Source organism: Eurytemora carolleeae, unplaced genomic scaffold, assembly GCF_000591075.1.
Source record: "Eurytemora carolleeae unplaced genomic scaffold, Eaff_2.0 scaffold15, whole genome shotgun sequence".
In the NCBI taxonomy this organism is placed as follows: Eukaryota; Metazoa; Arthropoda; class Copepoda; order Calanoida; family Temoridae; genus Eurytemora; species Eurytemora carolleeae.
In genome coordinates, this window is record NW_019396069.1 from 362669 (window position 1) to 434085 (window position 71417).

Genomic DNA, 71417 nt, shown 5'->3' on the forward strand with positions numbered 1-71417 from the left:
TAATCAATAGCTAATAAGCTATTTAGTTTATCCCGAAATTACCCAAATAAGGGAACGGTCCCTTTAAAATTAGGACTGCAGCCTCTTTAAAAAAAAAAACAAGAATAATTGATGTGATGTACGTACTAGATATTTGAAAATATCATGACATATCGCCAAGATCTTGCATGTGTAAATAACTTACCAACCCACAGAACATATAAAATTATCAAGTTGTTTAAACAAATTTTAAAACATTTCATTTTGACAATGTTTTAAGGGACTGAAAGTGTCAACTTTCCCGCCTTTTTTACTTAAACAACCCCAACACATTATTAGAAACGCCTCTACTCTTCGTAGTAGAACCAGCTGCGAAAAGGTGAACTATCTATCTATTTTATTCATAAATTCTGACCTTATAGTAAAAGACATATTCCTTTAACGAACAAAAAGAATCGTTAAGTTATATGTTAAAAACTAACGGAAAGAACCGTTGATAAAAACGAACGAAATATCAAATAAACGAACAGATACTTTTTTAAAAAATAGACAATTTCTTTACTTTTATGATTGAAATTGCATGAAAAGAAGAAAAAATCTGAAGTTTTTTTTGCTGCTGCATCCACTAGAATATGCTCTCTCTTTGCTTGACTTACAGCGTGATTGATAAATCGATAATTGATGACGTCTCTACTCAATCTTAATGAATGATTTAATGCAACGTCACATCTTATTTAATCCCGATATATCAGTGAAGTTTAACGTTGAATAGTATTGGTAGGATAGTTAGACAAGAATGATTTAAATTTTTAAAAAAATAGAAAGGACGACGAGAAGATAAAAGTACATGAAAGACCAAAGATGACACAGATAGATAAATAGATAGATAGATTTATGCGTGGGAGATGGGTATTAAAGTAGATTGATGGCTGATAAAAGTAAGTACAATGTCACGTAACGAAATGATTACATAATTTCATGTAGTTTTATAAAATCCTTGGCACAGTCAACATCATCTTTATACACATTTATTTCCTCTTCTTACTCATTACATATAGTTATTTAAAATTTAGCCTAGCTTAAATAAAAATAATGGCATTCAGTCAAATTAAAAGTAAAACGTTGAACTCAAAAAGTTTTAGAATTTCAAAAACGAAAAAGTATTTTTTTAAATTCCAGAGAACCAGGGGTAAAAAAAATAAACCAGTGCCCGGGACAGTGTGATTCAAGAAATTAAAAAGCGTGGGAATATCATGTTAGGAAAAAGATCATCCCCCATCAAGGGAATTAAATCATTGCCACAAACCCAAATTTTCTAATCCCTATATCTATGCAACCTTTGATCTGCAAACTTAGATAATTTGATCTTACTGATTTCATAATTTGAAATAACAAAGTTCTGTGACATTGGTTTGCAAAGATATATTCTGTGACAAAGACTCAATTCCTAACAAAAGATACAGTTTATTTTTGTTTTTATTTTTCTTAATTTTTAAAACTGAATATGTTTAGATAGGATTAAAATGGTCTCTGCGTTGGTAAGATCAACCTTTAAGATATATAAAACCAAAAGAAACTGAAGATTTACACATTATTACTTGACCGCACAATAAAAAGTTGTTCAGTTATTTGTTTTCCATAAAAACAGCGGGTTTATCTAAATTCAAGACTTTGTAGCTCAAAACGCTTTTTTCTAGTTTGATTTTACGCACAAAATAATATTTGGGTTTCTTCCGACAGTTCTCTGTTCTTTATAAATCTATAATATTTGCTTTTATGTAGAAACTTTGGTTTCTGCTTATCCATGACAATATTATTTATCTATCGTCATTTATTCACAATCCATAAAACTTTACCATTATGCTGCAAAATATTATGTAATGGAAAATATAAATTAAAATATCAATAATTTATGCGTAAATGATACATATATTAGAATCCGAAAAGCTTCAATTCTTGACATTCATATTTTTTGCTTTCGTGCAACTTAACCCCACTTGATCTTATAAAAAGGTTCAAAAATATATTTTTTCTATGTTCTTGTTTTTCTCGATTTCCATCAAAACATGTAAATATTTATTTTTATTCACTAGAATTTTTTACTTTCGTGCGATATCATTCTTTGTCATCTTGTAAAAACGTTGTAAAATATGTATAAATCTGTTACCTTCAATAATAATTTTCATGCATTAACTACTATGAATATGCAATATTTATGTCCAAGAAAAATTATAAAGTACACTGCCCAGGACAAAATTGCGACTGAGGAGATATTTCCTACCGAACCTAAAGATGCTCTGGCTGGTGCAAATTCGAGGTACAATCATCAAATCACATTATCGCAAAATGTTTCTAAAGTTTTTTATGAAGTCCTTAACTGTGGATTAAAACAAAATATTTTTTATTATCAAGTAATTATTGAAACCTTTCTGATTTGTTCACCTATTTCAAAATACTTATAATACTCCCATTAGGAATATAACTAGGTTTGTCTTACCACGTACAAAACCGTCAAAAAATAATCAAAAGTTTAGTGAATATTTTCCAAAATGTTTTGGCTTTTTGAGGATAAAAGTCACAAATATTTAAATACGTTAGGCCATAGATGCAGAGACAAGTGGGGGGTGACAAGTTAACCCTGAGCTTGGGATCCGAAAACACTAAACAGATGGACTTGGAGTCATTCCTACCCATCTCCACTCAACCCTCCAACCTGGAGCTTATCTCCGCACTCTCAACCCACCCTTGCTATCAGCTCATCTCTTGGATATGGAGTTAATAATCTCACGTTCAGCTCAACTCTCAGTTCAGCTCTTATTCCCAACCCATCAGTATTACACACTTCTCCCAGAACGGAGAACGGAGAAGGAAACCTTGTTCTCCGACACCATATCCATGACGAACCCGACCAAAAACCCGTTCACGAACCCATTTATCAATTTTAAATCTGAAAAAAATTAAACGCACTCAGGAACGCACTCAACTAGACAAAAGGAATGTGTCAACATTCCTTCTGCATTTATGCCTTAACCAAAAAGTACGTGTTAAGCTAGGCTTACCTGATTACTGGTTTAAACGATGAAAGGAATTGAATCTGATATAATTGAATTGTATAGATTGGAAACCCTGATTACTATATTTTACTGAAAAGATCAAATATAATATCATTCAATTATTAGATTGGAAACCTGAATCCGGATTAATTGATAAAGAGATTAAATTTGATCTATGTTGATTAATAGATTGGAGACCCTGATTACTGGATTAAACAATGAAGGAATTGAACCTGATATTCTTCTATCTCATCTACTGTACATCAAGCAGGAATAGAATAAACTCAAATAAGAAAACTACGAGTTTATAAAAAATAAAACAGGAAAAAATAATAGTTATGTGAAAACAGTATTGGTTCAGAAAAGCATAAAGCTTTTGCATAGATTTTAAGTAATTGTTTCGCATAAGAAAAAATTGATATTCTAATAACACGAACATTTGTATGTATATTTGTTAAAACCAGCCAACATGATTCGACCTATATTATATATTCCATGTTTCTGAAGGTTTTTACAAATTCTTTAAATTATTAGCTTATAGAATTCTTATAAACATCAAAAGAAAGCAAAGATCAAAGAATAAAAATGCAATTTTACAAGAAAGAAATTTTATGATTACTCTTTCTGAAGAATAGTTTGAGTATATTCTGGTCCTAGGCTCTGGAAATATTAGCTGAGAATATTGAGTAAGTATACAGGGTGATTTTAAATATCACACTTTTCAATCTTCATGCTGAGACTTTATTCACACATTTCTGATGGAACTCGTCTTTATTTGAAAATTTTGCACGGTAAAAAAATCTTCCAAATCGAATTACTTACAAAGCTTAAACCTTGTGAGTGTCGTTTTTTCTTGGACCCTCTGTGAGTTTGCTCAAATAGCAATTTAAAAGGACACCCTGTAGCTTGGTATTCTGATCAGAAAAAGGATAATGGGAGACCATAAGGATAGAAGGATAGACGGTTAGAAGGATAGAAGGATAAAAGGATAGACGGTTAGAAGGATAGATGGATAGAAGGATAGAAGGATAAACGGTTAGAAGGATAGAAGGATAGAAGGATAGACGGTTAGAAGGATAGAAGGACAGAAGGATAAGGATAGACGGATAGAAGGATAGAAGGATAGAAGGAAAGAAGGATAGAAGGGTAGACGGTTAGAAGGATAGAAGGATAGAAGGATAGAAGGATAGAAGGATAGAAGGATAGACGGATAGAAGGATAGAAGGATAGAAGGATAGAAGGATAGAAGGATAGAAGGATAGAAGGTTAGAAGGATAGAAGGATAAAAGGATAGACGGTTAGAAGGATAGATGGATAGAAGGATAGAAGGATAGACGGTTAGAAGGATAGAAGGATAGACGGTTAGAAGGATAGAAGGATAGAAGGATAAGGATAGACGGATAGAAGGATAGAAGGACAGAAGGATAGAAGGATAGAAGGATAGAAGGATAGACAGATAGAATGATAGAAGGATAGAAGGATTGAAGGATAGAAGGATAGACGGATAGAAGGATAGGAGGATAGAAGGAAAGAAGGATAGAAGGGTAGACGGTTAGAAGGATAGAAGGATAGAAGGATAGAAGGATAGGTGGATAGACGGATAGAAGGATAGAAGGATAGAAGGATAGACGGATAGAAGGATAGAAGGATAGAAGGATAGAAGGATAGAAGGATAGAAGGATAGAAAGATAGAAGGATAGAAGGATAGAAGGATAGAAGGATAGAAGGATAGAAGGATAGACGGATAGAAGGATAGACGGATAGACGGATAGAAGGATAGAAGGATAGAAGGATAGACGGATAGATGGATAGAAGGATGGAATGATAGAAGGATAGAAGGATAGAAGGATAGAAGGATAGAAGGATAGAAGGATAGTAGGATAGAAGGATAGAAGGATAGAAGGATAGAAGGATGGATAGATCAGATCCAATTGAGCATGATTGTATGTTTGTTATGAAAACATTACGGTCATTTGGATTTAAAGAAATTGGCGTATAAAAATACAACCTTCCAAATATAAGATTTCACAAAGAAAAATGAACGGGGATTCATAAAAGTTATATTATTTTAGAAAAAAAGAGACGCCTCCAACATCACCCAGGTTAAAACTTTTTAAGTGTCATAAATAATGTATATTTTAAACAATCGCATTTTTCTGTAGGTTGAATGTTTCAACAATGGAATGGAAAATATACTTAGAGAAGTTGCAATTTGGGAATATGTTTTTGGGAATGTGTATGTATTTGGGAATATGTTTTGAGGAATATGTATGTATTTGGGAACATTTTTTGAGGAATATGTATGTATTTGGAAACATGTTTTTGGGAAATATGTATGTATTTGGGAATATGTTCTTAGGAATATGTATGTATTTGGAAACATGTTTTTGGGAATATGTATGTATTTGGGAATATGTGTTTAGGAATATGTATGTATTTGGAAACATTTTTTTAGGAATATGTATGTATTTGGAAACATGTTTTTGGGAATATGTATGTATTTGTAAACATATGGTTGAGAACATGGATTTGGTATAACCATGATCTTGGAAAAATACCATTATACTTTCATTACCATTGGGGCCATTCTCTGGAGAATATGCATTTGGAAACATACTATTGGAAACATGCATTAAAAACATGATTATGGAAAAATGTATATACGAAACCTGCTGTTGGGTCATCCCCTTGAAAAAAAGGTCAATTTTTAAATCGCGTGGTTTAAAATTTCAGTGATGGACTAGAAGATCTTCAGGACGCTGCTCCAGATGAAATCAGAAAATGGTTGGCAGCAACATTTTCACAAGAAAATAACGTAATTGAAATTTTATAATAGAATTATGATGAAAAAAATCAGGTCTTAGCCACAAACTCAAATCTTCTCATCCCTTATGGTGTAAATATTTTAAACTTAGATTTTTTTATTTAATAGAATTTCCAGTTTGAAACATCTAAGGTCTTTGATATTGAGTTACAAAGATATAAGGATAAGAAAATAAGAGTTTCTAGCAAAGACTTAATTTCTTTGCTTTTTGAGTTAAAGGGTGTACATATAAAAGTTTCCCACTAACACTTTAAATTAAAGAGCTCTCAATATTGGCAATCAAATCTTGTGAATTCATAATTACCTTATATTGGTTATAATGAAACTATTCCATGCAAAAAAATCAGATTTTGAAATAATTTAGTAGTTGTTTTTGGACATCTGCGAGTGCGACCCGGCGTTGAAAATTGCAGCTGCCTGCAGCTAGGTGGTCAGTAGACACATAGACATATATCAACCTTCTTAACTCTACAAAGGTTCTTATTTGATGTCCATCTTTTAATACAGGATCCATCCTTGGTCAATCCAAACTTCTTCCGTATGTGTTTGTTTATGATTTAGAAAATGTTTAGCTTACTATTCGTAGATTTACATAAATTAGAGAAGAAATGGTAGGTGGGAACCTTTTCTAAGAATTTTTTATAAAAAGAAACCCTCTGAATTAATATTTCAACCACCTCCTGGCCTCTACATTTTTCTTCTATTTTACCGAAGGAAGGCCGGGTTCAGGAGAGACCAAGTTTTATCTCTATAGTAAAGTTAATCCGTACTGGAATATTCATAGAACAAATTTACAGGTAAAATATGTAATCAATTATCAAAATATAAAAATAATGAATAATAAGTTTTAAAATCAATATATTAAAATCATTAGAGGAAACAAATCAATTTCAAAATTTATAAACTTAATAATGATTTTAAAATTCATCATGAGAAATTAAACAATTTAATAATTAAAAAAAAATCAATTTTAGAAAAATATCTACATCACAAGCCATGCCTATTCCCGTTGAGGTCGAAGTAATGCTAAAGGTGAGATAAAATTATATTAACGTGTCATTCTCGATTCACAGCAGTATCCTTTAAACCTTTTAAACGAGGAAGATATCATCTTTTTCTATCTTACAATGCGTTGAATTCAGTCAACTTCCTTTTTTGTTACTTCTGTATAAATCTGCAAGTCAATGGAAAAGATAAACCACAATTGATAATTAATTTTCAGAGAAAATACTTAATCTTTTTTACTCAGCCTAGGGTTCAAACGGTTCCGTTCGAAATCTGGCGCCTGTAGAGTTTCTTTAAATTAAATCAAGTTCCTTCAAATATTGCTACTTTTTTAGGCCTACACCTTAGCTCTGCAGAAATTAATATAGGTTGGCATTTTTAACACCAATTTTTTTTTATAAAAGTGGACGTTTTAATTGAAGAAAAAATAAAATAAATACCTTCAACATTACAGAATGTAAAAAGAAAAAGTAAGTAAGTATACATTGAAAGCTAAAAACTGATAAATCTACTATTTGAAATTGTCCTTTCTTGAGTTGGAGTTGAACCAAATCAACAACTTATTAGGACGGTGATTGTGCATAAAATGTAAATGTCCTTTAATTTAAAACATATTGCTTACACGTATATTTTGTCTTAATCACTGAAATTCGAGCGAATCAAAAATATTATTTGTAGAGAAACATCTTGTATGTTTGTTTATAGGGTGTGGATCTAATCTTGTATGTCTGTTTATAGGGTGTGGATCTAATGTTGTATGTTTGTTTATAGGGTGTGGATCTAATCTTGTATGTTTGTTTATAGGGTGTGGATCTATGGGATTTTTCAGTATTCGATTATGCAAAAACAGCCAACGGAAGCCCTCTTCTTTATCTTGGTAAATAAATCCAATATCCATGAACGAAAATACTTATCAAGGGTTCTTTGAGCTTTATAATTGGGAATTGACTTTTTCCACAAACTCTAATTTTATAATTCCTATATCATTGCAACCCAATGATGCACTCCTGTATATGCCGAGTCCATTAGCGCCTGATCCAATCAGGGTTTAGTAATGTGTTTGTTTTCTATTTGAACCAATATAAATAGTATGGCGGTAAAAGCCATCCTTCTATCTATCTCATTATCCAATTAGAGTTATGAATCTTTCAATCGGCGCTAACAGTAATTGGAAATATTTACATCTACTAAAACTATAGTGGCTGTAGACCTATAAGATATTTTAAACTATAATTCAATTTTGAAATATCAAAGGTTACACCATCAGATTTCAAAGATAAAGGAGTTACAAAATCTGAGTTTGTGGCAAAGACTGAATTCCTTCACATATAAAAGAATATTTTATGTAACGCAAGACTTATTTACATACCTATCGGACCAAACACTATGATGTAAACAGACACATTTCACTAAATTAGTGATATAATAAGTTGCCATTGAAACTATTTTCTTTGTAACAACTTTAAATAAACTTAAGTATTGCTATAATGTCGTCGTTCAATTACATTGATTTCTGGTTATCACTGTAGATACGTTTTTCTTTCTAGGTTACCATATACTTGATAAACATGGTTGTATGCAGAAGTTTAAGATTGCTCCATCTGTAATGACGTGTCTTCTCTCCCACCTTGAGATAGGATACAACAAGAACTCTAATCCTTACCATAACAACCTCCATGCTAGTGATGTACTGCAGACAACACATTGGTTTATCTCCCAAACCGGTTTAAAGAACTGGCTCTCAGATCTAGAAATATTTGCTCTTCTATTCTCCGCCATTGTTCATGATTACGATCATTCAGGAACTACAAATAATTTCCATATTCAGTCAGGTTCAAGTCTGGCAATATTATACAATGATAGAGCTGTATTAGAGAACCATCATGTGGCAGAATTTTTCAGGTAAAATGGCTTAATATAAAGAAATATATATTGAAACATTTTTTTTCTGTTTAGGACAATGAAAGAGAATGAATGCAATATTTTGATAAACATGTCCAAATCAGAATATAAGAATTTCAGAACTCTAATGATTGAAATGGTTTTACATACAGGTCCCTTAATACATTTTTTTATTTTTATATATTTGATTAGATACTTAAACACTTAATTAAAAAAAGTCTATTTCTTAAAATCTTTGTATTCCATGCAGTTTTTTAAAAGGTTTTTATCAAGTAACAATCTTTATATAATAGAAACATTACATTTCTTCAAACATATTTTATATTCTGAGCGTTCAGTGAAATGAATTCTAATTTTCTAGTTTTATTTTAAAATGTTTTAAGACATGTCTCTTCACTTCTCCCAACTAAAGAACATACAGAACTATTTACTGTCTTCTAAGGATAAAACAAGGTAACATAACGGCCCAACTTTAGCCGTTCTTGTATCAGGCCACCTCTTGGCTTTTCTTACCGTCAAACTTTTATTGCCTTTGATCTTGTACCGGCCCGCATTTAGTTGTTCGTAACGGTCAACTTTTATGCGTTCTCTTTCTTGTCCAAAATTACCTCTTCTTGCACCGGCAAACCCTCTCCCTTTTTTGTACCGATCAGAATGCATAGCTTGAAAAGGCTTACAAAATCAGGTTGCAAAGAAAATTAGGATTAAAAAATAGAATATTTATCAGTTCTATAAAGACACCTTCTCTTATTACACTCACATTTAACCCCTACATATCTTTCACAATTTTCGTTTTTAGTTTCCAGAGAAGCGCAGCTTTAGGATTAATTCTTCATTCTTGTGATATATCCCATCCTGCTAAAAAGTAAGTTTTTTGTGCTATTAATATGTACAGGATAACAGGTTTTTAAAGGTAGAATCTTCAAGTATTCATGGGCCGTAAAGTCAAGCTTACGTAAACAGGAGTAAAGTAAAGGATGGGTGACCATTGACCAGTATATGTAGATGTTCAGGTTGTATTAACATCACCAATTTATCTTAAAGTTAAGCTGGTGTGTAATGGAGTTAAGTAAAGGATAGGTGACCGAGGTGACCAGTAAATATGTTTATGTTTAGGTGGGATTTACATTACCAATGGACTGCAAGATGTATGGAGGAGTTTTTTAAACAAGGAGATATGGAACGTAGCAGAGGATTAGATTTCTCACCACTTTGCGACAGGTCAGAATTTAATTTTATTACGGAAATGTTTCTTTCGTCTTTTCAAAATATTATCCGAGAAAGAATCTTACAAAATATTGTTCTTAGAAAATGAAAATAAAAAGAATAATATCTAGAAATGTTTTTTATGTCTCATACGGACAATTTACTTTTATACAGTATGCTAATTTTCAACAACTAAGCATGTTGGATAAACTTAACAATAACATTTCTCTTTTTATCTCTGCACTTTAGTTTCAGCTAGTAGAAGTAAATATTTCTATTTACTGATAGCGCCGATATAACGATTTATCTCTTATTGGATAATGAGATAGATAGAAAGATAATGTAACCACCAATCACCATGCAATTTATATTGGTTCAGAAAAGACACCAAACACATGGCTGAACCCTGAATGGACTCGGCATTCTTTAGTGTCTGGTTCTTTTTTTAATTGTTTCAACGTCTGTACAATAAAAGTGTAAAGATTTGGTAAAGATAAACAAAATAATTGTGTCTTTGCCACAAAATTAATATATTTAATTCATATATCTTTGGAACCTGGTTGTGTAAACCTTTGATTTTTCAAACTGGAATTATTTGATTTAACAGAATTAATAATTTGAAATATATAAGGTCTACGAAATTGTGTTTGCAAAATCAGAATTTGTGGTAATTACTCAATTCCTTTGTTTCATCATAAAAAACTTTGGTACAGAAAGACAACATCACAGTGTATTTGATGTAGTTACAAGTCAAACAAAATTGATTAAATTCCTTATCCAGTTACATGGCTCTGCTTGAGTCTAAACTGTCGTCTTCCTATGCCAGAGTTGTCTGGTTATCATGCTGCAATGAATATTATAAAACAAAAGATTGAGTTTAAGTTCAATTTTCTTAGCATTTGAGACTGAAATGTCAGTGAAGTTCAGTTTATTTTGCGCGCAATTAAATTTAATTGCGCGCATGGGCTCGCAATTGCGCGCAAGTAAAATCCACTTGCGTTGGAAACCCTAGTTGCATTTTTGCGAAGAGCGCCAAGCAAAATTGCTTATTACAATAAATAACATAAAATTTATACGTAAGTGACAAAATCTTCATTGAAAAAATTTTCCTTGTTCAACTTAGTGTTTGAAGTCAATTTTTAAAAAGAAAATTACTTTTTTTTTATTTTTAAAATATTTTTTTAACCTTCTCAATAAAATGAACATTTCTGTCCAACAACTATATATATTATAATATATTATATTACACTATTTTTTAATGATTTATTTTTAAATAAAATTTATTTTTTAATTAAAAAAAGCAGTGAATTTTTTTCTCTGACTGTTGTTTCTTCTTTTTAGCTGATCATACATCTGTTTTCTGTTCCTCTCATTTAGATCTATGCATTCTAATCCCTTGTAGACAAGAGAAAAATGCATTTCGACGCATATTCCTGTTTTTATTCGCTCTTATATTGTAGTAAATAAGTAGATTTCAGTGTACTTGTAATTTTCAGTTTTATTGCTTATCCAGGAATGTCTAACTAAACACTGATTGAAGGTCAGGACTTCAAACACATATTCCTCGATATTTTCTGTTAGATGTGAAATGGAGATTTTTTCTTACAGGTTCGAAAAATAAAAGACTCTGCTAAGCTGGGTTTGAAAATTCTGAGAAAATCGATTGTCAGAATTCTGCCTTAATAATGACAAATGGGATAAGAAAGGTTATGAAAGCTGTGGGTTTTTTTACAAAAGAATTTTTGCTTCTTGTAAGTTCATCTCGGACAGTGGTTCAGAATACGGCCTCGTTTACAGTTATCTTTTTCTTGCACCCGGCAGAGTATTAACCGGTATCACAGTGCATGGTGCACAACCTATCAGCATTCTACTTTCTATGTTTCCATTTCCCTCGTTTTTGGTAAGAGGGAGGGGGAAGATAAAGATTGAGAGACCCCTCCTTCTCTGCACTATTATTTTCTTTTTTCCAAGTAGGGTGTACTGCCATGTTATTCCACACAGGTTTCTGTCCAGCCACAAGTAACTGGAGAGAGTTGAATAAGAACCTGACTGTTCTGAGCTTCTTTGATGCTTACACACCCTAGATAAATTATTTATCTAGGTTACACACATAGAACCAGATTCAATCGAAAGAATTAACTCTTTCCGATGAGTTCGGATACTTAAAAACAGCTAACCAGTTATTATCTGATATTATATTATATAATATAATATAATATAATATAATATAATATAATATAATATAATATAATTTAATATAATTTAATATAATATATGAATAAATTAAGAGACAACACTTCTGTTCCAATGGCTCAGATTGGATTTATCAACTATATAGGTAAGCTTGTCAGTGAATAATATATTTTATATTTCTATCTATATAATGTCAGGGGGAAGGATATTTAATGGGCAACCAGATAGTTTTATAGTATACGGAGGACTTGGGTTCAATGACCATGGTCGGAGTAAAACTTAGTTACAAACGTTGATAAAGGAATAAACGTATATAACCCACTGTTTATAGGCTTGTTGGTAGTGTACACTGTACTGTGCACATAGATTTTGTCTCATAAATCTTTAAAGTTTTTATGTTTGCACTTAAAATAGTCACGATGGTTAATAGTAAACTTACTTTTATCTTAAGGAACTGTAGATGTAATTTTAAGTGCCCTTCCATTTATGACAGTAATTTTTTTTTAATAAGGATGATGGAGGTATTCTTATTTTTCTGGCTGAATATTAAGTTGCCTAGAAGCCATATGTGATATCATTGCGGGGAGGAGTGTACACTGTGCAATGTGCATGATTGTGCACCCTTTCCATAGAAAAATCTCTATGTAAATATTTTTAAAACTAATTTAAGAACTTTTCGCAATCTAAAACGAAATAAACATTTTAAAAAAAATTAATTAAATTAAAAGCATAAAAACCTAGTATTACTAATCGGACGATTTAATATAGGAAAAATTACTACACAGAGGCTCACATTTTCTTACTTACATTAGGCACCTCATTATTTTGGAAACTTAATGCTAAATACAAATTAAAAAATCATAAAAAAAATTTAATAATCAGTTTAGGCCAAAGTTAAGGCCAAATAACATTTGAAGGTGTGCTATTTACCATTTTAACCTGACAGCCAGCCAGGAAGCTACAGAAATTCTCCGTCATCCTTGATCAGATAAAGGTTTAACGGGCACTTCTTTTGAATCGGACATGCCACTCTAGAAATGGAAAGTCGCTTAAAATTACGTTTACAGTCCCTTAAAATTACGTTTACAATCCCTTAAAATTACGTTTACAATCCCTTAAAATTACGTTTACAATCCCTTAAAATTACGTTTACAGTCCCTTAAAATTACGTTTACAGTCCCTTAAAATTACGTTTACAGTCCCTTAAAATTACATTTACAGTCGCTTAAAATTACGTTTACAGTCCCTTAAAATTACGTTTACAATCCCTTAAAATTACGTTTACAGTCCCTTAAAATAATAAAATTTATTGTTGTAGTTAATCCAACTATGGAACTGACTGGAGCACTGATATCAAGATTAATTGAGAAGAAAAGTGAAAGTAGTCCCTGGGAACTGACCCTTCCAGCTAACAGAATACGCTGGCAGGAGAAGGTAGAAGTTAAGAATACATTGAAAATTCTTAGAATCAATTGTGCCTTGAAAAAAAATATGACGTTTTCAACTTTACTGAAAGACGAAAAAACTTTAATAAAGAATGTGACACAAAGAAAATTTTACTAAACAACGTGATTTGCTATTTGAAAAAAATTATTTATATGTGTTTTAACCAACCAAAATATACCTAGCGCTGCAAAAAGGAATGTCTAGTTAATTTAATCCATAGATAAAGATAGATAGCGCATAAGACGACATTTTTCATCTTGAAAGATATAAATGTACAGAGATGTTTTAAAGATATTCCTATTATATAGATTACCTAGGTCGGTTGTGAACATTGGCTGTTCTTATGTCATTGAGTACTTGTGGTGTACATGAGTTCTGTAGAGAGAAATTTAAGTTAGTTTAGTCCTTCTCATGTCCTTCTTCAGTTCTCGTCAATATGATATATTGCTCAGTGAAATATTGTTGTTCAAATAGTTCCATTGCCGGAGTTATTTTACACCCTATCATGGAATCCATTAAAACACCAAACCACCCCGCTTATCATTGAAGTACACTTTGACCCCTATAAGTATCAGTTCGCAGACTGGTGATTTTGCGTACATAAGCTATCTATGTTTATTTATTTATCTATGATTTAATCCCTCTACCAAATAAGTTGTTTTAATTATTTAAAGGTTAAAGTTAGGACTTTTTAGTTGCTACTCGAACACGCTAAAAGAGGACTCAACCTGATGTTGCAAACCTTTCATATTAGAACTTAGATTATTTGACCTCACAGATTTCATACTTTGAAATGTCTAAGGTCTAAGAAAAACCTGCCAAATAATAAAACATATTTCTTCCTAAATTGGATTCAAAGCTGACTTAAACTGTCCGATAAAATACAACATGTATTTGTTCAACAGTAAATCTATTCCATTCATGTTATCAGACGATTGAATAAAAGAAACTAAATGGGACCAAATTGTAGCATTTTTATTTTAATAATACTAAAAATCTTAATCAAAAGTCTTTCTGAAATTTCAAACCTATGTACTTCACAATCACAAGCAGAAATCAAAAATGTTCTTTTTTTCAAAAATAATTGTACTTTATTCATTAACCTATTTGAAAAAAGGTATAAATAAAAATAGCCAAATTCCTAAAGAGTGTAATGTGCTTTGTTTACATTCGCCTAACTCTCTATTAAAAACTTTGAATGCTTGAAACTTCAAAAGTTTTATATTATTAAATGCTATGAAATTACTTAACGTCAAAATTCTCATCGACATCAAAGTTTGATTTTGATTTAAAAACAAGAAAAAATATTTTGTCTAATTTAAAATTCTTAATTAAAAGTATTTGAATATGTTCGTTTTTATAGAATATTTATATTGAACCTAAAGAATCAAAGTTTTATGAGTTTCTTTCAAATCGATATTTTTAACCAATCACAAGGAGAAAGTAAAATATCCATCCAATAGAAGAAACACAAAGCTATGAGTAAGCATATTTTGTACTTAAAATTCTATCAAAGTTATCAATATGTCAAGCTGTCGATTAATTGAACACAAAGATAGAAATTTTCAAACAGTGTAAAATATCTTTTTATAATAATTTTGCTTTACAACAATTAGAAGATATATTTTCTGTATTTTCAAATATATAAACAACTCCTTTTCATGTTGATTGTTAGAGTATATAAGTACACTGCTAGGTTTTACAGATGTTTACAGCTGTAACTTTCTCATTCATCCACCATTTACTAATTAGTATTTTACCAGAAAGGAACTCTCCTCAAACAGAAGAATATCTATAGTTGGAACTTTTATTGTGTTGATCGCGCCAGTAAGCAAAAATTACACATAATTGTGGTTTCACGGATCAAGTTTAATCTTTTTGAATATCTGCTAAAAATATTAACCTGTTGAAATCCAGTTCGGCATTGCAGATTAACGTTATCTTATGCAAAATTGGACCTGAGCTGAAAACTTAGAATTGGATATCTTTAATCCCGATAACTTAATCTAGATGTCCAATGTGGATACTTTTAATTTCCTTCTTAATCCACTCTTGTGCTCTCTGCCAGTTTCCCATCAATGATAGTTCACTCAACAAATGGCGCGCAAAATTTCAAATTTTTCGGCTTTCCCTGATTAGCTGTTCTCGCTGTTCCTATAGATAAAGATAGATGGTTCGAAAGACTATTACCAGATATAAATGTTCATTTTTATGCGGATTAGTTCATTTCAAATGAATTAAGAATTTAGATTATAAATCCAATAGTTTTATATCATGCCATTTCTTTGATATTTGAACAAATCAAAATTAGTTGAAGTTCAGTTCTACTAAACGATACTGATTAAATTCTAAAGTTAGTATAAATCTTGTATCATTTGTCGTCCAGAATTTTATAAATGTCTAACATAATCTTAATCAATCATTCACTGACAAGTACAAGAAACGACTTTGTCTGAGATATTATGGTCGGTCTTAGTGTGGTCAAAGGAATTAATCTCGGCCACAATTTGAAACCCAATGTCGAAGACCTTAGATATTTCAAACTAAGAATTCTGGTATATTAAATAATCTTAATTTGAAATATCAAGGTTTTACATTAACAGGTTGCAAAGATATTGGAATAAGAAACTTTGAGTTGGTAACTAAGGCTCAATTCCTTTGGGCCATGCCCTCGGGTCTATCATTGAATACCGTTGGGGTTTTAATATTCATTGATTCTAATGACATTTCTTTTTGAAGAGCTGGTTTTAACATGAACCTGGATAAATAAGGTTTTAGGTTAGCAGGATTCAGTGAAGGTTGTTGCATACCAAAAAAACAGCTTTTTTATAAAGGAATTACAAAGGAATTGAGTTTTTGCCACAAACTCTGATTTTCTAATTTCAATATCGTTGCAACCCAATGTCGTAGACCTTTAATATTTCAAACTATGAATGCATTAGATCAAATAATGTAAGTTTGAAATATCAAAGGTTTACATCATAAGGTTGCAAAAATATAGGTTTTACAAAAACTGAATTTGTGGCAAAGACTCAATTCCTTTGTGCAGAACTTCAACCTTGTTTATTTAAGAATATTCTTCATAGTTTATGTTTTGCATTCAACTTTATTCCAAATATAAAACTTTTTAACAGTATCTGAGCCCTGAGTCAGCACAAACTTTAAAAAAATTGCTTCTTGAATGAGAACTGAAATCTTAAGCAAGAAGGTTACCTCATCAGAAAAATATTTTATCTTAGGAATGCAAAAATATCTTGTTAAGATTGTTAAAACAACTAAAATATAGTAAAAATAACAATATGACAGAATGTTGCAAAATTAAGGCATTTGCAAAACCTTATACTTGAATCAGGGCCATTTTAAATAAACGTTTAGTTTTCAAGAAACATCAAACTGCACGTAAGAAAATGTTAAAATGGTAGCTTAATTTATTTTATTTATAGATTTTTTGAATATTGATCAAGCTTTATTTTCCTCCTGATGTGCCTGTATGTGCTTTAAATAAAGCGCAGTTTAATGTATGTGAGGCCAGATTACAACCCCTGCACTTGGTGATAATTTAAAACCCTTTAAAGGGACTGTAAAAAAGACTAAAATAACTAAAACTTTATTAGCTTATTTCTGTTTCTGTAACTACCATCATTAACACCCTGTATTTTAATTTATCTCTACATAAAAATCCCTCTGATCTCACCCTGCCACAGATCACCTGACAATCTCCTTCCTTCCAATCAACTCCTTACCTATCCAAAAACATATCTTGATATGTGTAACCAATTATATTCAGTATCATTAATTATCTTCGGCCCAACCACTCAAAACAACCAACCCTGGTTAGGCGGGTCCAAACTGCATAGTAAATTGTGATTGCTTATTTGTAATATTTCATGCTTTGTAGTTGAATACATATATGATATGATGATGATACAATAGTACTCTTGAAACCTTTGTCTGATTAAGTTGAATATGATATCATTGTTTTTTTTGATCATTTTCGAGTTCACTTGTTTATAAGAAGCAAAGAAGAAACTCACAGAAATAAACACTTTTCGAGTCAGAATAGGGTTTCAATGGTGCCGTAGTAAATTGGGCATTGCCATCTTTTCATGGAGATTCACTCAGAATTACGCTCACTGTCCCTTTCAGACGTTTGCAACAGAAAATATCAGTATTTGATAGTTTCGATCATGTACGTCATATGTTTAGTTTGATTGTGGCGATGCTGGAATAGAAGTTTCAGACGCTTCACAGGATACGCCTCCTCCACCTCCTATCATAAGGAAGTAAATCTTAAAGAAACCCATGTATTTTATACATTAGTAACGTATAATGTTTTTCGTTTTGCATTAATACTCTGGAGAGGATGTAAATTTGAAGCAAGATATTAATTTTGAATCACGTTGAAAGAAACTGCTAAAAATCGCATCTAGATAAATACTCAATATTGGCGAAGAATCGCAGAAGTTTCAATTGATAAATGAAATATTCTTTCTTTTGCTTTTGATGATATGTGATATTTTTACGTTTGATTAGGCATCTGGAGAACAGTACAAGTATGACGAATACAGATGAAAAGGAAACACAAGAAACCAAATCCACAAAACTAATGGATGAAGCTGAAGTGCCAGATCAAGATCCCACCAACACACCAGAAGAACAAATTAAGGTAATTTTCAACAAATGCAATAGTTAAAAATAATATTTTTAAAACAAAACTGGTTAATCTGAACTTCTAGGTGAAAACTTGCATCCTTGATAACTCTCATCTGGTGTTACTAAAAGGACCCATACTCATAGAATCAGACCCACCTAAAACCCTAACAAAGCATAAGGTAAACAAAATGTTTTGAACGAGAACAATCACTTTATCAAACGGACTGTTTGAACAATTTTTGTGGATTTTTAATTTAACTTATTTCACAAAGAATTCTGATATTAGTAAATAAGTTTCTTGTATAAATGCTGTCTCATCAAATTCCCAACATTATTGAGTCTCTTTATATTTATTTCCTGAGTCCTGAGAACAAAATTAATTTTTCCTGTTCTAGGACTTAGTCGGAGAGATCCCTCCTACTGTTATATCCCGGCCTGGATCTCCCATGGTATGGGGGTTCGACTCCAAGGAGTCCATCACAACCAAACCTCCAAGACCAAACACTGCGAGCATACCAAGGTTAATTTAAAATAATATTCAATGAACATTTCAATCTGTAACTTGTATTCTACTTTAGCCCGCCTGAGAAAAGAAGAGCTCCCATTTCTGTGGATCATAAACTTCGAAAGCATGCTCTAGATTTCTAATAGAAAAACAATATATCAAATTACATTCTACTTTGCTTTTAAACTTTGATTGCTTTTCCAATAATGCTAGAAAACTATTTATCCATTTTAATACAAAAAAATAAAAGATATAAGCAACGTTTAAAATTTAGAAGATTAAAAAATATTCAACGAATAAAGAAAATTATTTATTCAGAAAAATGTCTGCTTAAAATTCTAAGAATTGGTTTTCATATTTTTTTTTATAATATATAGTTATCGGAGATCTTAAGTTGAAAAAAAACAAAAAGCGTGTAAAGTTTTAAACATGTATTTAGTTTAAAATTCGTAGTTTTAACATTTTTGTGTGGCGCCCCTTTCCTATTAACAAGTTTAGCTTTTAACTTTTCCTAAGAAAGCCACCATTTTTTCCGCAGATTTGTTCTGTTTAAATTGGTGCATTTTCAAAACAATTAATGTAACACAAAATTGTTCAATTTTGGACTCACTATAAACCTTCCAAATAAATGGCCCGTCTCAGTTCAGGCGTTTTGACGTTTATTGGATACACACATGGAATAGCAAAATATATATGAATAACAACCCGAGGTATGTTTCCGACACCATTGATGCTGGATTATACCCAATATCATATGTTTGGTTGCTAATTCGAATAAAATAAGATTATGATACAGAAACACATAATAAATTGTTTCAAGTATTGATAAAAAGGTTTCTAATAACCGCGAGGTAAAATATCCCTGATTTACAAAGGAATCAATAAAAGTATCTCAGAAGAGCATATAAATATCCCATGGCGATTCACCAGCATAGGGTCAAACGACCTAGGGTCAAATGCCATAAGGTCCAACGACATGGGGTAAAACGAGCTAGGGTCAAACGACAACGGTCAAAAATGCGACAAAGGGTAAAACGACATAGGGTCAGAAAGTGCAATAAACGGTTAATTTGAACTATTTTATGTACATTAGCTGTGTGCTAGCTGCAGTGCTCGGCCCAGAAATTGTCTTAACCTAACATAATCTTGAAGTAATAAATATTTTATGCTATGTTTTATGTTCATTTGAACTACTAGCCGCATCGCTCGTCCCCTAGCCAGTCCTACCCGCAGCGCTCGTCCCAGAAATTGTTTTAGCCTACCCTAACCCACAAATGATACATTAAATATTTTTTTCTCAATTTTTACCCTTTGTCGCGTTTTTAATCGTTTTTCATTTAAACCTTTGTCGTTTGACCCTGGGTCGTTTGATCCCAAGTCGTTTGACCCTCGGCGAACCCCCATGGCAGACTTAGTTTAATACCATAAGGGTAATCGTAAGATGAAATTAATAAAGAAGTGAGTGTCACTTTAAAATAAGCTTATAGTATCTTTAATGGAAGTTTTCAAACCCATTAAATATATACGATTAGACTGTTTTTGTTTTTCTTATTTCTCTCAAAATTTGTTCAATGACGTCACTCTGCCAACCTGTTTACCACTCAGTAAAAGGATTCTTTTAGTTTTAGTGCTTTCAAATAAGAATTTTAAATGATACAGTTGTATATGGCGTAAAATTTTAAAGCATATACATACATTTTTGTTCAACAAGATATTTTTAATGGATTATACATATTTAAGGTAAGCAGGTGTTAAGCAAATTAGCAAGTCAGTGTGAATGGAAAATCACCCGATTCCAGTGTTTTTTGTTTGTTTGACATTTTGACTCAATTCCAATTAGCCCACTAAGCTTATAACATCATTCGTGTAAATAAAAAGTGCGTACCCTAAATTCAACCTATGAAATACAGTTGCTCCACTAAATATGATAATCATAGATAAATAAATAAACATATATAGCTTATGTACGCAAAATCACCAAGAATTGTACAGTCCGCAAACTAATACTTCTAGGGGTCAAAGTGTACTTCAATGATAAGCGGGGTGGTTTGGTGTTTTAATGGATTTCATAATAGAGTGCAAAATAACTCCGGGAATGGAACTATTTGAACAAAAATATTTTACTGAGCAATATATCATATTGACGAGAACTGAAGAAGGACATGAGAAGGACTAAACTAACTTAAATTTCTCTCTACAGAACTCATGTACACCACAAGTACTCAATGACATAAGAACAGCCAATGTTCACAACCGACCTAGTTAATCTATATAGTAGGAATATCTTTAAAACATCTCTGTTCTTTCAAGATGAAAAATGTCGTCTTATGCGCAATCTATCTTTATCTATGCTGATAATCAAAATACTGCTTTAAGAACTGTTTTGCACCAGTTTATCACTAAGCGTGTCTCATAAATAATTCTAAGCTGTGTCAAAATATAGTTCATCTTCTGTTAGTTAGATAAAGTAGTTTTACAACATACTTAGCCCTGAGGCCGAATTTAAATAATTTAAACCGCGTCGCTGAACCGCCAAAAACCTGTTCTAATTGAGCGCCGGCTCAAATCTCGAAACACAATTTCAAGTGGACCAACCATGTTTGAACCGCGTCTCATATTTGAGCCGCAGCTCAAATTCTTCAAATTCGGCCTCTGGACTAGTCAGTTGAGTGTGGGAATAAAAGAATATCGGGGAAATCTGTCTTAGTAAAACGTTGATTTTTGTATTGCATTCCAAAAATGTTCTCTAACTTTTTTATTGGGATTAAAAGTGGTGATGGCTCACTGTCACGAGGATTTTAATGTTTGCTGTGAAATTTTAGGTATCTTGGGCACCTTAATAAACCCTCTTTAACTTAAACTTTTTATTTTTGTTTTTATTACCGATAACCATTTTTTTGCTATTTTAGCTTTTTTTGTTGCAGTCAAGAATATAAAAAATTGAGAAAATATTTTATCAGGTGAAATTCTATAATCCAGACAGTTAGCGCCGAGGCCTTGTTTAGGCGAGTTAGGCCCTATTTAAAAGTTTGTAAAATAGAACAAATTATCTTTATTCCGTTTCAAAGGTTGTGTATTAACATGATTATGAATATACAGTGAAACCCTTATTAACGAATACATCGAAAGAATTCATCAAATGTCGTATTCTTCACTTTCTGATAATGGAATGTTGCAGATATTTAGTTTTTTAATTAAATGATTATATGGAACTCTTTGAAACTGTTCCCGCAAATTCATGGATATTTATTTATTTTCGCAAATACTGAAATTTACGTAATATATTATAAAACTCATTGAAAAATTGTCAAGACGACATTTGATAAATTCTTTCGATGTATTCGTTATTAAGGGGTTCACTATATTAGATAGATCCGTTAGAATGTATAATTAAAGGATACTCTGGACAATTTATAAAGCTTGTGTAGTTCCGTCTGAATTCCTCCGTGGTTATCTGGATATCAGGTTAAAAATCTTTTTTTCATATGGATTATTTGATTTTATGTTTCAACTTAAAATACATTGACATTAAAGGGACTGTTAACTTAATTTTAACGTGACTCTTAAGGTAACCAATTCCATGAACGATTGAATATGGATAATTTATGGAATTTATGGATATTTATTTTATGTTCAACTTAAAATACATGGACTAACAGGAACGGTTAACTTAATTTTAGCTGACACTTGAGATAGAAAAATGCCATATACGATTTTCAACGCTACCGCTTAAGACTTTTGGATTTCAATAGCAAAATAAAGTCTGCGATTTATTCTATTCCAAAAAAAATGGTGATGTCCAGCTTCTTTTTCAGCTGAAAGTTTTGAATTGTTCTAACAACCCCTTTATAGATCGAGATTATTTGAAGATTTTTGATATTTGAGAACTCATTTAGAGAATACTTTTTCATTTTCTCGTATAGACAAAAGTATTTCAATCTACCATCATGACGAAAAAGTTCTTTTAATATTTTTAACCCTCGCCTTTTCTAAATAGGTTTGGTAGTTGAGAGAGCAGGGTAGAGAATAGAATAGTTCAGGATGCTCCCATCCCAACATAGTGAAGAAATCCTTTAAAAAAAATAGGTTTAGAAATTTTGCTAAATCAATTAATGTACAATAATAAGACAAGACATTCCTTTGTATGTTCCCTATAGCCGGTCAAACAGCTGGACCGAATGGGCTGAAATTTTTTGTGGACTCTCATGGGCGGGCTAAAAAATCGATTTTTTTTCAAAATTTTTTTCTTTCAAATTATCATTTTTTTTAACGGGCACAACCGGGTACTTCAGCTAGTGTACAATGAAAGTTATTTGTGCGTGTGAGTACTGAGAATATGTACTTTTGTACCTGATCTCCAACAGTTCCAAAGAACATGTACTTGTTGACGAGGTACTTGATGTACTCTGGGGAAATGTACTCTCGAAGATGATTAATTTCTCTCAATCTTTCCAGATCATAGATAACAACTCCAGTATTAAATCCCTTCAATATCGGTATTAGAACAGAACTACAAGAGATACCATTCCAATTCACATGAGAGAATTCACTTAATATATTTTCCAGAGCAGGAGATGGAGGGGGGGGGGGGGAAGGGGGGATTCAGCTAGAAATTGAATAGAGGAATTAGTTGTATGCAACAAACATCAATTCTGTTAGATCAAATATTTAATATATCAAAGGTTTACACAATCAGGTTTTTAAGCTAGGGATAAAAAATTTGAATGAGGGGTATGCACTCAATTTCTTTAGTCTTCCAAAGAACATTGGATATTCATATAGAAAATATGGATATTAGAAAAGAACATGTGAATATTTACAAGGAAAATATGGACATTGAGAAAGAAAATAGATATATTTACATAGCAAATTTAGACGGGTTACCTGTGTTTTCCCAGGCTGACCCACAGCTGTTTCTGGAAACTTCTCCCTGTAGGCAGCAAGCTTTAAGTAGTAGTGAGGGGAGAGATCAGGACCAACTGCTATCAACTCACTGAGCAGAGTAAGAATCAAGATTGGAAATAAAACATTCGTTTTTTCTTCAGAAATATATTACATTTTATAGGATGAACAAAATAATCCTCAGGAATCACATCAATATGACTAACGATGTTTTTCAAAATAAAAATCCTTTTTAATGCCACTAATTAGTTTGGGGGGGGGGGGGGGGGAATCCTTTGGAACTAAGTTTCATTCATAGCAAGATGAAGTTGAACGTAGACTACGTTGAACTACTTCTATTTAACCTGAACCGGTGCACAAGATAAGTGGTACAACTTAGTCTACGTAGTTCAACTACTTCTCTGTGTTCATTAAAGGACTTGAGTCTTTGCTACAAACTCTGATTTTCTAATCTTTAAATCTCTGCAACTCAATATAGATATTTCAAACTATGAATTTTGATAGGCCAATAACCTACGTTTGAATTATCTAAGGTTTACACTATAACAGGAATTAAAGTTTGTGTTAAAAGTACTATTTTTTGGTCCCGGGTTATTTAAAAAAATTACAACAACAAAATCCTTGAAAAAATAATTTATCAGCCTTTCTGTTTTTAACTTGTTTAGTAATCCCATAAAAACAAACGGTTTGTAATTAAATATAGGGTAATTAAATATAGGGTAATTAAATAAAGGAAGGAAAGCAAATGAATAAAGTACGTCCCTCCTAGATTGGTCCTGATTTTATAGTCAGAAATAATCTTATTTTTACACACCCCGTTTTAGAAAATTTTGTTTAGCTTGATGTGATTTTAAAACAAAAAGTTCACCTGTCTTCCATCATCTCAAACTTTTTGAGCACAAAGAATAAATCTGTTCTGAAATAATAAAATATTTGTTGAAATGAAGAGATTGATACTTGGGCTATGTGGTTTCCAAAATCAGGGTCTTTAGTTTAACGTTTGAAGGTCTTTTTGAATTAAATATGTTTTCCATTTTTATGTTATATTAATTACTAACTTTACACAGCACTGCCCGGGTTCTTATTATTACCCGCGATTTGAATTAAATTATGATTTAAATAAAGTGCCCAGCTTTGCCCGTTAAATTTTAATAATGTCTACTTTTTAGCTTTTATGTCACCCATGGGTTTCCTCAAAAAGTTTCAGCGAATTTTTGGTAAGTCGTTCTTGATTTTTTTTTAAAGATTAAGATTTATTCCAACCTTGTTAATTCATAAATTGTTTTACATTAAACCTGAACTCTAGATCTACATCTACCGCCAGCAACACCTTGATTTCCTCAGGGAATGCTCTAGAGTAGAATGGTGCTATAACAAACAGATCCTAAATTTTACATTTCAAATTTTACATTCAAACGTTACTTAGAAACAAAGGTTAGACATGGAGAGGGCAAAAGGGTCGTTTATGGGTGGAAGTTTCGTTGAAAATAATTATCATTGAATCTTTTATGATCACAAAGAAAGCAAGCTTACCAACACATTATATTTTATATTTAATACTTTACACAGAAAACAGGATACACAATTTTTCAACTGGAGGCCTTTAGAACAAAGAACTATTTAAAAGAAGTTAATTACGAAAAAGGAAAGGATTTTGTAACTATTTAAAATATATGAGGAAGAAACTGAGTTTTTGCCACAAACTCAAATTTTCTAATCCCTTTATCTCTTCGACAGGAAGGTGTAACCCTTTGACATTTCAAACTTGTATTATTTGATCTAACATAATTCATAGTTTGAAATATCTAAGGTCTATGACATTGGATTAAAAAGATATAGTAATTAGAAAATCAGAGTTTGTGGCAAAAACTCAAATCCTTTGCGCTAAATAATTTCGAATTTTCTATTAGTACTTTTAGTTTTAAAATATTCTCTTGTTATTCACTTTATTTTCTGCTCAAAACTTTGTTGCAAAGGTTTGCAACATTTTGCAAATTTAGATTAATTTTTATCAAATATTATAACAACCTGCGGTAAAGCATCAAAGTTGGAGGAAATTAAAGGAGGGGGGGGGGGATTTTGATCAGAAAATTAGAAAAAATTAAAGGAGAGGGGGGGATTTTAATCAGAAAGTTATAAAGAAAATATTTAGATTTGTATTTCCTTTTGATATTTTTCTCCTTGCTCTCCTTTCTAAACTCAACCTTTACCTTAGAACTCATTGACAATCTAGAAACAGAAGTCAAAGTAAACTTATTTGCACTGGTTTCTTGCAGACGTTAAGTTTAAACTTTCTTGCTGTAAAGTTTGATTTTGAACTCTGAAAGTTCTCCTGCAGATCTGCCTGGAGCAAAGAGAATCCATTGGAAGTTTGAAACTAAACCATAGATTTAAGAATGTTCTCACCGAATTTAAAACAGATGAAGGTATAGAGAGTCTTGGAGCGGTTACGTTCAGAGTAAATTAATTAGGACGAGTTTATAATTTCATAGCTTTAGTTACGTAAAGGGCACAATCTAATTAATAGATTTAAAGAATTTATTTCATGATGAATTCCTTCCAATTTATATTTATTATTGGCACAATAAGATAGAGAGGCGGAAGGTTTAGTATAAATAGATAAAATCCCACCAAAATCATAATGTTCAGTCGTGGAAGTTAACGAGATGCTCAGGAATTTACTCAAATCTTTAAAAATATTGATTGCATCTATTCTTCAGAGCTTATATAGGTAAGATTCCTGCGTAGCGGAGTAGGAGAAATATTTTTTTATTCCATCTGAACAAGTAGTTGCAATTTAAATGTATACAAAGCGTGAGACAAAATAAGTAAACCTGAAAAGAGAACTGTTTAGGGTTAAATCTTTCAGCCAACATTTCTATTGAGATTGTTCGATCAAGCTTCTAAAGCTTTTCTATAAATGTTGGTTCTTTGATCTTTTCTTCTCTGTTAAACTTTAATCTGCATTTCAAAGGAAATCAAAAACAATGCTCCTGATTAAAAGAGACAGTAGACGTAACTTCAAGTGACTTTCTATTTATGGGCTTGAAAATAATAATCACAGATACCCTTTATAGACTTTTTTTACACCAAGAAATCTGAAATTTGAAATTTGTTTATTTTCAATTGTGGTTTAGACTTTTAAATTTCTACTGCAAAAACCTTGCAGGAAAATGTCTAAATTTAAAACTTTCCAAGCTAGATACTTATCACTTTTTTGATCAAATATGAAGATTTTAATGTTGCCGTTGTGAATCGAGCTTTTTTAGATTGTTGTTCACATAAAGTTAAAATGACAGTCCCTTTACAGGTTTTGAAATATTATTTATTTAAAGAAAATTAACCCATTTGGGTAAGAAATTTGTTGTGGGGCCACAAAAGTTTATATTCGAAAACAGTAATATTGTTATGTAGAAATTAGCAACAAAAAATAGGCTGGGTTTGGAACGAAAAGGTACGAAGGAGATGAGAAAATGGATTGTATTAATGTAATAAAGGTACATAATTGATTAGCTAGAGCTCTGCAGTGATTAATGATGATATAATCAATTCAACTATTCCTATCTCGGTTCTGTAATTAGAGGAGAAGTATTCTAGTGAGACAAACTCAACCTTCAAGGATCTGAATATAAATACATAAGTATATAAAACTTTATGCTATCTTACTTATCTGTATAATTAAGAGAAATAAAATTAGTCTTTTCGAAGTTTTCAAATAGTGATAAGATTGTATACAGTTTCTACGAGGGAAATTTGAAACAGAACTTTCCTCCGATCCCCCCAACCATTTTTTAGGAAAAAAAATCTATAAAAAATCATACCTCGGAAACATCCAATTTCTGTTCTTAACCTCTGTAACTCTTCACAAAACTAGCTTTAATCATTAACATTTCTTGAAGAATGAGCTATCAATTCTGTTATCTTGAAATTTTTCTTTAAATCAAGAATAAATTTTGAACTTTTATGTTTCTATATTTATTGTTAGTCTAAATAAAAAGTTTTACTTTTACGATTTGATTTGATCCATTGTTCATTATTGAAATTAAACAATATAATTAAACCTTCTTGCCAGAACTCGTCAAAATCCTAAGATAGCGAATCTTAGGATTTTGGAGTGATATAAAAAGCTATTTTCCTAATAATATTTTCAGACAGAGATCTACCGATCTCTTGAATGATTACTCGTTGTATGTGAACCATAGACTGATGATCTGTTAGGAAAATGAGATGAGGTTTACTTCCAACACTAGAACCCAGGAGAGAACTAACAAACTTCTGAGAAGATATTTTTTTTCAAGGATATTTTTATTTTTTAATTAATGACTATAAATCATGTATTATTTACTAGACATTTTTAAAGAACGTTTTTATAGGTGCTAACCAATTTTCGGGAGAAACAAATAGATTTAATGTGATGTGGTAGTAATCTAGAATAAAAGGGATTATAGGACGAACTATGGTAAAATAAACTCTGATCAATTACATTTAAATTAATTGTCGATCTTTTTGTAAATGAAATGTATATATGTAAAGCATCTTTATTGAACAGAAAATGTAAATCATTGCCACGCTGGACATGCAGAAAAGCATGCAATTTCAGACAGCTTAGTAATTAGGCTAAGTCGTTATTCCAAATAAAAAGGTATTATGTGTATTTTGAAATAAGGTGTAGAAATATCCAAAAAAAACTTTCCTTTAGTTTTATTATCATTTGTGGAGGTTGGTTGTCAGGTTGTAGTTGAACATGAGCAAGAATAATACTGGTGTGAATATACTTCTTCTCTGTATGTTTAAGGTTAGCAGGATCATCTAGCAGCAGGTTCTCAATACACTAGATTAAAATATGTATCACGTCATGCAAATTAAAGTAAATTGAACAATTCAAATCTTTTCAATCTGTTCCCCTCTCATAGAAGATAATATATTGAGAAGATTAGAAATGTTTTAAATTTTAAATATGTAACATGAAAAATTTGCTGCAGGCATACTTATGCGTAAGATCAGAACCAGAGGAGCTACGAGGTCACAAAGTTGTACCATTTGAGAACACAATAGATTTCCACTTATCAAGGGATATGGTGGGATGAGAAAGTCAGCTGGAATAGTAAATGAATGGCAATTTGTTAATAAAATAAAAAAAGTATAAACTTTCACACTTTTTTGATTTACAAACGATTTAGCATGTAGAAAATATACAAAACGAGCCTATCCTATCCTATCCTATCCTATCCTATCCTACCTTTAATCTTATATCTTGGAAGTCAGTCTCTTCGTTCCCTGTCACAGCTCCCAAAAACAGTATCTTCAAAACAAACAAAATACAGGCATTTCATATACAATAGGGTTTAAGTATTAATGGCAGGAATCAGGATCAGTCATTTATCGTTTAGATTTTACCTTTTTTAAAAATCTTGTTTTGTTACGTAAATGTGTTAATGCTTGAAAATTGAAATTGATTTTAATTCTATAGTAAATGTCTCAAAATCAGGATATCTTCCAAAACGCAACATGAGCTGAAATACTGTAATTGTTTTAAAATCAAATCAAAGATCAACAAAGCTATAACTTTAAATATTTGGCTCAATTCTAACAGTCAGTGTTAAAAAATCGCGGTTAAGAATTAATAATTTAATATTCCCTGTATGTAGTAAGTTTTTTAGGAACAGAAAGGTCTAGAATGTTTTTCACTTTCTTTTAAAATGATTACAAAGTTTTTCAAACTTTCATAGTAATTTTCCCCGTCCTATGTTATTTCTATAAAATACATCCTTCATAAACGACTTTGCTGAGGTGTTATAAAAAATAATATTTTACTTTCTACGAATTTCCAAATAATTTGTTGAGATTATTAAAATATTTACCAAAATACAGGAAACATAACTCATCTTGTCTTTTCACATAATTTGATAAATTTCACTAAGAAGAAGGCAGAAGCAGTGTTCAACTGCTAGTATATATATATATATATATATATATACTACAGGTAAATATGTGTACATGTGTAAGGTAAGATAAAATTGCCAGTCATGTTCATTGTTCAAAGTACAGGTTCGTGTATCACAAATCCCAACAGGGATTTCTCCGATGTGTTGGATGTATTCAGACTAGACTTGTGTACGCTTCACGCCCCTCTTTTTAATATTAAAATCAAGACTTTTTTCTTCAATCTAGCTTTAATATAGCTTTAATCTAGCTTTAATCTAGCTTTAATCTAGCTTTAATCTAGCTTTAATCTAGCTTTAATCTAGCTTTAATATAGCTTTAATATAGCTTTACTATAGCTTCAATCTAGCTTTAATCTAGCTTTAATATAGCTTTAATCTAGCTTTACTATAGCTTCAATCTAGCTTTAATCTAGCTTTGATATAGCTTTAATCTAGTCGTCATTTTTTTCAATAAAAGGAGTGGCCGATAGGAACATTAAAGAAATCTGCAAAAATAAGTATATTAAATTCTAAGATGATAGTTTAAATCTCGATTCTATTGTATTAACATTGTTTATTGCAGATCATTTCTTAAAAAGCATTGTTCGCAAAAAATGAATGAAATCATTAAACTACTATAATCTATAACGTCTGAAATGGGTCTTTGACTTCGCAATTGATGTATTTCAATGATTCTCATTGGACTTTTATTGATTTTAAAAGTCGTCTTCCTATTTCAGAGTTTTCTGGATATCACCTTGTAAAACGTTGATGGAGTTTTATAAAATGTCGATAGAATCTCGTAAAACGTTGATAGAATTTCATAAAACGTTATTAAAACCTCGTAAAAGATTGATCGAATCTCTTAAAAGTTCTAAAAGTTCTGATAAAAATTAAGACAATCAAAAGCCCCATATAGCATAACTTTTTTTATGTATTGTTTACAGAATTAGACGCACATAAATTTTTTAGGGGACAATAAAAATACACTTTTTGCAGTTTGGGGGATTCTTTTTTTACGCATTTGGAGCTTGAAGGCAAATCAAACATGCTCTGAGAAAGAATAAATATGAATTTCAAGAATCATATCAAGTTTTGTGGATATGATGCAGATTATCTATAATTTTCACAAATTTTTAATATTATTTAAATCAAGATTCATAACAGAAACAAGTAGACTTTTCTTACAAGTATATGTGCAAGTAATTTACAAATTTCTTTTCTGCAATGGTCTGTTTATGTAATGCTTTATTTCAATACAATATCTAATTTGACATACTCTTTATCAATTTATCTTCATGGTAAGATTTCTCCCAATCCTTTCCATCAAATTGGATCAACTGGATCTCCTACAGAACAATCAAATACAAAATGAATCTTTTAGATTTTGTCTTCATTTTGGATTTTAGACAATTTGGGTCTTTGGTAACAACAAAAATATTTTCTGAAGCTTTTAAGTGTCATTTTTTTTTAAATGTACAAAAACCTTGTAAATCAACAATCTTGAACTCCCTGTAAGCGTGATTTTAAGTTAAGAAACTAAACATTATTTGACAATACTGCTTTTTACTCTAGCAGAATTTATACGTCTGGTTACAAAGATATAAGGATTAGAATATCAAAGTATGCGGCAAGTGTTCAGTTCCTTTCCCTGAATATTAAAACACATTGTAATACACAACCTGAATATCAGGGCTTAAAATACAATGTGGCATGAACCCAACTCCTCCTGGGTTAGATCTAGGTCGGTAGAAACTTTGAACCCCACAGTTTTTACAGAATAGATGCCTGCACAGTATAGATAGGATGTTAAAATAAAGTTGTTTAACCATGAATTATGAATATACAAAATTCTGAAATTCTGAAATTTGGATTTTAGTTTCAGAAGGATATAATATTGAAAAGCAAAGAACTATTTTAATTAGCTTTTTAACGCTTAACAAAAGTCCCACGAAACATGACACTTAAGAGACTACTTAAAAGTCGTCTTTTATTTTTGAAGACTACATTTTAAAAATTAAGAATTAAGACCAGGAAAAATCATTGCAGTCCTTTCTTAACTCCCATACTTTGTGGGATTTTCATGGGATGAAAGTCGTCTTGTGTAGATTAGAAATCAATCTTACATAAATTACATAAATTACAACAAAAAACTTAATATGGTAAATTTCACCTTGCTTGATGAGTGTTGAAAGTGTAAGTTTGAAGATTGTCTTTTCCGAACAAAAGAATAAATCGATTCTCGGGAACTATCACGTGATCATTCATTTTCATTCTGCACACGGAGCAATTGCATCGAACCACTTAAGATTTTATTTAATTATTTTTAGACAGCGATTTCTGCGCTTTTTCTTTCTTTTTCTTCATAAATGAAACTAGAATTGATAATTTGACTGGACAATTTGGAACGAAGGTGGAATAATTATTAGTCATCCTCCACAAAACAAAATAGTTAGAATTACTTTTTCTTGAAAACTTGACATTTTAATCCAGAAAGTTTCTTGTTTACCTTTTAGAAGAGCTGGAGCCAGAACATTCCAGCCAACTTTACCACAATGGCAGCCCCCAGTATACTCAATCAGGTTCTCATTCTATTCAACGTTATATCATCTACAGGGTGTCCCAATACACATAGAAAGAAATTGAGATCGTCTTTAATTTTGAAATATTAGTAACTGCCTTGTGAGCTTTAAAGGGACAGACCGGCTATGTAAGGTAGTTAAACTGAGTATGCAGTGTTGTGGACAAATTCTTTAGGATTCATTTGAGACATATAAAACTTTTTAAAGATCTGTAAATTCTGAGTTTGAGCGCAAAGTCGGCGTTCAAAATCGTACTTTTGAGTGGATACGTCTTCAGAATTTTTTTTTTTTAATTATTAAATAACGACGACAAAAAATGTAAACAAAATTCTACAGTAAACTAATTAGTTGTTTAGGGACAGGTTGAGAAAATAAAAATTAATCTTATCATCGAAAATAAGAAATCTTGTTCAATTATTAGTTTCTATAATCTCTCAATTATTCACAAAGATCTGCAGATTTTCTGGAATTTTTATTGAAAAGACGACATTTGTAGAATTTAGTAGAAATCTGCGAGTAAATTCATAGAAAATAAGAAATTCAAAATAATGATGAAAACGAAAAAATTGATTATAGCAATGATTTATTGACAAATTTCTTTTGAGAAATATGTTCCTAACCATCTAGTTAGTTTACTGTATAATTTTTACTTTATTTTCGTTGTCGTTATTAAATAATTAAAAAAAAACGATTCTGAAAAATTCATGATTTTGAACGTCGACTATGCTCTCAAACTCAGTAATTATACAAAAGTTTTATATATCTCAAATGAATCCTAAAGAATTTGTCCAAAACACTGCATACTCAGTTTAACTACCTTACATAGCCGGTCTGTTCCTTAAAAAAATATGGGCTAGCTTCTTTTTTTCTTTAAGATTTTAGGAGTTAGATTTTGATATTTCAAACAATGGAATTGAGCTTTTGCCACAAACTAAAATTTTCTAATCTCTATATTATTACGACCTGATGGTGTAAACCTTGATATTTTAAACTAAGATTATTTAATCTAACAGAATTCATAGTTTAAAATATCTAAGTTTAATTTCTTAGTATCTCGGTAAATATTGAAGGTATGGTTATTACGTATTAAAATAGCAGACCACATATAGGAAATCCCCATAGATTCCTCTGGTAATTAATTGAAGCACTACTATTATTGCTGTGTGTACGAAAATGCCGCGGGATTAAATATTATTTTGAGGTTGCCACTTATTTCCCATATTTAAGGGTAACTCCTGTATTTTATTGTAGCGGAACTTTTAACTCATTTTATCACACATTGTGATAACCACTCTCATTGTAATGTTAATTTTTCACAAATTCCTCCATTGTTTCTGTAGCTAAAGGTCCACAGAGAACCCAAGAAATGTTGAAAATAACCAATTTTTAATTTTTATTCTTGATTAGACAAAGTTTTTAATTGTGCCGCTGTGAATTGTACATCCCATCTCTATAAATGGATGTTCACTTTATATTACGTCTAGTCCTTTTATCATTGATTATTGATGTAATTTATCTTGGGTTAAAAAGCAATATTCTTTGATCCGCGATGATTTTCTAAAAATATGTTGGGATCGTGACAACTATCTTTAACAAAAGTCAAATCATAATTTAAATATAGATAATATGCTTACGTATTTTTCCTCCATGTTTTCCTAATTTACACTAACACAGCTAAGCATGTGAAATTTATTATGTCACTTTTTTAGGAAAGAGAGGAAATCAGGTTTTTGTGTTTATTTTAGATAACATACATTTATTTATACATATTTTGAACGTTGATAAATTGAATTCATATAAATATAATTCAATAATTCAACATTTAACATGAATTAACAAGATTACAAACTTTAAGAAGATTTTTCAGATTTTTGTAAAAAAAATCGTTCCAACGTTCAGCTGAAAACTACCTTCGGTTTTATAATTTTCTGAAACAACCTTCACTAGATTTACTTATATTCTATTCGTGAAAAAAAAAATTTGAATTTGTTTATTCAAGTAAAAAACCCGATCACTTTAACATTTAACCCCTAAGAAACCTTGCTTTGTCCGAAAACTAAACTTTCCCTTAAAAAAGTCAACTTAAATAATTTAGCACTTTAAACCCAAAATAAGAACAATACCGTAGTTCCCAAATCAAAATTTGAGGCAAATTGGTCAATGGAATTATGAGTTTTGATCATACAAACAAATATAGATTACTACTATAAATATATGTAGAATGTAGATGTCGTCTATTCTACTTTCTGTATGTATGTATGTTTGTATATATGGCGTATTATAGAGATTTAACGATGACCCAAAGTAAAGTTGTTAATAGAAAGGTTATCTGCTTCTCTCTATTAATAGAACAGTGCTTTAGCCAAACCTTATACTAATTTTAAAACCTGGGGGTGACACAAAAACTTCAATATTTTCCAACAATTTTTTTTGCTCATTTTTCTTAAATAAATGTTAAAATAATTTAAATTGAATAAAAAATTAATTACGAAATTATTTCTGTTAAAACCCCCTGAGAGTTGAGTATTCTTAAAATATGGTTTGAGAAACAAGTTGGCAGTAGTTATTCATCAATGTTTGAACGAGAAACCATCCAATAAGTAGGTTTATGATTTAAAATTTCATTTATATAATTGTGTGATCAACCCCCGCCCCCTAAAGAGAAAAATTCGTCGGTTTAACTAATTAGTGTTTGAATTATAGAGTAAGACTCATAAAACTAAAATAGAAAAAACTAAAAAGCCTATTAGATCCGAGTTGCGGTTTTAAACAGCAGTCCATTCAACACAAAACACAGCAACTGTACAATGTACACAGGCACATTTAACTCAGTATATTGATTTTACAGCAACAGCAAATATCAACACATAAGATTGCTGAAAATGCCGTCTTGCTATTCCGCAGTTTTTGGGTCTAACTGTATCAAAACAGATTGAGGTACTATTACATGCTTAACGAGTTTTGTCCTAAAAGCATTTTCTGATTTAGTTTTTTGACCAAGATTACAGATAAATGTGTTTACAATGTACATTATGTTTTGCTATGTATTTTACTATTGTATTGCTGTACAGTGGATGCCCAGCAGCTTTTTTGTCCTTTTCATTAGAGGAGGAGACATTCTTCTACACATAAATTTCTCTAGCCTGTATTTGTAAAGTACAGCTTGCTCTAGCTGCTTACAAGTCGGCCCGGTATAAACCTGAGTTTACAGTGAATAGAGACCATACAAAACACATTTAAAGGGACCGTTCACTTATTTGGGTAATTTCAGGGTAAACTAAACAGCCTATTCGCTCTTGATTGGTAATAGTCTTACTTTTCAAAGAGAACTGTGGCCGGAGAAAAAGCCGATTTTTCGTTCAGAATTCGAGCGCAAAGGGACGGTCCCTCTCTATAGACACTAATTGATGTTTTTTTCAGTATGTTGTGAATCAAAATAAATTTCGAATATAAAATTAAACTGTAGTATCTGATCGTTAATTGTAAATGTCATTATTTTTTTATTTTTGTTGTTTTTAAACTTTCTATTTCTAAAATAACACTATTTTATCGCATTCAAAATTGTGTATTGCCCGTGTAAAAAGCTGAATTGAACGCGGCATGACATATGAAAAGTTGTGCACATACGCGAACAAAATCTACAAAATCTACGAACCAAAATACGAGTAATGATTAACTGATTGTCGTAGAGACGTCGTCTTTGTATACATATTTTACATGTTTTAATACGAAAAACGTAAATTTCTTGCTAACTCAAATATCAAAAGTTTTCATATAATAGTTCATAATAACGAACACATAATGACATTAAAATATAATAAATTTAAATGTTATTGGGCTGCTGTCACTGAAAAAAAATAACAAATAGTGTCTATAGAGAGGGAACGTCCCTTTCCGCTCAAATTCTGAACGAAAAATCGGCTTTTTCTCCGGCCACAGTTGTCTTTGAAAAGTAAGAGCGAATAGGCTGTTCAGTTTACCCTGAAATTACCCAAATAAGTGAACGGTCCATTTAAGGGTTCAATTCTATGTTCGTAAAACCACATAGATGACGGTTCTATTCAAGGAACCACTCGCATCGTTTCTTGAAGTGAACTCATACATTTGATTCCAAGAAGTGCATAATTGGGTTTACTCCAAGGAACCACGGGTATAAGGAGTTCACTTCTAGAAACAATGCTTTATTTCTAGAAAAAATGCACATAGGGGTTCACACTTCTAGGAACCACGTACAAAAGGGGGTCATTACTAAGAACAACGCACAGGGGAGCATGGGTTAACTTCCAGGATCTATGCAATTAATTGTTTGCTTCTAGGAACCACATATGAAGGGATTTATTTCCATAAACCATGCACATAGGAGTTAACTTCTTAGAACCACTTATAAAAGTGGTCACTACCAAGAACCACGCACATAAGGAGAACGGGTTAACCAGAAACGTTGCCTCTAAGGGTTTACTTCAAGAAACCACGCATTAAGAGGTTCTCTTCCGGAAACCATACACATAGGGCCGGGCTCACTTCTGCAAACCATACATATAGGACCGGGCTCACTTCTGGAAACCATACACATAGGGCCGGGCTCACTTCAGGAAACCATACACATAGGGCCGGGCTCACTTCTGGAAACCATACACATAGGGTCGGGCTCACTTCTGGAAACCATACACATAGGGCCGGGCTCACTTCTGGAAACCATACACATAGGGTCGGGCTCACTTCTGGAAACCATAAACATAGGGTCGGGCTCACTTCTGGAAACCATACACATAGGACCGGGTTCACTTCTGCAAACCATGTTCAAAGTGGATCACTAAGAACCATGCACTAAAGGGGTCACTTCAAGGAACAATGCATACACGGATCATATTTCTACAATATCTATTAAAAACATTCTATATTAGTTGTATACAAGGTATCATCGTTAATATCTCTCTTTCTGGAGAAGACTTGTAAAAATAACAAAGTTTATTGTAGAATGCAGGATGCAGCGTTGTATTCCAGCTCTAACCAGATGCAAAGACGAGATGCAGGAAACATTTTGTACTTGGCAAATCGATTAAAAATTCTTTCTAATGGGCTTGGTCAATGTAATTTTTAAGTGAAATTTCTATTTCACAACGGTCTCCTTTAAACCCGAATATCCTCTTCGGATGTATTCAATTCATTCCTAATATAATATTTTTATGTTAACTTTATTCAAAATGGATTTTTAATACAAAATAATTATATTGAACAAAATCGTAAACTCGAAATTAATCCATCAGCGTTAAACTAAGATAAATAAATGTTTAAATACAGAGATTGCTCTGAGTACTATTCTCCCTACCATGAGCTGGAATGATAATGAGAGAATACTGGATATTGGTTCAGGTTCAGGAGATGTTACAGTTACTCTTATATCACAGGTAACAGCAACGTACAGTACAAACATCATTATTTCATTTAATAATTTTTGTTTGTTTGTTTCGCATTGCTGCAGCAGAAGGAAAATTTTGAATATAAAGACTGTTTGTACATTCAAACATGATTAAGACATTGTTACCCCCCCCCCCCCAACACAGAATTGAAATTCCCCTTGTTTTAAAATTAGAACGATTAGAGATTAAAAATAAACGGTTAAATCCTGTTTACTGTTCACGTCCAAGAAAAAAATATAATTGTTTAGCGTATACCTGTTCTCCACAAGATGACTGGAATAGACAATTCCCTTGAGATGGTTCGGTTCTCCTCTCTCAACTATGGAGATAAGAATACAGAGTTTCATTACATGGATCTAGAGAAGGTAAACTATACAACAGAAAAAAGTAGAAAGTAATATAATGTCGTCCTTTATTACACTAGCATTGGGAACCCTGCTTTGCCTGAAACTAAACTGTAAAAATCAACTTATTCAACTTAGAGTTTTTTAACTAAGCTAAAACACTCCCGTGGTTCTACATAGTTCCCAAAACAAAATGTCAAAGAATTTCTAAGTTAAGTCGGACATAAAAACAGACATTTAAACAGAGATTGAAGCAGAGGTTAATGCTTTATATACAGGGTGTCCCAAAAAACATGGGAATTCAGTGACGAATTCGATATCGTCTTTTTAAATAATTCTTTGATTTAGTATAGTGATACCAACTGAGAAAGCTTTAATCTGTAAGAGTTTCGTCTGCTATGTTTACATTTTGTTTGTTTATGTTTTGACTGCATACGGTTGTACTTAGTAAAACAAGAAAATTGCAGTATACAAACAGAGTAAACTTGTCTTCACTGTTCATCTTGCAGAGACATTATAGACACATCTTTACAATCTTTTACCTTTTTCATAAAATAAACTCTAGCAGACATTATAATATTATGGCTTTTGAAATTAGGTATTACAATGCTAATTCATAGCAAAGACGATATACTATTCGTCACTGAATTCCCATGTTTTTTGGGACACCCTGTATATAGACGGTAACGTCGCTAAGGATGTTGTATCTCTAACATGTCAATGTTAATGTTTCCTAATCAGTTTACTGTGAACTGTTTAGATGGAGGAATCCCCTAGATTAATGTTTCCTAATCAGTTTACTGTGAACTGTTTAGATGGAGGAATCCCCTAGATTAATGTTTCCTAATCAGTTTACTGTGAAATGTTTAGATGGAGGAACCCCATAGATTAATGTTTCCTAATCAGTTTACTGTGAACTGTTTAGATGGAGGAATCCCCTAGATTAATGTTTCCTGAAGGATTCACGAAGGTGTTCTCTCTATATTGTTTTCACTGGGTAAGTATTGAATATCATCATTTTTTATAACTACACGGTTTTTTAAGTCTTAAGTGTCCCAACAAACTTAAGATTTAAGTTCGACTTTGAGATCGTCTTTGTAAATGGTCTTTGATTTAGTTAAGTGATGCCAATTCTAAGAAAGTTGTAATTCGAAGAAGGTTTCTGCTAGAGTTTTGTTTTCATTGTTTGTATTTATAGTTTTATGTTGATAATTAAAATTACAAAAATAGCCATTTACTATTTACATGAACCATAAAAAAGACAATCTGAAATTCGTGTCTCAACTCTCATGTTTATTGGGACAGTCTAGTCTGTTTAGTTACTGTGACATTCTAAAGAAGACGACTTTTAATCCCTTCAATGTTATAGACTAATACAAAGGACAACCATAACTGATCATTATATGTTTTCTTTGCTTAAAGGTTGAGTGAAACATGAGTTTATAAAGAAAAGTATCTTTAAATGTTTATTTCATTAACCTAATCTTGTGATTTTCTGGCCGTTTTATCTTTTTACTTTAATCGTTCATATCAAATGAGTCATGGTTTGTACTCAACCTAATTGTACAGGGTGTCCCAATAAACATGGGAATTCAGTGACGAATTCGATATCGTCTTTTTAAATAATTCTTTGATTTAGTATAGTGATACCTACTGAGCCCAAAACTTAAGACAGGGTATCGTTATGAAAACCTGTTTTGAAACCCGGGTTTCAAGAATGGGGTTAGGCAGTTTTGTGGATATCAATATTTTTGTTGTGAAATATTATTTTATTAAGTTTCTTCATATTCTTCATTTTTTTAAATTTCTTAAATCAAAATCTACACAATTCCCAAGACCCCAAAAAGGAAACTCGGGAGTTTCGTTCAACGATACTCTTTTAAATTTCGGGCTCTGAGAAAGCTGTAGTCTGTAGGAGTTTCGTCTGCTATGTTCACATTTTGTTTGTTTATGTGTTGACTGCATACGGTTGTACTTAGTAAAACAAGACAATTTTTTACAAACAGAGTAAACTTGTCCGTCTTCACGGTTCATCTTGCGGAGACATTATAGAGAGATCTTTACATTCTTGTACCCTTTGCATAAAATAAACTCTAGCAGACATAATAATATTATGGCTTTTGAAATCAGGTATTACAATGCTAATTCATAACGAAGACGATATCCAATTCGTCACTGAATTCCCATGTTTTTTGGGACACCCTGTATTTAATTTCAGGTTGCTTTTTTAACTTTAAGAATTTGTATTAGCTTAAATATAGACGGATATGATTTTCAGCTTCTCATATTGTTGACAAAACTGCATAGTATTAGTATCATATTTTTTTCTGGTTGTTAATTCCTAGCTTTTTTGGCAGATAAACAGAGTTTAAGATGTATACCGTCAATTGCTCCCTCTCAAAGTTCCTTTTGTTAAGATCTGTTTTCATGTCCCCCCCTTCAACCCTCATATAAATTTGTATTGCAATGCCAAGCCATTTTTACCACTTCGTATTATCACCTTATCATACCCATTAACTATAATTTCAGGTTTCTGATTTGGAGAAAATGATGTTAAATGTTTATGAACTATTAGTAGATGGAGGAGAAGCTATGCTTCTGTTCCTAGCTTCTAATCCAATATTCAGGTAGAGTAAAGGTCTTTTAATCTCCAACCAGGTAGTTAAATCATCTATGTAAAGATAAAACAGGGTTTCCTACAAAGAATGAGACTGTAAATTGACGATTATGAGGTTAAATTAAGTATCCTACCTTGAATATAATCTTCTTTGGTTTAATTAATGATCAGGCAAAAAAAAACTTTATGCAGTTTCAGGAATCATATGCATGTAAAAGAAGGTATGGGATGAATGCACTATGCAGGATTCGTGGCTTGTATTTTTTAAGATCATAAAAGGCGCACTTCTGGTTGCTTTCTTTTTAAATCTGCATTATGCAGTAATTTTATCTTATTTAATATGTTAATATTTTACACAATAATTTTCCTCCTGAATAAAGATATTATCTCACCCCGGTCCCAGACTAACCTGGGCACGATGCGTTCTGTTTGAATTCAGTCGCGTTTTGTTCAATTTTATTCAACAATCTTTAAACTTTTGTTTTTGTTCCATACTTTTTCATTTAAAACGCATCCATTGACAAAAAAAAAGTATTAAAATAAAAAGCGATCAAATTGGGATCGAAAATCACAGCTTTTTAAACTCAGTGATCTCAGTGCTCCTCAATAATGTATGTCATTTTTTTAATTGGAAAATGTTGAAATTCATAAAATAAAGTTCTTTGCTCATTTATATGTTAGCTATAGCTTTCCAAACGGCTAAACCAAATCGGCTGATTTTTTTAGGGAGCCCATCAGAACCCCAGGGAGAACAAAGGGCTAAAAAATGATACAATTTTTTAAAGTTCCTCGGGCAACCCCGGGCACTGCTAAAATCTTGATTTAAGGCCAAGCGCGGGTAAACGGCGGGAGTAACTAACTATGTGTAACCTGGGAAGGGATCGCCGGGTGGTAACCGCCAAAAAAGTCCTTGGAAAAAAGTTTCCGGAAAAAAAGTCCAAAAATTTCACACTAAAAAAGTCCTGTGGAAAAAAGTCCTTTATTAAAAAGTCTCCGGAAATCCAATTCGAGACTTTATTTTCTAGGACTTTTTTTGTGGATCCAGTATGATTTTATACAAAAAAGTCCTCAGAAAAAAAGTCCTCTAACAAGTGAAAATGCATGATTCACAATTCTAGGTTTTTCTTTTCCTCGGATTTATTTTCTTCAGGACTTTTTTTCCTGGGATCTTATTTCCTGGGACTTTATTGGCAGCCCCCATACTATTTTAGAAAAAAAGTCCCAGGAATCCAAAACACAGGACTTTATTTCCAGTGACATTTTTTCCAAGGACTTGATAAAATTTGGACTTTTTTTCCAAAGTTTTTATTTCCAGGTTTTTTTTCCAGAAACTTTTTTCCCCGGGACTTTCTTACATAGATTCACGCCGGGTAAATCAGCTAGTATTGCATAATTATGGCGGCTAAAATTTAACAGAGGCACTATAATACTCTTTAGGTTTTACAGAAAAATTGTACATTTAACATTTTCCTAAAAAAATCCGAGATTTTATATTTTTTCGTCTTCCAGTTTAAAGCAACGAGGTTATAGTATATAGAGTGATGATATACGCTAATCCTTTACTAATGCAATCCATGAACTCCAATTCCAAAGGTCAATCTTTATATTACAGAACTGATTTCTGAAATAATTTATTTAGGAGAATTTGTTTTCCATTTTACTATTACAATCCATTACAGCTTTATTGTGTGCAGGATTCCATTTTCACAGGAAGACGTTTTATTACAGTCTTTTACAGAGCAATATTTCATCGTTAATAAGCGGTTCTGAGAAAAATGAGTAAAATTCAAGATACAAAACCTCTACATACACTTGTACTGCGAAAGCGCACTGCATATTTGATGTGTATACTGTATGATATAGGCCATAATCTCTTAATATCCTTGATCAGTAAACTGTCTTATTGTTGACTTGAAAAGTCACTATAATAAAATAAAGAGATCTAAAATGGATATTTCTAACATTTATTTAAAACGAAAGTGTTTTGAAATATTTGCATTTAAGGCGGAGTTAAAATTGGTTGATTTAGAAATTAACAAAGGAATTATGAATGGATATTTGATGGTACTTCATGGGAGGCATTTGAGTCGGAAAAATCGTCTTCCTTATATTTCGAATTAATTTTAACACTTATGTATACACTTAGGCTGTGCAAGCAAGCAGGTAGCTAAGATCCAGCCCCCCTGGTTAAAACATGAAACATACGAATGGAAAATATTAAATTAATATATATATATATCATACATATATCACATTCGAAAACTTTAATCAAAAATCCAATTGACACTTTGACATATTTTTAGAATGTATGAAATCCTTGGCAAGAATATCAGATGGTCCAAGTATATGCAGGTTTACATTTTTTTTATTGGCGAGTCAAAAGACGGATAGGTTTTGTACATTTTTAATTTTAAAATATATTGTTCTAATTGTTTAATCAACAGACAATCGTTTTAGGGGATAAAACATTCAATTAAAAGTAAAAAAAAGTGAATAAATTTTCCACAAAATAATCAGATAAGATAAATCACCCTGCTCTTTATATGCATGGTTTAATTTTAAGTAAAACAAGCTCCGATCCAAGGTTTTTTTTCAGCGATGAAATCTTTCAACGCTTTCTAAGCTGGCCAAACGGCTGGACCAAATCTTTTTAGAAATTTTGAAATTCTACGAGCAACGCCGTCACTTAATTTTAGCATCATTTTATGATAAAGAATAATCATTCTTGTGATTTTAAATATTTCAATTGAATATGATCATGATCAAAGTAAAGCCTATGTAAAAAGCTTCACCAATTAGTTTTCATCAATTATTATTTTAAATGCTAAATATTTGTCAAATCATTTTAGGATGTTGGTGACTTTATGCCAGTCTACCAAGATGTAACCAACCCTGAGGAAATATTTAGAAAAGTTCTTAAAAAATCAGGATTTCAGATTCAAACTTGCCAGGTATGGGGCTTTTATCATTCATTACTGCTATAGGGTTTTTATTTTGAGTTTCAATTTTTTAACCAAACATTTCATCATCATAACTTTACAACTTTCTACAACTTTCTTTGTTGTTGCAGTGTTAGGACGACATTTCAATCACAAGTAGAAATTAACTCCAATGAAGTTCAAATAAAAACCTGACAATTAAGTGATAACAAAAACTTTCGGCTTATTATATCATATCTGTACCTACATCTAGGGAAATTCTCGTCTTTTTATAAAACATACTTTAATATATATATACAGAAAAAATAAGAAATAAAAGTTTATACGTAAACAATAATAATAATAAATAAATTATAATTAAGGTTGAGAAAAGGAGTTTTACCTTCGCAGATGAGAATCAACTGGTTTCTTCTATTAGAGCTGTAAATCCGTTCTTGAAGAGAATTCCACAGGTATATTTGATATTGAAAGACCAAAGAGTAATCCCAAGAACGCTAACAATTTGGTTTCTCCTTCTATCCTCTTAATTGTAGACCACTGTAAATGTTTAATAGTGAATGTAAAGGTTTGCGAGAAAATGGTTGCAAAGATCATACCTCTAATGTATTACATGGGCTATAAATCCTTGGCCAGTCAGTTTACAGGTCTTGTTATAGATGTTGTAAAATCGTTTGTTTTTATGAATTCATGAAATAAATTCTGCTCAGGGGGAGCAGGCAGAGTTCCTGAAGGATTGTATGAGAACCTTGGAGTCTATTGGAACTCCAATCTGTCAAGGAAGAGCAGAGGCGAGGTAAAATTATCATGATAATGATTATAAAAAAATTTAATGGTAATGTTAATAATAATAATAACGTTAATGATAATAATAATACCATTGAGTTGGGATCCATAAAACTGTGGAAACAGGAAACACAGCAATTGTATTTGTGCGTTGTACAAAGGCACATTTAATTCTAAAAAGTTGATTTTCATGTATTGCATGATAAAACTATATGCTTATATATATTTATGTACATGCTATAACATTACTATTAATACGAGGGACGGAGGGCACAGCACACCATTTTTTTCATTTGTTCATATGAAACATGACGTTGCCTAAAATTGAAAAAAAGTGTTTTAAGACATACAAAAATATATTTAAAAGCACAAAATCAACGTTCGGACGAAAAAAGGTGTGTTCGGGAGAAATAATGGTGAGTGACGTCATTTGTGGTGCGGACAAAAAAATGGCGTGGTGTGCCTTCCCTCGCTCTCAATACACTTAAGATAGGATTGATGAAATGTCATGTTCCATAATTTTATGTGTCCCACTGTATATAGAGAAGATTAATAGATTGTTAATTAATATCTTATTAGATACAAACTGATATTGGCTCACATAAGAAAGCCGATGCGAGGAAAAAATTAGACCGGAGGACGACATTTTTTAAGAACTTGGAAGACGACATTTCGAATTGAGTTCAGATCGGGAACCCTAATATCACGACTCCCATCTCGAGGATTCATTTATATTATGCAGATTTATAAACTGGTGTTTATGGTGTCTACTAACAACTAGTTTTAAGGAAAATACATTTTGAGCATTTTGAACCGTTTTATTCTACCTGTGTAAGTTAATGTTTTCGTGTTTATCGATATTAAAGAAAATCCTTGTGAAAATTTAATTGTGAGGCTGAAGCATCAGTTATATAACCAAAAAACAGCGTAGTTATATCCAGAAATCTGTACAAAAATTCTTCATATCTCCTGTTATAGTGAATGCACAAAAAAACAGACAAAATTTTGCAAATACTAGGACTAGGAATATTTAGTGAATGCTGATTATTAACTCTAGAATTATACTTTTACGATTAGGGTTACAAATATCAATAAGACAAGATTATTTGCACGTGTGGGGGGGGGGGAGTAATCTGTATTCTTCACAATACAGAATTGCATTATTCCTTTCAATGCAAATGTGAATTTTGCGTCTGAAAATATGCGTACAGGTACTGCCGACTGCGTGGGTACATCGCCCATTTATATACCACTTAAACTGCAAAATTCTCGCTGCATTTACAGCTAAATATGAGCAAACACGATATGTATTCCGGGTTACATTGATTATCATATCATTTAGCATGAAGAAAAAGAAACCAAAATCTTAACTTATACCATTCAACCTTTAGTTTACTTATAAGATCCTCTAATTTCAGTTTTTAGGTCAACAAATGTTCACAAAAGGATTTCTAAATAGATTTTACACCCAATTGTTTCATCTTTCCGGTAGCATATGATCGATCCAATCAGGGTTCAGTCACGTGCTTGGTGACGATTCAGAACAAATAGAAATTGGAACGGCGCGGCGGTATCATCTATCTATCTATCTTATCGTGCAATTAGATATGATCCCTGAAATCGGTGCTAAACAGTAAATGGCAATGCGTGCTTCTTACTGTTTTATCTAAAGTTTCATCATTTTTGGTAACCTTGAAAAGTGTATATACTGCAAAATTCATAAAAACTAAGCAAATTAGCATCGATGCCCTCCCCCCTCCCGGCCCCCCAACATTTCAAAAATCCTTATTTTAGAGTCCGAGGAACAAAAACTATTTAAATGCACTCAGTGCAAACAAAATTCAAGTCCTGTCGTCTCCATCCTGCAAAAGTGAAGAAAAATAAGATTATTAATGAATAGACACTTCTCTTCACACATTACACTCCTTGATGATCATGCTTTCACATAAAAAGCATTTTAAGTTTATTGGTCGACAATTCAGGATTTCACCAATCCGGTTTCACGTTCAATCTTGTTCAACAAATCAGATTTCGAGGATTCTTGTCCTCGTCCAATGAAAATGAAGGATTTCAAAATTGTCGACCAATATGAGTCCTGCTTTAGTTCTTGGTGTTGATTTTCTCCCCTCAGCACATATTTTACATGGCAAGGCCAATGCTACTGCATGCCTGCATGCCCGCCTGACTGCCTGACTGCCTACTTATCAATTAATTTAATATTTTGGATGTCAAATAGAACTGAAAATTAAAAGTATTCGAGATAGTATTAGATTCAACACTCAACACTTCTTACCTAGATTTGAAAAAAAACATATTTGAAGTAAAAGTAAGATATTTTAGTTTTTTTATAATTATCTTGAATATCTAGAGTAATCTAGTTGTACCTGTGAAGTCAAACTAGAAGACATTTTATTAAATTTCGTCAAAACTCACGAAACCTCTTAATCTACATCAAAGGCTGTGAGCCTTTGCCAATTTCAAAATATAAGTTTTAAATACTTCAAACTATGAATTCTGTTGGATCAAATAATCTTAACTTGATTTATCAAATGCCATCAGGTTGCAATAATATGGGGATTAACAAATTAGTTTGTAAATTTTTATCAGTCGAATCATCATTAAAATAAATACTCCTTGGCAATAGTTTTATATGATTTATTTTATTTTATTTTTAAATTAATATAATATTAATTTTAATTTTATGCGATTTTCCTTTTATTATCTGCAGCTGTCTTGTCTCTCAAGGCGCGAAATAAGAATAAAAACTGAGCAAATATTTGCTAAATATTGTTTGCGAATATTAGATAAAGCGAATTATCAGACAGATGATGCTCATCAAATTGTTATCTTTTGTTTGCAAAAAGTACATTTTTTCGCACACTGTTTCCAGGAATAGTTTAAAAATGCAAAATTTCAAGTAAACAGTTTATCCAAAAGATCAATTGTAAAATCTACTTGTTTCAAATGTTTTTTTTAGTAGAGATTTCAGATTTGAATAATTTAAATTTTGAATATGATTTGTGTTTACGAGAAACCCTTCAGTTGAAGGAAGAAGTCAATAATTACTCAAATCCTTAACTTCTTAACATGTTAAAATCAAGCACCTCGCTAAAGTTCTCTAATTTTATGGAATTTTTTCTTGAATCGTACTTTCATTTGTTTACAACAAAATGAATTGCATTGGATTGAATTTTATGGGCCCCTGAATGGAGTGTCTACCCCTGAATGGAGTGTGTAAAAAGTCAAAATATTGAATATTGTATTGAATTCCCAACTTTAAAATCAAAACTGTGGTTATTTCTTCTATTTATGATACATGAACATATATTAGTTTATTATTCATGATTATTATCAGGCTGATACACCTGCAGTAAATGTTTGCAGTACCTTGTTTACATAATATATTTCAGTTGATAATTCAAACAGTTTTATCCTCTGTTTGTTTGATTTGAATCTAGGTGAGAAGATGAGTATATGACATTGTTATGTTTGTTAAACTTTGTTTACATTAGTAGTGTATTATGTGTTATGTAATCAATAGATACAGTTCTGCTATAATCTAAATTTTAACTCTCAAGGACCCTATAAAAAAAATTGAAATTGTTTGGCTTTTTCCTAAAGTAAAACATTTTGGGACCCCAAACCCCTAACTTCTTGTACACTGTAAACTATTTTTTGGCAAAAAATGTCTGCTAAACCAAAACCACAGATCCCTCTTCGTGAGCAATGTTCCTCTACGTTAAAATTTTCAGAAAATCGACATTATTAGGCACGACATTAAGAGAAGAGATTCAACGTGCATTCTTAGATTCTATTTACTCATAAAAAAGGAACTGGTGTCTTTAAAAATCATGTGAATATTTGAGAGATACACAGAATATCATTGATAAACCACATCTATTCTCATTAACGAAGAGTATTCTTTTGTACGATTTTTAATGCAACTATTAAACTATTAAGTTAAAGAACAAAAATAATAAATAAAATAAAATAATATCAACTTTACCATAACATACAAGTTACAACAGTCTTCTTAAATTGATGTATGTGCTACATGCTACATGCTAGTTCATATTCCCTCCCCCTAGCATAATCTGTAGATAAAGGACAGCAGATACAAGGGGATTTAGGATAAATTAGAAAATAGATCAACCACAATTTTTAGAGATTTAATTTTTTTTGGCTGAGTCCAAAAAGGGGGAAATAAAAAAACACAAAGAAGAGTAGAAATTAAGCATAAATTAGGGAAAAAAGTATTTTTTAAAAATTGAATATTCTTCCGTGGTCCCTGGATTAAATTCTCAGAAGAAACAATCTGTCTCTGAGATCCCTTGTCCTGCTGTTACAGTGTATATAGATAGTTTACTCAGAGATTAACTCCGGGATGGAACCCAGGAGAGATTATCTCCAGTATAGAGGAGATACAGGGAGAACAGATTATTTACTTGTGTACACTAAGCATTTGTTCCAGATAAATAAAGTCCCGAAACGATAAAAGTAAATTTAAAACTGCTTACGTTTAGGATACATACTGTACTGGGTTATACGAAGTAACTTATCACTCGCTACAAACTATAATTTATAATCCTTGCAAACGGCCTGATATTGTAGACCTTTTATATGTCAAACACTGAAATTTGATGGATAAAATTGTTAAAGTTTGAAATATCACAGATTTATACTCAAAAATTTATGAGTATTTTGCCAATTACTGAGTATTTTGCCAATTACTGAGTATTTTGCCAATTACAGAGTATTTTGCTAATTACTGAGTATTTTGCCAATTTCTGAGTATTTTGCCAATTACTGAGTATTTTGCCAATTACTTATTAAAGACAATAGCTAAAAACAAGTTCTTTAAGTGAGTTAGAGCGGTAAAATCAAAGCCCAACGCTTTGCGACACTTTAAAATCGACCCTGTCTTAAAAATTGCTGCAACATTTCAAAGCAGGCTGAATCCATAAAAATTTATGAATGAAAATTAATAAAAGTTAAAGTTTGTGGCTATTGTTCAGTTCAGTTCGTTTGAAAAAAGATATTCAGATATTCTATTATTGCCATTTCAAGTTACAGCTTCATTTGATTTGATTCTAATTTTATTCTTTTAATTCTTCCACACTAGTCCAAGTATTGAATCACAGTATCCCCCCACGGCCCACATAAACCCCTTATATGACGCCCCTATGAACTCCCAGTCCCACTATTATTATAAATTAATGAATTTTAAACCATCATCTGGAGGTGTCTTGTCCTATCAATTACACCACTTCCCCTACACTCATTAAATATCAATTTGTAGTAAACTACCTAACCAGGTATTGATGAAATAATGTTCCTTGTACAATATTTTGAAAATATAAACTTTAAAGGGAGTGTTCGCGAAAAATGAAAGTGGGTATAGGCTTAATGCGATAAAAAAGCGCTTTTGATCGCTAATAATCTTACTTCTATATGTTGCGTCTATAAGGAGAAAATTGTAGCGCCCATACAAATTGAGAAAATTGCAAAATACGACCTAGACCTTAAAAAAATCAATTTAATTTCAAACAAATCATTCAGATATTACAACCTGTAGTCATCGATTATCTTTCGCCACATTTGTATATAGTACATATTTTATAATATTTTTAAATTAATTTTGTTATATTTTATTTTTTTAGAAAACGTTTTTAACCGATTTCGAAAATGTGAGTGGTGCGCGGCATTCTTAGATAGTTGCGCAAGCGACAAGAGAAATAATCAAATTCAAACAAATTAAAACATTAAATATTGGAAATAAAATGAATCAAATCGTGATAAAATATGTTTGTTTGTCAAAAAAAAAGTTTTTTCTAAAAACTCAATTTTAATATTTCTTTATCTCTGTAAACCTTTGATAATAGGTTTGAAATATCAAAGGTCTATGACATTGGGTAGCAAAGATATATGTGATTAAACAATCCGAGTTCGTGGCAAGAATTCACTTCTTTGTAATATCTTACCTTATTAGTAAAACCTTAAAAGAAATGTTTGCTTATTTCAAAATACTGATACCACCATTTTACACCATTTTGGCATCAGAAACACAAGGAATACTAGTTTAGCTCATGAGGCCCAGATTGATCAGTACTTAAAGCGAAAATTTCCATTTCGTTTTTCTGTAATGAAGATGGACGACTGATATATAATATGTCGTTTTTTATTTTTCGTAGATTGTTTAACCAACAAATGTTCAGAAGGAACGATGTCTTGGTTTTTAATCTTTGATCAATATTGACGGTCTATTATCAATATATATATATATATATAAAGACAATAGCTAAAAACAAGTTCTTTAAGTGAGTTAGAGCGGTAAAATCAAAGCCCAACGCTTTGCGACACTTTAAAAAATATATATATATATATTTATATATATATTATATATATATATATATATATATTTAGTATATATATATATAGCTTGCTTGTTTTTTGTACTTAACAAACGTCAAAACGGATGAACCAATCAGACCAAAATTATGTGTGGGACCTCACATGACCCCAGGAAAGGTTATGAATGATCAAAATTTCGAAAATTTTGAAAATACACGATTTTTTTATAAATCCGCTAACTTTTTTTGTTATTGTTTTACAATGTATTTAAAGAGAAAATGTTTGAAATAGATGATCCTAGTCTATATATGTACTTTGCTTGTCTGTCTGTCTTTGGTATCCAATAAACGGCTGAAAAGATCGGGTCCAAATTTTGTGTGGGACCTCACATGACCCCATCAGGGAATGTTTTGGATGCTCAGAATTACAAAAAGTTGTATCCAAAAGATTTTGATTTTCGTGAATTTTTAAAAATGCGCGAAAAAATATTTGAAAATCCGCACTCGAACTTTTTTTGTTATTGTTTTATACTGGACAAAGAGAAGATGCTCACAGATAGAGCCACAAGTTAAAGCTAAAATAGATAGTTAATTATATTCGTTGATACAATCTAGAGAAAGGTGTCTGTTCACGTTAAACTAAAGTAGGTTGCACGCAAGATTAAAATCTTACAAGTTTTCGATCATTACTCCTTTTATTGTTTTTTTTATATATGTACCGAATAAATTCTCTTTTCTCATACTTGTGCCTAAAATCAAAACTAGAGGAGCTACGACGTCATAAAGTTGGACCAGTAATGTTGCGTAAATTTGCCTTCTCCTACTGTGTAGTTCAAGTTGTGTTTACTGTAAACATAGTTTTCAATGAACAGAAACATCTTTAAGCAGTAAATATAGGCTTAATATCCTAAAATCGAAAAAAAAATTATATTCAAGTATTTTTCATATTTTTAAAGAGGTAAAAAGTCCTTTTAAATCAATCAATATAGAATCTAAGCAGCATCGAAGAAAATACGAAATGTCTTTTCATATTTTCCCATTAAACCCTGATAAATCATTCTCAAATTTCAGGATGAAAAACTTGAATCTGGAGACCTCCCACCCCCTTACTCACTACTGCAGCAAGCACATTTATCTTTCATCAGTCACGTAATGAATAGTAAAATATTGCTCAAACTCTATGCATATATAAAATATATAAATTTCCTGATTTCATACAATCATTGATATATAATCTACATTCTACATACAATATAAAATCTTATATCTACATATATATATTTGTAAATAATCATGGAGTGTCGAAATTTTCTGTGTGTATGCATGTTTCCTATGGCTGGCCAAATCGTAACACTTAGAGACATGTAACTGTAATGAAGAATGTTACATTTACCCCTGGGTAACTTAGGCATGTATCTCTCAGATTAACCGCTTCAACGCTGGAGGTCGTTTCTGTTGGACGATTTTTTAAATTCCACGGTTAACGCCGGGCACTTCAGCTAGTAAATATACAGTGATAACCATTAAACTCTGAAATAGAAAGACGACTTTTATTCTCAAGTTGTAACTTAAAGAACTCTTATAATCATGAGACACAGCAATTTTACATCGCAAACAGATCCATTTCACTAGTCTACTGATTTAATAAGGTCTAATAAAACTATTTGCTTTGTACAACATCAAATACAATCTAGTATTGCTAGAGTTTCGTCTTCCTATTCCATTGTTTTCTGATTATCACTGTAAAATATACAGGCATGCATATGTATTAATAACATCACAGTACTTAAAATTATTTGAGACAAGATCTGGAAAAAATGGACGATTAGTAGGCAATAAAAGAGAAAGTAAACACGAGAAAGTAAGTGAAAAATATGTATTTATTAAATGTACTGCTCGAATTCGGACCAAAATATAGATGATAAATATTTAAAAATAGAAAGATTGGCCTGGTTAGAAGTTAGCAGATAAATAAAAAAGATAAATAACTGGAATTTATTTAGATAAAAACACATTTTATAGATAGGTAGATCAATAGACAAAAAACTGTCATTACAAAGAATAACTTAAGTTTATGATTTGAGTATTGATCTTCTGTTAATAAAGTGTTTAATGATCAACCTACCCGACACAATGGGACGATCGAGGGGATAGAAGATCGTTTTTTTCTATGACACAATATACTGAATATGTATAGCGTAATACACAACAATGGTAGTAATGGATAGATGGATAGATATGGGATTGATGTATATAGCGGCCACACATGTAGTAATATGGCCCCCCCAGGGGCGTACGAGGGCTTTTGTTTAGGGGGGGCACAAATTGCGCGCGTAAGCGTGCAAAAAAAATTTTTTGGTCCNCAGTACTCCAGTCCAAACTGAAGTTTCCAGACAGTACTCCAGTCCAAACTGAAGTTTCCAGACAGTACTCCAGTCCAAACTGAAGTTTCCAGACAGTACTCCAGTCCAAACTGAAGTTTCCAGACAGTACTCCAGTCCAAACTGAAGTTTCCAGACAGTACTCCAGTCCAAACTGAAGTTTCCAGACAGTACTCCAGTCCAAACTGAAGTTTCCAGACAGTACTCCAGTCCAAACTGAAGTTTCCAGACAGTACTCCAGTCCAAACTGAAGTTTCCAGACAGTACTCCAGTCCAAACTGAAGTTTCCAGACAGTACTCCAGTCCAAACTGAAGTTTCCAGACAGTACTCCAGTCCAAACTGAAGTTTCCAGACAGTACTCCAGTCCAAACTGAAGTTTCCAGACAGTACTCCAGTCCAAACTGAAGTTTCCAGACAGTACTCCAGTCCAAACTGAAGTTTCCAGACAGTACTCCAGTCCAAACTGAAGTTTCCAGACAGTACTCCAGTCCAAACTGAAGTTTCCAGACAGTACTCCAGTCCAAACTGAAGTTTCCAGACAGTACTCCAGTCCAAACTGAAGTTTCCAGACAGTACTCCAGTCCAAACTGAAGTTTCCAGACAGTACTCCAGTCCAAACTGAAGTTTCCAGACAGTACTCCAGTCCAAACTGAAGTTTCCAGACAGTACTCCAGTCCAAACTGAAGTTTCCAGACAGTACTCCAGTCCAAACTGAAGTTTCCAGACAGTACTCCAGTCCAAACTGAAGTTTCCAGACAGTACTCCAGTCCAAACTGAAGTTTCCAGACAGTACTCCAGTCCAAACTGAAGTTTCCAGACAGTACTCCAGTCCAAACTGAAGTTTCCAGACAGTACTCCAGTCCAAACTGAAGTTTCCAGACAGTACTCCAGTCCAAACTGAAGTTTCCAGACAGTACTCCAGTCCAAACTGAAGTTTCCAGACAGTACTCCAGTCCAAACTGAAGTTTCCAGACAGTACTCCAGTCCAAACTGAAGTTTCCAGACAGTACTCCAGTCCAAACTGAAGTTTCCAGACAGTACTCCAGTCCAAACTGAAGTTTCCAGACAGTACTCCAGTCCAAACTGAAGTTTCCAGACAGTACTCCAGTCCAAACTGAAGTTTCCAGACAGTACTCCAGTCCAAACTGAAGTTTGCAGACAGTACTCCAGTCCAAACTGAAGTTTCCAGACAGTACTCCAGTCAAAACTCAAGTTTCCAGACAGTACTCCAGTCCAAACTGAAGTTTGAAGATCTGTCTGCATCTCTTGGACAGCTACAGAAGAACCAAGAAAATCAGTCTCATGTCCCTGTAGACTTTTTTACTGTTTAATTAAGTAAGAATGAGTAAATTTTTTTTGATGATACTATAATAAATCTAAGAAGAGTTTAATCTATGTCTTTTGAGTTGTCGAGTTTGGGGAAGGAATTCAAAAAAAATTTAGAGGGGGGGGGGAAAAGAATCAAAAATATGGAATTATATACACCCCTGAATTTGAGTGATTGAGCCAACAAGAAATTAGAGCCTGTTAAGGGTTTTATAAACCCCGTTTAATTGAAGAAAAAGAATAAAGAAAATCCATTGAACAGGATTTTAATAGAACTTTATCGACACATTCCTTGTCTTTATTCTCTTATTTTACTCTTAATTTAGTCCTCTATTTCTCTTTTATTAGACCTTTGTAGAGGATGAAATCCCCGAAAGAGGATTATTAAATTCGCGAATCAGTTGCGTTGGATTCTATACCCAGAGAAGACCTACTCATCTTCCTCTACTTTAATACAATCGTTATTCATTATGTATTTGTATCTAGAAGCAATAAATAAACTTCTAAACACTGCCCTTTATTACGTAACTCACACACAACATACTACTTTTTTATTGCCTTTGTTCCCTAAGTAATATTTCTTTTTGTTTAGTCTTCCCTTTCAAGTTCGTGAGCATCTTCATAATATTTTTCTTATGCGTTTATTTCTCTTTATGTGAATTCCTTTGTTTTTTATGCCTTCCTTTGTATTCTTATGTCTTCCTTTGTCTTTTTATGCCTTCCTTTGTTTTCTTATGCCTTCCTTTGTTTTTGCCTGTCATTTGTTTTCTTATGCTTGTCTTCTTATGCGTTTAATTGTCTTCTTTGCCTTCCTTTGTTTTTTTTACCTTCCTTTGTCTTCTTCTGCCTTCCTTTGTTTTTTATATCTTCCTTTGTTTTTTGTACCTTCCTTTGGTTACTTAATGGGTTATTAATCGTTTTTGAAAACGATCGTTAAATGTTCGTTTTTTTGCTTCGTTTTTCAATTGTTTTCAAAAATGATCGTTTCGTTTTCAGAAAAAAACGACCCAAGCGTTTTGAACTTAAAGAAAACGAATAACGATCGTTTTTGAAAACGATCGTTTTTATAAAAACGATTTGCGACCGTTTTTATACGATAGATTTATAAAAAAACGATCACTATTGAAAAAAAGATCGTTTTTGAAAAAAATACATGCAACTTTATTAAATGTCGTCTTACATAAAGTTAAACAAATGTGGGGGAGCTAACGAAGGGTTGAAAACATTAGCATCCCTAACTTATGCCTTCCTTTTTTTACCTTCCTTTGTTTACTTATGCTTTCCTTTGTCTTCTTTTGCATTCCTTTGTTTTTTTACTCCTTCCTTTGCTTTCTTTTGCCTTGCTTTGTTTTCATGCGCCTTCCTTTGTCTCGTTATACCTTCCTTTGCTTTTTGTACATATCTTTGTTTTTTTATGCCTTCCTTTCAATTTTGTGCCTTATGCCTTCCTTTGTCTTCTTGGGCCTTCTTTGTCTTCTTATGCCTTCCTTGGTTTTTTTACCTTCCAATGTTTTTTGTAAGACATCCTTTGTCTTCTTTTGCCTTCCTTTGTCTTCTTATGCCTTCTTATGTCTGTACTTTGTCTTCTTTTGCCTTCCTTTGTATTCTTGTGCCTTCCTTTGTATTCTTATGCCTTCCTTTGTCTGTACTTTGTCTTCTTTTGCCTTCCTTTGTCTTCTTTTGCCTTCCTTTGTCTTCTTATGCCTTCCTTAGTCTGTACTTTGTCTTCTTTTGCCTTCCTTTTTCTTCTTTTGCCTTCCTTTGTATTCTTGTGCCTTCCTTTGTCTGTACTTTGTATTCTTTTGCCTTCCTTTGTATTCTTATGCCTTCCTTTGTCTGTGGCGTGTGATTAAGATTTTTTACCTTACACTCTTCTAAAAATATTCCTTTAAAGTGTAATCCTAGACTAAATAAATAGTAAAATTAATTTAATTTAAGTTTCATATTTCAGGATTCTTAATACAAAAATCTCAAAGAAACCCCACAATTATGTTACCACCGACATCATAAAAAAAGTATTTTCTTTATAAAAATAGATCTTGATAAATAAACATTATGTATAATTTATCTTGTGTAGGATTACCTTTGTAAAGAATAATGTACATAATTTGGTAAAGGATTATATTGGTTAAGGATTATCTTATTAGAACGGGATTATCTTGGTAAAGAATTATCTACATGAAGATGGATTATCTTGGTAAAGAATCTAATTAAAACAGGAATATCTTGGTAGAGAATTATCTACAATAAACAGGATTATCTACATAAAACAGGATTATCTTGACAAAGGATTATCTACATGAAGATGGATCATGTTGGTAAAGGATTATTTAAAAAAACCGGAATATCTTAGAAACAGGATTATCTTGGTAAAGGATTATCTACATAAAACAGGATTATCTTGGTCAAGGAGTACCAACATACAACAGGATCATCTTGGTCAAGGATTATCTCAATAAAACATGATTGTCTTGGTCAAAGATTATCTACATGAAGCTGGATTATGTTGATAAAAGGATTATTTAATAAAAACAGGAATATCTTGGTAAAGAATTATCTTAATAAAACAGGATTATCTTGGTAAAGGATTATCTACATAAAACAGGATACTCTTGGTAAAGGATTATCTACATAAAACATGATTATCTTGGTAGAGGAGTATCTACATAAAACAGGATTATCTTGGTAAAGAATTATCTCAATAAAAAAGGATTATCTTTGTAAAGGATTATCTACATAAAGCAGTATTATTTGGTAAAGGATTATCTACATAAAGCAGGATTATCTTGGTAAAGGATTATCTACAAAAAGCAGGATTATCTTGGAGAAGGATCGATCTTTTTTCAATTGTGTAGAACAAGTTCCTGAACAATTGATACTAACTCCTCTAGTGGTAAAGAATGCTAACCATTTTGTTATATACTTAATCTCCTGTTCAACAAAATAACCAACCTTAAATTCCCTCCTTTTTTATGATTAAGAGAGTGATAAATGTAAATATAAAATTAAATTAGAGAACTATTTATTTGATAAATCAGTATGGATCACAGAGGGAGGATAAGTAATTATCCTCCCTGTAAATAGGGAGGATAAGTAATTATCCTCCCTGTAAATAGGGAGGATAAGTAATTATCCTCCCTGGAATTAAAAAAGGAGGGAATTTAAGGTTGGTTATTTCGTTGAACAGGAACAGGAGATTAAACGATAAATTACTACTTAACCGGGAGTTTTCTTGGAGGCCCTCGGCTAAGTGGTTTTCCCCTCAATTTAATTATCCTCCCTTAATCTCCCGGTTAAGTAGTAATTAATAGTTATAACTTCCAAGTTATTTGTTATCTAAAGAATTCCACAAAAATTAAAAAGATAGATTTTTCTCCTTTTCCAAAAAAAAATTCATTTTATTTTTCCTCACATTTCTTAATAAGATAATTTGTTGGAATTTTAAGATTTTAAAGAGATGAACTTTCAGCTCCAAATTTGTTGATTAAGGATTTGTTAATTTCAGGAATTTTTCCATGGGAGGGTTAATTTTTTTCTTTCCAGGGGGGCTTACCCCACTGGTCTTTAAACCCCCTGGAAAAAATAGATTTTACTGATCTAGGGGGGATAAGCTTCAATAGCCCCCCCCCCCTGTGAACGCCTCTGGTTAATTTTAGGTTGGTTTGTTTATGTTCCTGTAGCTAAGAACACAGTTTTATCCGTGTGAGCCGGCCGATACCGAGGAACCTGGAACAAAATTTAAATAAGATTAAAAATATTAAAGCATATCAAAACATGTTTTACTTAGGAACTAAAGCAAGCTTTTGATGAAATAAAGTGTTTCACGAAAATATTGAAAATCTTTTCATTTGACTTACAAAACATAAAACTTGTCTGTTTTTTTTTACAAAAAGAACCGTATTTTTAGTCGCATATTTGTTAGTTCAAATATGTTTAGAAATTTATGTAATAAAAGACTCTTAACCTGCGAACCGCCGTTTGAATATCCGGATTTAAGAGAGATGTCATCGTCCGAAATATATCCGGTGTCCGGACCAGAATCCGGGGCAATCCATTTCCGAAAATATCCGGATAATTCCACGAGTTCCAACTGAATACAGAGAACTTAATATATAGAAATAATAAATACTTAATTTATATATTTCAAATAAGATATTGCTAAATTTAAATAAAATCAAATCAAAGTTTAAAATAACGTTCTGAAATCTTTGAAGTTTTATTAAACTTTTTTCTAAAAACGATCCAAAGCGATTAACAACACTATGTACAATACTACCTCTGTGTACACTGTAAAGTATTACCCCCGTGTACGGTCCTATCCCTAGTACAATACTACATCTGTGTACACTGTAAGTATTACCCCCGTGTACAAGTACTAACCCTAGTACAATACTACATCTGTGTACACTGTAAAGTATTACCCCAGTGTACAGTATTAACCCTAGTACAATACTACATCTGTGTACACTGTAAAGTATTACCCCAGTGTACAGTACTATCCCTAGTACAATACTACATCTGTGTACACTGTAAAGTATTACCACAGTGTACAGTATTAACCCAAGTACAATACTACATCTGTGTACACTGTAAAGTATTACCCCAGTGTACAGTACTATCTCTAGTACAATACTACATTTGTGTACACTGTAAAGTATTACCCCAGTGTACAGTACTATCCCTAGTACAATACTACCTCTGTGTACACTGTAAAGTATTACCCCCGTGTACAGTACTAACCCTAGTACAATACTACCTCTGTGTACACTGTAAAGTATTACCCCGTGTACAAGTACTAACCCTAGTACAATACTACCTCTTGTTCAATTTCTTCTTCAGTCTCTTTTCTCTTCCTTCTATCAATGTGTAAACTTCGACGAATATGTAATCGGATTTTTAACTGAAAAAAAAATTGATTAAAATTTTTTATTGGAAGGAATGAAATTAAATAAAATAAATTTTTTTACAGTAAGTGTACATAAAAAGACAAGGTCATTTTTTAAAACGTCAAAAATATGTTAAAAAAAGTTGGCTTCACATTTTTTTAATCAAGGTCCAATTGTTCACTGGACTATACAAATAAAGTTCAAATTAATTTGTTTTAATTAATTAATTCTGGTAGTTTTACCTTCAGAAGCTTTCTCTTTTCGATGTTTATTTTGTAATTCATTATTTATATTTTAGTATAATAAGTAGTTTACGTAACCCAACGATATTTTGAGAAGAAAATTATTAAATATTTCAAGAATTTGTTGCAAATCTACGCAAATTGTGTATTGTATAGTGTACAATGATGTAAATTTGTAATCTCTGTGTGAAAAAAAACTCAGTGCCCTTGTCCTGGTCGCCCCTCCCTTCTTTATAGTCTTATCCATTTCAATACAATGTTAAAAATAAAAACAATGTTTTACGTTATATCTATGTTTATCAATGCATTTTTTGTATAAACAAAACATAATAACAGTGTAATGATGCGAATAAATTTTTATTATTTGATAATTCGATAATTTGATAATTTGATATTTTTTTTGTCCCCATCTATCATCCGGACTGTCTGTTTGTTTGTATCCAATAAACGTCCAACCGGCTAAAGCGTTTTCTTAATTCTCCCAAGGTACAGATGGGTAACTTAACATCCCGCTCTTGGGGTCTGTAAAGTTGGTAAAATACGGTCTAAGAAGTGTATTTCTTCATAAAAATTTCCATAGAAGCTGTTTTGCCCTAAGGCTTTTCTAAAATTATAAAGACGAGGCGTTGGAAATTTATCCGACTATAGTGTACGCCTGCACACCTGTATTTTGACGACATTGGTTATTTTGGTTGTTTGGGAGTCTAACGATCGATATTAAAACCTAAGATATTAAACACAATTGTGAATGTTTTGTGCTAAAAGTTAACTAAAAATAATGATATTTTCAGATATTGTCAAATTTTTTCTGATGTTCTATGGAATGAGATTTTAGGCGTTGAAGGAGAGGGGACCAGATTTCCGATATTATAAACGGTAAATAAATTTGGTGTAAATGTCGTCTTCTGTTTAATCTTAAGCAACGAAATAATATCGCATAAAGTAATGTATTAATCTTTCTTTTCTATTGATTTATGTAGATGATTTTTTTTCAAAAATATCCACCATTAAAGAACAAAATGTCAAAGAAAGTTTCGTTAAAAATGCGAATTAAAGGACGACCTTTTACTTAGAAGTCTTTTAAAGTTGATTACAAAAGGTTTGAGGCATGAACAATTTGAGGATTTTTAAAAGGTGGACTTAAGGGATGAATTCTGGAAATTATGTTTAGTGTCTTTGTTGCGTAAACTCCACTAGTCAGTTTTATGGACTAAATACAAATTTAAAATTTCAAGATCGAAGAACTTAAGTGGTTTTCTTGTTTTGTTTTAAACTAACTCTTAAATCCATTACAAAAGACGACATTGTAAAACGTCAAGACATTTGTTTCTATCTGGCTCGCCCACAAAATGCGTCAAATTTGCGTAGATTTCCTGATGCACTATCTTTAATTAGCAAGGTCTCTGATATTGCCTCTTAATTCTAAGGGTTTGATCCCCCCCCCCCCTCCACTGCAGTACACATATTTGACGCATGGGTTCAGGTGGTTCAAGAATATTTACGTCTCTAATCTTTAATCTGTTTTCTCTTGATTGGTAGAAATAAAGGAACATATTTTGAAAGGCTTAGATGCTATATTGTTTTCAATACAATAATGCAAAATTTTAAAATTTCCAATTTTACATGTTTCCTGACATTTTCTGCCAAAACTTTAATTGATCATTCTGTCATAAAAAGAACTTGGGAGTTCAACCAGTTCTCAATACGAAGTATTTTTTATATTTATATGTAGCCTATAAAAACTTAGATTTTGAAAATAGACCCAAAAACAATTTGCAACTGTACCTAGTGATATTTAATTTCAGGGTCAAAATTTTATGTAGAATAGTGTTAGAAAAACAAATGTATTTTAAACTGTAATTAAAAAGTTCTATAAAAAAGACCCAAAAACAATCCATAAATGATGAAAAACGATGAAAAACGATGAAAAACGATGAAAAACGATGCAAAAACGATGCAAAAACGAAAATGTCGCACTTATAATTTTTTTTAGGTTAAATACATTTCAAAGTTTAATAAACGCAAACTTTAACAACTGTTTGAAATCTTTAAAGTTTTATTACATTGTTTTCTAAAAAAAATGGAAAAAGATTAACAACACTAATTGTACCTGTAGTTCACTGCTAGTATCAGTACTAGAGCTAATGTTAAGATGATTATAAAGAGAAATCTTGTCTCCGTCTCCAACCAGATCATACAGTGTAGTGTTGTGTAACCTAAGATCAAAACTTATTTTATTTGAAATCTATGTTTATTTTATATACTTTGCTTGTAAGTCCGTTTGTATCCAATAAACGTCGAAACGGCTGAACCGATCGGGCCCAAATTTGTTATGGAACCATGCATGACCCCACGGAAGGTTTATAGCTGATCTATTTTCCAAAATTTGCCTCCGTCAAAATTCTATTTTGAAATTTTGAAAATCCACGAAAAGTTTTATAAAATCCACGGATTTTTTTTTTAAAAATCCGCTTAATTTTTTAGTTTGTTTTTGTTTTACAATGTACACAAAGAAAACATGTTCACAATTTAAATAAAAGCCTAGTCTTTTAGAACACACTTAATCTGTTTCGTTCTCCTGGCGATGTAGAGTCGTCGTTGTATATATCAAACAGCATATTGGAAACCAATAAACATAGAAACAATTAACAGCTTCTCTTTGTTTACTTGTGAACTTGTAATTTGAAAAAAAGCTTGCTAGAAACCAAAGCTTCAATATAGTCGTCTTCGTTATATTGATAAAGACGTCAACTACTGTAATCTAAGTCGACAGACTAATCAACCAGAGCTGAAAACTTTAGAATTAAATATCCTTAATCCCGATCGGTTAATTAATCTGGAGATTAATAACAAGAGGAGAACAAGCATTATTTAATCTGGAGATTTAGAAGAAGAGGAGATCAAGCATTGATCTCGATATCCACCATTATAAAGTTTTCAGCTCTGTTTCTTTAAGTCTTGTCTTGTTTATCTTTTGGTGGATTTTTTTAAAAGTTTAATTAATCTCCTTCAATTTAAGTTTAAATGGATAGTAGAAACCCAAGTAGACCTGGTAACAAGGCTTACCTGGAGGATAGATACTCGAGTAGACCTGGTAACAAGGCTTACCTGGAGGGTAGATACCCGAGTAGACCTGGTAACAAGGCTTACCTTGAGGGTAGATACCCAAGTAGACCTGCAAGACTCTCACTAGTGTAAAGTATGTGACCATCTGTTCCCAAAACTGAAAAATATGGATCGATTCATTAGAATTGATTTCTATAAAATAAAATTACGCTTTTCCAATTCCTTCAAATAAAATCCATATTAAAATGGACTGTCGTCGTATTTTTCAGTTGATCTACATTGCAAGGAGGAATGCCCAATCTCTACGGTACCCCCTGAAAACCATTTTCTAATAAAAATGTGGAATATAACGTCGTTTTCTGGCTTGAAGTGTTAAAATTCTGATAATTTCTACATTGTTTCTGAATCAAGAATGTGCTAGTCACATTTGTAGAGAACCCACAAATGGAAATAATTAGTTTTTAATAACAGAGAAATGGATATCTTATTCATACTTAATCAGAGCTGGGAACTGTAGAATGGGGTACCTTTAATCCCGAATGCTTAATCCGAATATGTGGACAATTATAATTTCTTGCTTAATCCACTCTTTTTTTGGATAAAGTACAAAAAATCAAAAACCGGTTTTTAAAAATTAGAGAGTCACTCCCGTTTCTGTATATTAATCTTAAATGGCGCGCAAGATTTAAAAACTCGGTGATGGTGATGGACCAAACTTCTGTAGAGTAAAAAAGTAGATGTTAGTTCCACATTTATTGAAAATATTTTTCGGTCTGGGTTGACCCTCGTCAGTTCTTGAGATTGTTTTTTCACAAAGATTAAAAACAAGTACAAGATTAGGTTAGTCTCGAGATTAAGAAAAAGATAGAATCAAGAATTGATCTCGATATCCACTATTCTAAAGTTCCCAGCACAGGCAAATCTTAAGGGTGCCGTTGTGAATCGGTCATGTCTCCCTTTAAATCTTTTGAAGTTACGTTTACAGTCCCTTACCCTTGTAAACCTTTTAAAAAAGAAATATGAATTGTCAGACCAATTGAAACAGTTTTTAACGTAATAATAAATTAGTAAAATAAAATCTTAAAAGTTAAATTTATTGAACTAAAATCAAAAGGTAATTGATGCAAATAATGATTTTAATGCAATATTGAAATAGTGTATAAGTAAGAATCGAATAAAAGGATAATATTCAGTGGTCCTCAGAAAGTAATATACTCATCTAAATTTAGTAATTGTGTTTAATAAATTGAAAAGACTACCGGGGCGTAAACAGGGGAAGAATGGAGATTTTTTTAAATGTTAGACTCTTTTTCTATTGATAAGTGGAGCATAAGGATTGTTTCAGAACACTGTGAAAGCGTGTTGGTAATTAAGTATAATGTTTAAAATAAAAACATTTTCGACAAGGTTAATATTACTTACAAGGTTTGTTTCACTCCTTGATTTGAGAATTCTAATTAAATCAGATTTTAGATAATAATTATTATATCAGACAGTACGGCGTAGTCTGCGAACCAGCAAATATAAAAATTCAAAATTTTCCAGAACCAGAAACTTTTGAATGTGCGACAAAAGCTCAATTTAATCTCATTTCACAAAAAATTTGATTGGACATTCATAAATTTTTGCGCCGATCGATTAAAACTCATTCTTTCATATCATAATTTTGATCTCTAAAGCGAACGAATAAATGATCATTTAAAACCAATGAATGCCTTACAATTAACACATGAATGACCTATTATGAACCAATAAATGACTTCTTCTGAACCAATGACTACCTATTCTAATCTAATCTAATCTAATCTGATTTTTTTCGTTAAAAATATGACAGGTTGAGCATAAAAATTACATATCTATATGATTTCTATTTATTTTCAACGGAAGAAGAGCAGCCATAGCAGAGCTGTTTTCTGGTTGGTCTCCTGGCAGTTTACCGTGGTATTAATTAGAACTGAACTGATGTGATACGTCGTGGGACTGGGTCTGGAGAAGACGGAGGAATGCGGTCGGGTTTTGCCCCATGCTATAAAGAACCCGTAACAAGTAAGACATTCCTGATTTTAGGCAGAAGGCAGAAAACAGAAACAGAGATGCCAGGAACAATTGCATTCCTAATTTTTTGCGCTGCAAAAAAGTTAAGCAAAAATGTAAGGTCCACCCAATAAATACCTTTTTCCAAAAAAAAGGAATGCCAGAGCACCGATTTTTTATAAGAAGGATTTAAAAATGCAAATTTCTTGACATATAAACCCATTGAAGTAAATACTAGAAAAATTATGAGAATGTTGTTAAAAATGACGATCAATTAAATCAGGGCCAGCAAAATAGTTTGTTGCAAATAAAGTTTTCACTCTTTGACAGCAAATGATCTTTAATTGTAGATTTAAAAGTAAATTTATTAGTAATGCTTGATATTTCAGGATTATTTAGAGCTAAATTGTTCCAGCATTTAGGCCAATCAGAGAAAGATAATCGACGTAAAGATTTATTGTCTACTCTTTGGATAAAATAATCATCAAAGTTTCTCAAATTATACAAATTTTCAGTCCATACCGAGTTTTTACAAAAAGAATTTCCATAAGACAGTGGACTATAATTTTTATCAATTGAATGCATAAACATAAGTTTCTAAGAAGAGTAAAACAATGCCAGTATAAGCCTTGAATTTAGATTATGAGATAATTCTTACACACTTTATTTTGCAAAAGGAATAATGAGTTTAAAGATTTTAGTGAGGCAGATGAATAGATAGGAAGGCAGTATAGAAAAAGTGGGCGAACTAAAGCATAATAGAGAGACTTTAAGGCAGAAGACGACAATAAATGCTTAGCTTTACTAATCGGGAATAGAGCCTTGATATTTTGTTTCTAGTTTGTTTAATATGATATTCAAAATTAAGGTTTTCATCCAGAAAACACCAAGGATTTTAGAAGCCGGAACCCTTGAACTGTTATTAATCTTCTCAGTGGGGAAAATGAATCATGGATCAGGAAAAGAATTCAACTCATTGCAAATAAAAATATAAGTCCTCAATTTTTATTCATATTCATTTAGTTGAATTTTTATCAATAGCTTGATAAACAAACCCCCACATTTTTTTAGGACAGTTTTTACTTGGTTCAAGTTTCTTTTCATAATACAATTTTTTTGCTTCTCTAATAAGCTTGTTATATAAGTTTCTATAATTCTTGTAAATGGGGGTTTCTAGATGACAAGTAGTCTTGATAAAAAGACAGTTTAGTGCGCCGAGAGGTTAACAATCCCTTAGAAAAAGTTTTTATTAGATTTTTTGACAGGAAAATATAGAGATTATACAATGTAGACCAGCTGTTCCAAAATAAATCAAAGCTTTCCAAAGGATCAGAACAAGATAAGACATCATCCCATGAAAGATTAGATAAAGTTTCACGAAACAGATTAATATTAAATTCTGAAAAATCTCTAAATTCAGTAAATTTGTGCTCGCTTTTTACTTTATTCTTAAGATTCAGTATTAACGAATAACTGACCTATAATTAACTAATGACTAACCTATAATAAACCAATGACTGACCTATTATTAACTAATGACTAACTTATAATAAACCAATGACTGACCTATAATAAACCAATGACTGACCTATAATAAACCAATGACTGACCAATAATAAACCAATGACTGACCTATAATGAACTCGTCTAGTGCCTCCAGCATAAGGTGTGTGAACTCCTGGTTGCAAAGAAAAGGAGGTTTCCATTCTTCTTTCAAGTCCTCGCCTTCAGATCTTAATTTTTATCCTTACTAGTATTATTATTAAAGGACACCCCATCATACAATGACATAGGGGGCAGCGCTCCTAACCGCCGAAACGTATCCATAGACATTGCGTAACTTGAAATATTATTTTTATCAATTTTCATTATTAGAAATAAATATTATGAAAATTATTACAATTATTATTAACCACGCGATAAAATATAATGTTAATTTTCAATAAGAATATTAATTTGAAGCAAGTACTTAATCCGTTAAAAACAGCCGTCTCCAGAAAGAATTAAATGAATGTGCCGGACCAAAAAAAAAACACGGATTAGTGCTCTCTCAAGGGGTTAACAATTCATAAGTTCTGGATATAAGAGATTTTAACTCTGAACTGAATAAATGTTTACTTGAGTGTGAGCTCGTTATGCTGCCTGAGGAAGGAGATTGCAGTTTTAAGTATACTCGTCTTATCCATCTTCCTGTTACTGGAGCTCACTAGGGTACCCAGCTCGGTAACCAGGGTGTTAAACTAAACACAAGTTCTTCAAACTTTTTATAAAAATGCGGTGTCGTGCGATATCAGTTGTAACATTTAATCGTTTCTCTAAAATGTGATAATGTAAAAACCAAACTTATGACAATAATTTTCAAGGTATCAATGTTGGAAAAAGCGCATAAAAAATTCAAGTCTAAAATAAATATTAAATTTTGAAAATGTAAAAAAGCTTTATTAAACTAACTTTGTGGAAACCTGACTTAGATTAAAAAATTACTAGACTTAAGCTATGCTTCAATTATTGTCTGATATTAATGAAGATAAGCTGATAAAAATTTTAAATAATAAGTCAACCATCATATAAAACAAGGATCGTCTAGTGACCTTTAAATAAAAATTACAAGATGATTTAGAACTTTAGCAGGACTGCAAACTAAATTTTAAATGATCTGCCATTGTGGTTTCTGTAAAAATAGATCTACGCAGTAAATTAAAGAGAAATTAACCAAATTTTTCTGTTTCAAGATAAAAAAAAGTCACTTAAACAGTACAAAGAGTTGAAAATTTAAAATGGAACTTTTAGAACTTAATTTAGAAAAGATATAGGATTAATGTTGAAACTTTAGGTCTAATAAAATCGTTGAACAACTAGTTTCCCTGATCTCTTCTCTTCTTCTCCGAGAGGTTCCGGGACTTCCTCTTGGACTCATCCTTGTCCTCGTCGTTATCATTGAACCCGTCCACCGACATGTTCAGGTCCAACCTATCCTGGTTCATGCGCCCCGAACTCGAGCCCGGTCGAACAGACATCCCAATCCCCTGAATACACCCGTGTTAATGTTGAACTATATGTTTGTAATTTTGAACTAAATGTTCGTAATTTTGAACTAAATGTTCGTAATTTTGAACTAAATGTTCGTAATTTTGAACTAAATGTTCGTAATTTTGAACTAAATGTTCGTAATTTTGAACAAAATGTTCGTAATTTTGTTCGTAATTTTGAACAAAATGTTCGTAATTTTGAACTAAATGTTCGTAATTTTGAACTAAATGTTCGTAATTTTGAACTAAATGTTCGTAATTTTGAACTAAATGTTCGTAATTTTGAACAAAATGTTCGCAATTTTGAACTAAATGTTCGTAATTTTGAACTAAATGTTCATAATTTTGAACCAAATGTTCGTCATTTTGAACTAAATGTTCGTAATTTTAAACCTAATTTTCGTAATTTTGTACTAAATGATCGAAATTTTGAACAAACATTTTAAATAAATACTCTTAATTTTTAACAAAATTATCAACATTTAAAAAAAAATATTCGTAGTTGTTTACAAAATGTTCTTAATTTTGAACTTTAAACAAAATCATCGTAATTTTGGAGAAAATAAATGTCGTAACTTAATGCTATTATTTAAAAAAAATGTATGAACAAAATAATTTGTAAACTCAAAATATCCAAGTTTCATCGATGCTGTAAACTAATAACTTCTATTGGAAACAAAAGAACAGAAAACGGGAGAAATTAAAGCTGGAAAGATTAAACTTCATTATTAAATAACATACTTTTCCAGCAAATAATTTGCGTTTTTCCCTAGGGTTTTCTCATTTTCTCTGCATGCAATTGCAAAACTATAAAAACCAGGTATTTCTTAATTGATTTCCCAAAACAAAAACGAAATCAGTTTTTTGGGATGATGATTCTTATGGATGAGATTTTCCCTTAGACAGGAAGGTAATTCTTTAAAACATATATATTTATATATATATATATAACATATATACCCCAGGAAATATTGTGTAACCCCCCCTCCCCCTTCTCCTTTAACCTTTTTTAGAAAATTATTAGATATGCCCGAAAAAGTACATACGTCGTTGAGGCTAATAAATAAACTTTAACCAGGAAAAAAATTATTTTTAACAAGCTGAAGGGCGCGGCGTTACCCGTAGAATTTAATAAAATTTGATTTCTGAAAAATACAAATTTAAGAATTTTTTTACTCAATGTTACCCCCAAGGTACGGGTTCCCTCAAAAAATGCCGGTCCGGTCCGGCCTGAGGGAACATATATAAATATAAATGTCTTGTTCTATTAAATAGAATATAGATTTAGATTTTGTATTTTTTCTACCTTTCTATCATGAGTATAGAATAACTTTTCCACTGTTTAAAGAATACTAATTTCTCGCACAACCGAGAAACTGGGATACAACCTGGAAAGCAAATATGTCGGCAACCATTATTTATTTATTTTTAGTTATTTAATATTCACAATATTGTATAATTTCTTATTTTTAAATTAATTAGTTTTATATATCAATAAAGTTTTTGATGAGAAGAATTATTTGTCTATTTTCTGGAACCATGCTTGTTCATTGTGAAACAACAAACAGGGGCGGATACAGGGGGGGGGGCGGGGGGACATTCGCCACCCCCTGAATTTGGAATTTTTGTTCCTATTTTCAGAATAGCTTCTCAATAGCATGCTTAAGGGAAAGAAACCAGTGCAAAACAGGAAAAATATCTGTCTTAAAAAACTATAATGTGTGAAAAGTTAAAAATCTAGTTTTTTAGTCTTTAGTCATTAATTTTGATTCTTTTTGAGTCTTTTAAGTCAAAAAAATTTTCGCCTGCAGCGCGATTTTTTGTTCCTAATAATGAATTTTTTTGTTCCTAAAAAATCTTGCCCCCTCCCCCTCACTTAAATCCTGTATCCGCCCCTGACAACAAATATTTAAAAATTAAATTCAAATTTTTGGAAAAAGAAATTCACTTCTAAAAATATCCAAAAGTATCTGTTTATTGAGGATTTCGTGCATTTCATTAACATTTCCATTCACTAAATATAGCAATAATCCAACATAACTTTTCAATCCGATTTCAAGTGTTTTATGTCATTCAAATATCAAAATTGGATAAAACATTTTAAGCACAAACTATGTGCATCAAAGCCGGCGTTTTTACGAAAAAAAAACTTTGATTAAGTCGAAATAAAAATAATTTATATTTTTTTGGTTTATATAACTCCAATTAGATGATCACTGAACAATCTATAAATTTTTTAGGCATCAGACAGGGTTTTTTATAAAGTTAATAATCTATAGAAAAATTATACTTAATGGGGCTTAAAATAAACATACGTAAATCCAATCCCAAGAAAAATCGAATTGTTGTCTCGTCAATTTTTTTAGAAAAATCGGAAAAGTATATTTTTTTAAGTTAAAAACGCAAGTTTAATATCAACATCTCGTTGAAATAGAAAAAAGTTGGTTAAATTAATTCCTAAAGTTTTGATGATCAGTATAAACCTTAAAAGTTTCCAAATAAACTTTTTAATTACTCATTTGGGAAATATAATAACTTCAGCTTCAGATGCTAATGTTTAAGATCGGTGCTAAGGATCCGAATCCGCAATATTTTTGATCCCAAAGCCTAGATCCGGAAAATATGTGGATCTGTGGATTTCAATTTAAGTGTAAAATAAAAAAAATAAGATGCAGGAAATATTTTTGGTCTGACAACGTAAATTTCAAATAAGATTTAGGATAGATTAAAAAAAAATATTGCTTTAGTGTAAGAATTTGAAATGATTAATAATTGAAGAGAGCTCCGAATCCCTCTTAAACGACTGATCCCTTTCTTAGAGACTGGTCCATTTGTTATAAAAAAAAGTATGAAAATTAGTGAACAGCGAAATATATTTTGTTTAGTATAAAACAGCAGAAATATGTTTCAACCGTACAATATCCTTAATGATATAAAAGGAGGGGGGGGGGGGATAAGGAAACTCTTCTATCCTAATTAATTAGCATGACACAGAGGAAGAAAAAGTACGAACCTGAGAACGAAAAGTACAGATTTTATTCCTTCCTTTCACCCCAATAATCCTATTTTAGAAATACAACTTAACTCATCTGTGATCTGAAAATAGAAAAATATTTGTTTGTTTTTAATTATTTCTTAAAACTGAATTGCATAAAAAATCACAATTTTATCACATAAATAGTTGCCATTGAGCCAGCAATAGTAAATTTTTTCAGATTTCAATTTGAATTGTTATTAAGACTAAAATTAAAAGAAGTGACCGGCAACGTATGGTAGTTGGACCGATAATGCAGTATTTTTTAGGAATCATTTAAGACCTATGAAAGTTTTTACGGTTCAGTAAAAGCGCAAATTCAATCTTAAAAATCCACACCGATTTTACATTTCGAGGGAAGATTTTGAGAATCGGGTTTCAAGAAATATTCATTAACGACGACGAAAAAAAAGTAAAACTTCTACAATAACCTAATTAGTTGTTTAGGAACAGGTTGAGAGAATAAAAATTAACTAATATCATCGAAAATAAGTAATCTTATTCAGTTATTGGTTTCTGTAATGTCTCATTGTTCACAAACATTTGCTGTAGATTTCCTAGAATTTTTATTAAAAAGACGACATTGTAAAATTTGAAGAAATCTACGAGCAAATTCATAAAGAATAAGAAATTCAATATAATGATGAAAAAAACAATTGATTCTAAGATTTATTTATTGAGAAAATTTCGATTGAGAAATAGGTTCCTTAACATCTAATACGTTTACTGTAGATTTTTTTTTACATTTTTTGTCGTCATTATTTAATGATTTTTAAAACGTGGCCACCCAA

The 71417-nt window shown here is 31.6% G+C and overlaps 6 protein-coding genes across 7 annotated transcripts; 2 read left to right on the plus strand and 4 right to left on the minus strand.

Moving 5' to 3' along the window:
• Window positions 1-1495: 1495 nt before the first annotated feature.
• Window positions 1496-19035, plus strand: LOC111711895 (calcium/calmodulin-dependent 3',5'-cyclic nucleotide phosphodiesterase 1A). 2 transcript variants are annotated; one of them, XM_023486365.1, is made up of 21 exons: window positions 1496-1517; window positions 2229-2296; window positions 3222-3303; window positions 3690-3718; window positions 5105-5134; window positions 5766-5847; window positions 6571-6653; window positions 6831-6888; window positions 7666-7738; window positions 8409-8763; window positions 8818-8915; window positions 9147-9216; window positions 9563-9628; window positions 9880-9984; window positions 12258-12307; window positions 13481-13596; window positions 17815-17891; window positions 18142-18274; window positions 18345-18440; window positions 18657-18781; window positions 18840-19035. In XM_023486365.1, the coding sequence occupies exons 1-21, from the start codon at window positions 1503-1505 to the stop codon at window positions 18907-18909; spliced, it is 1881 nt and encodes a 626-aa protein (XP_023342133.1). In that variant the 5' UTR covers window positions 1496-1502; the 3' UTR covers window positions 18910-19035. The 2 variants fall into 2 exon arrangements, with proteins under 2 accessions (XP_023342133.1, XP_023342142.1); XM_023486374.1 differs by having other exon boundaries at window positions 17815-17888.
• Window positions 19036-22049: 3014 nt separating this feature from the next.
• Window positions 22050-25348, minus strand: LOC111711480 (xyloside xylosyltransferase 1). Its single transcript, XM_023485856.1, has 6 exons — window positions 24964-25348; window positions 24537-24584; window positions 23651-23759; window positions 23117-23251; window positions 22751-22837; window positions 22050-22220 (listed from the first exon to the last, which is right to left on the minus strand). The coding sequence occupies exons 2-6, from the start codon at window positions 24548-24550 to the stop codon at window positions 22131-22133; spliced, it is 435 nt and encodes a 144-aa protein (XP_023341624.1). The 5' UTR covers window positions 24551-24584; window positions 24964-25348; the 3' UTR covers window positions 22050-22130.
• Window positions 25349-25794: 446 nt separating this feature from the next.
• Window positions 25795-29809, minus strand: LOC111711490 (uncharacterized). The gene is made up of 6 exons (XM_023485866.1): window positions 29530-29809; window positions 28908-28970; window positions 28362-28499; window positions 27804-27943; window positions 27490-27528; window positions 25795-27290 (listed from the first exon to the last, which is right to left on the minus strand). The coding sequence occupies exons 1-6, from the start codon at window positions 29551-29553 to the stop codon at window positions 27182-27184; spliced, it is 513 nt and encodes a 170-aa protein (XP_023341634.1). The 5' UTR covers window positions 29554-29809; the 3' UTR covers window positions 25795-27181.
• A 1014-nt stretch (window positions 29810-30823) lies between these two features.
• Window positions 30824-33861, minus strand: LOC111711499 (centromere protein V). Its single transcript, XM_023485877.1, has 5 exons — window positions 33809-33861; window positions 32102-32183; window positions 31766-31895; window positions 31275-31380; window positions 30824-30941 (listed from the first exon to the last, which is right to left on the minus strand). The coding sequence occupies exons 1-5, from the start codon at window positions 33821-33823 to the stop codon at window positions 30858-30860; spliced, it is 417 nt and encodes a 138-aa protein (XP_023341645.1). The 5' UTR covers window positions 33824-33861; the 3' UTR covers window positions 30824-30857.
• An 882-nt stretch (window positions 33862-34743) lies between these two features.
• LOC111711802 (juvenile hormone acid O-methyltransferase) lies at window positions 34744-45090 on the plus strand. Its single transcript, XM_023486252.1, has 11 exons — window positions 34744-34774; window positions 37152-37207; window positions 37476-37582; window positions 37843-37959; window positions 38864-38935; window positions 40468-40565; window positions 42859-42907; window positions 43405-43506; window positions 43857-43946; window positions 44202-44287; window positions 44857-45090. Exons 2-11 carry the CDS (start codon window positions 37153-37155, stop codon window positions 44906-44908), a joined length of 828 nt encoding a protein of 275 aa, XP_023342020.1. The 5' UTR covers window positions 34744-34774; window position 37152; the 3' UTR covers window positions 44909-45090.
• Window positions 45091-57962: 12872 nt separating this feature from the next.
• Window positions 57963-71393, minus strand: LOC111711819 (circadian locomoter output cycles protein kaput). The gene is made up of 11 exons (XM_023486272.1): window positions 71354-71393; window positions 70606-71047; window positions 68899-68980; window positions 67428-67589; window positions 66682-66803; window positions 66196-66296; window positions 62614-62686; window positions 61574-61679; window positions 59152-59235; window positions 58300-58425; window positions 57963-58061 (listed from the first exon to the last, which is right to left on the minus strand). Exons 4-11 carry the CDS (start codon window positions 67578-67580, stop codon window positions 58002-58004), a joined length of 825 nt encoding a protein of 274 aa, XP_023342040.1. The 5' UTR covers window positions 67581-67589; window positions 68899-68980; window positions 70606-71047; window positions 71354-71393; the 3' UTR covers window positions 57963-58001.
• Between the last annotated feature and the right edge of the window lie 24 nt (window positions 71394-71417).

Excerpts from the sequence above, each read along its gene's own strand:
- LOC111711819 (XM_023486272.1), bottom strand. The coding sequence starts at position 67,580 with ATGTCTGTTCGACCGGGCTCGAGTTCGGGGCGCATGAACCAGGATAGG. Across the intron at positions 59,236-61,573 it reads ATACTAGCAGTGAACTACAG|TTAAAAATCCGATTACATAT; the intron begins GTACAATTAGTG and ends TTTTTTTTTCAG. Across the intron at positions 58,062-58,299 it reads ATTCAAACGGCGGTTCGCAG|GTTCCTCGGTATCGGCCGGC; the intron begins GTTAAGAGTCTT and ends ATTTTGTTCCAG.
- LOC111711895 (XM_023486365.1), top strand. Across the intron at positions 2,297-3,221 it reads CTGGCTGGTGCAAATTCGAG|ATTGGAGACCCTGATTACTG; the intron begins GTACAATCATCA and ends GTTGATTAATAG. Across the intron at positions 18,441-18,656 it reads AAACCCTAACAAAGCATAAG|GACTTAGTCGGAGAGATCCC; the intron begins GTAAACAAAATG and ends TTCCTGTTCTAG.
- LOC111711499 (XM_023485877.1), bottom strand. Across the intron at positions 31,896-32,101 it reads GGCTCCAGCTCTTCTAAAAG|TGGTTCGATGCAATTGCTCC; the intron begins GTAAACAAGAAA and ends TAAAATCTTAAG. Across the intron at positions 30,942-31,274 it reads TTTTAAGCCCTGATATTCAG|GAGATCCAGTTGATCCAATT; the intron begins GTTGTGTATTAC and ends ATTGTTCTGTAG.
- LOC111711490 (XM_023485866.1), bottom strand. The coding sequence starts at position 29,553 with ATGAGTTATGTTTCCTGTATTTTG. Across the intron at positions 27,944-28,361 it reads AAATGATAATAAAACTAAAG|AAGTTTGTTAGTTCTCTCCT; the intron begins GAAAGTTTTTTT and ends ATATCTTCTCAG. Across the intron at positions 27,529-27,803 it reads CTGTCTGAAAATATTATTAG|AGTTACAGAGGTTAAGAACA; the intron begins GAAAATAGCTTT and ends AGTTTTGTGAAG.
- LOC111711802 (XM_023486252.1), top strand. The coding sequence starts at position 37,153 with ATGCAGGATGCAGCGTTGTATTCCAGCTCTAACCAGATGCAAAGACGA. Across the intron at positions 42,908-43,404 it reads GATGGTCCAAGTATATGCAG|GATGTTGGTGACTTTATGCC; the intron begins GTTTACATTTTT and ends AAATCATTTTAG. Across the intron at positions 43,507-43,856 it reads TTCAGATTCAAACTTGCCAG|GTTGAGAAAAGGAGTTTTAC; the intron begins GTATGGGGCTTT and ends ATTATAATTAAG.
- LOC111711480 (XM_023485856.1), bottom strand. Across the intron at positions 22,838-23,116 it reads TTGGAACTGTTGGAGATCAG|GATTTCTTCACTATGTTGGG; the intron begins GTACAAAAGTAC and ends TTTTTTTTAAAG. Across the intron at positions 22,221-22,750 it reads ACCAAACCTATTTAGAAAAG|ATAACCACGGAGGAATTCAG; the intron begins GCGAGGGTTAAA and ends CCTGATATCCAG.